This window comes from Miscanthus floridulus, chromosome 15 (assembly GCF_019320115.1).
Source record: "Miscanthus floridulus cultivar M001 chromosome 15, ASM1932011v1, whole genome shotgun sequence".
Lineage (NCBI taxonomy): Eukaryota > Viridiplantae > Streptophyta > Magnoliopsida > Poales > Poaceae > Miscanthus > Miscanthus floridulus.
The window spans coordinates 1247132-1317146 of record NC_089594.1 but is presented as its reverse complement, the minus strand read 5'-3'; the positions used below and the strand labels follow the sequence as shown (position 1 = coordinate 1317146).

Genomic DNA, 70015 nt, shown 5'->3' with positions numbered 1-70015 from the left:
GGGCGACCCCGGGCAGGTCATCAGCCACGACGGACAGCGTTGTCCGTAGCGACCGCTTCGCCAGCTGGCGGTATTGCTCGAAGGTGTCCTAGCGCCCCCGCTCGGCCGCATCCTCAAGGGCGAACAGAGGCTGCCCCTCAGGGTCATCCCGGCTCCGCCACAAGACGCACGGGTGGTCCCACCCGCGGGGCTCATGTTGCACCCGAATGAGGGCCGAGCTTCCCTCGCCGGAGTCCAGAGCAGGCTGCTCCATGGTGCTGACCGCCTCGGCATCTACCCGCTCCCTCCCTCGGGAAGTATCCCCATCAGAGATCGAAGGGACCTCCACTTCCCGGGCGCTCTCCTGCAACAGCGGCAGGCCTTGGACCAGGGGCAGCACCGAGGCCTCCGTTGTCTTCATCTCCACTTCCCGGGTCGCCGGCATCACCGCGGTCATGTCGGCCCAGGCCGACCCAGCCTCGGTGGTCCTAGGGGCTCCAGCCTCCGCCATCGTGGCCTCGGTGATCTTGGGGGCTTCGGCCCCCACCAACGCGGGCTCGGCGGTCCTGGGCACCCCGGCCTCCATCGCCTCGGCCTCGGAGGTCCAGGGGGCCTCGACCTCAGTGGCCTCAGTGACCAAGGACGTCTCGGCCTCATCTGACCCATGGGCCTCGGCCTCATGGGATGGAGGTGCTCCCTCCCCCGCCTGTGTCGGGACCGCCCTGGCATCCTCTCCTTGGGCGACCGGCTCCTTCGGGTCGGCCCTCGCCGACGCTGCGCCACGTTGCATGGTGGCTTGCGCCTCCACCACCCAGTGGGCGGTGGAGCTGGGGCTCACCTTGAGCGCCTTAAGTGGCACCAAGGCGGGCGCATCCGCAGGACGCTTTTGGCTGAAGACAAATACTTATGGGGTCAGCATGCGACCGAAGAACGAACGGGAGATGCTACCACTCTGCCGAAAAAACGCTTACCTCGAGCGGGGCTACAACTGCTTTGGCATGGGCGACCCTCCTCTGCGAAGGCGATGGCGGCGGCAGAGGCACGGCCTCTATATCCACCGGTGTCGGTCGGTCCTCGACGGACCTCGTCACCCCCTCGATCCTCTACGGGGGCAGTTGCGTCGCCCCCGCCGCCACCTGCTCCACCACTGCCGTCGAGCCCACCAGGCTGACGGCGCGCTTTCCCAACACCCACGCCTCGGGCGTGTTGGCCTCGGCCCCGGGGTGGGCGATCGATGGCCCCGAGGTGTCTCCTCCTCCTCCTGGGAGCGCCAGGCTGCTCACCGACGCCCTGGGCGCTGTCTCCCTGACGTTAGGAAGATGGTCCAGGGGACCCCACCCCACCTCGCTCTCGTCATCTCCATCCGAGGCATCCGTCGACAGTGACGGTGACGGAGATGACTCCAGAGGGAGACCATCCAGCCTCTGTTGCCGACGCCGCTTATCTAGTCCCTCGCGCGCAAGGATCTTCCTCATGCGCTTTGCCTCCTTGGCATCCTTCCGCTTCTTCAGCGCCTCGGCGTGCGCCCGGTTCGCCACCCGCCGCGCTGCGTCCTCGGGAACGGGCAGCTAGGAAGCGCGCACATCCCTCAGCCCCTGCGGGAACGGTGAAGGCAAATGAGCGAACAGGAAAAGGCAAGGAATGAGGAGGCCTTGGGGGCCACAGCAGCGTGTGACTTACCAAAGAAAGGTACCCTCGCGATGGGCACATCGCGATGGGGGTCAGGCCACCGCTCCTCAGCTTTGCCTCCACTGTTTCCATCACCCGGCGAAGAATCTCCTCATCGGAGAGGGTGGAGGCGGACATCCGGATGCCCTCGTTTGGCTCCTCCGGCCTCATGTCAAATATGCGCCGCCGCAGAGCCATCAGTGGCAGCACCCTCTGTTGGTGGAAGGCCGCCACGACCACAGCCGCCGTGAGGCCATGGTTCCGCAGCCTCTCTAGGCCCTCTAGGAGCGGCTGCAGCTTGGGCTGATCCTCCCTCGGGACACCATACTTCCACTTCTCCGGACAGCTCTCCATGATCCGCCCAGTGTAGGGAGGAAGTCCGCCGTTGTCGTTGCGGAGGTAGAACCAGCTGGTGTACCAAAGGCGATTGGTTCACGCCAGTTGGGCTAGGATGTAAAGATGCTGATGGTCCTGGCGCACTTAGAGAGTGTAGCCGCCGGCCCTCACCGCCTTCCTCGTGCTCGACATGCCCATTGGCTTGGTGGTATGCCCTACCCAGAAAAGGTGGAGCCACAGCTCCTAGTGGGGAGCAATCTCCAGGTACCCCTCGCAGACGGCGACGAAGATGGCCGCCTGCGTGATGGAGTTGGGGTTGAAGTTGTGGAGCTCCACGCCATAGTAGTGCGGGAGCACCCGCATGAATCAGTCCGCCGGCAAGCCAAGGCCATGCTCGTGAAAGGACACGAAGCTCATGACGTAGCCGTCGCGTGGCCTCGGCTCCGGCTCGACCAACGGAGCGATCCACTCCGGCCTGTTGGGGTCGGTAACCGGACGGAGAAGGCCATCATCGACGAGCAACTGAAGCGTCTCCACGGTGACGTCGGACTGATCCCAAGGGTTTGCCTCAATCACAATGGCGCCGGCCATGGGTGTGATGGAGAAAACGACTACGACGTTGAGACTCTCTCGCTCTCTCTACCTCGCCTCTCTCTCTCCTTCTCCCCGGAGCTCTCTGTTCTAGCAACGGCTCAAGGGCAGCAGGGGCAAATGCAGGCAAGGTAAGGGGGGGAGGAGCGAGGCTCATTGTGTATTTATGCAAGAAGGAGGCGAAACGGGCGGGCGATGAAATCGGGAAAGTTTCCCCTAGATCTGGCACAGTTGATCCAGATCCGATTTCACCGCCCACGTACCCACCTTTTCCTAATTAATTGCGAGGACAGTTATGTCCCATCCGCTGACACAGCGCCACGTTCAACCGCTGCAGCAGCAGGTGCCGTTCCGCCTTCCCGAGAAAACCGCCACAAAAGGCGCGCCTGCCGTTGTCGAGCCGATGGGTGGGAGAATATTCCCCACCCGATTCCTTTCAGACGAAGGAACAGGGCGTCGAGCCTGTTACGGTCTAGGGGTTCGAAGGCTGGGCCCCCGAGGGTTTCGACAGCCGCCCTAGGGCAACAGAGTCAGGGATGGCTACGGGTGAGCCCATACGGGGCCGAGACCCAAGCAAGCGAAACGCTTGGGACGCCCTAAGTCCTGTCCAAGACCGGTAGGGAAGTCTCCAAATGGGATCCCACCGTAGGGAGGCACTGAGCCACCGGGGCCCAGCGAACGGCCCCGGCACCCACTAGAGAAGCCCTCTAGTACTCTTAGTGTGCGTCTCTAGACCGCTAGCCAACCCCTAGCGAATGGGGCACGGGCCTCCACTCGGACTTACCCAATAACACCCACCAGAAGTGCCACCGCTCGCGCCCATCGAGGGTAGCCTGGCATATTCCACCCCTCCTTCTGAACGAAAAGGATGCGCGAGAGTCGCACAAAAAGCTAGGGGAACTCCTGATGGCCCTCTCGCTCCGTGTAGAGGCTAGGGGGCTCTTCCTACAAATATGTCGAGACCCCGTGACCCAGGCTCGCACCCGAGGGGAGCTCGGCGAACAAACCCTCAAGCGCAAGGGGCGCACAAAAAGCCAGGGGAACTCCTGACCGCCCTCTCGCTCCGAGTAGAGGCTCGGGGGCTCTTCCTGCAATTTTGCCGAGACCCGGCGACCCAGGCTCGCACTCGAGGGGGCTCAGCAAACAACCCCTCCATCCGAACAAAAAGGACGCGCAAGGGTCGTACAAAAAGCTAGGGGAACCCCTGACCGCCCTCTCGCTCCGTGCGGAGGCTCGAGGGCTCTTCCTGCACCCAAGACGGAGACAAGCGACCCAAGCTCGCACTCGAAAACTCAGAAAAACGCGATAAAGGGCGTCGAGCCCGTTACGGTCCAGGGGTTCAAAGGCTGGGCCCCCGAGGGTTTCGATAGTCGCCCCAGGGCAACAGAGTCAGGGACAACTATGGGCGAGCCTGCATATGGCCGAGACCCGAGCAGGCAACTGCTCGAGACGCTCTAAGTTGTGTCCAAGACTGGTGGGGAAGTCTCCGAATGGGATCCCACCGTAGGGAGGCACCAAGCCACCGGGGCCCAGCGAACAGCCCCGGCACCCACTAGAGAAGCCCTCTGGTAGTCTTGGAGTGCATCTCTAGACCGCTAGCCAACCCCTAGTGAACGGGGCACGGGCCTCCACTCGGACTTACCCGATAACAGCTCGCCGGAGGTGTCACTGCTCGCACCCACCGAGGGTAGCATGGCACCCTCCACCCCTCCTTCTAAACGAAAAGGATGCATGAGGGCCGCACAAAAAAGACAGGGAAACCCCGGATAGCCCTCATGCTTTGAGCAGAGGCTCGGGGGCTCTTCCTGCAACCAAACCGAGGCCCAGCGACCCGAACTCATGCTCACGGCTTGGCAAACACAATAAAACTCCCCGCACGACGTAAGAAAAGCCCCTGAAGGAATCAATCCATCCCTCCAGGGCCTCAGGGGCTACACCCAACGGGTGCGCTCGCGTGCACCCACCGAGGCCTCGAGTACGAAACACAAATCCTGACAAGAGCCGCCGCAAGCCAAGTCTCAAACCTCAGGGAGAGCGCTCACACTCTCTCGGAGGCTCGGGGGCTACTATCGGGTACCATAAGAAGGGGGTACCCTAAGCAAAGACCGAAAAAAACTCATAAGACCCCAATGAGGCCCACTTAGTCAAACTAAGAAAACAATCCGCGTTAATATCCGAGGCTAGCTCGACCAAAATAAGGTCTCGGACCAAATCTCTGCCTTGCCCGAGACCCCTAGCAAGACCTCGGATGCACTGCTCATTCACCGCCTCGCCCGAGACCCCTCGGCAGGGCCTCGGACGTACTGTTCCTGCTCCGCCTCGCTCGAGGCCGGGTGATGAGGACATCACCACGCTGGACACACCGACGCCATGGTCTTCCCCAAGTTGCAATTCGTTCCCAACTCAGCTGCCACGTCACCCTCGGATTCAGCAGACACGTCGTCACTGTTTCGGTCATAACTTCCTCATACGACGTCGAAACGGGCCGTTCTTGGATGCGTTGGAAAGGGGACGACGACGCCGTCGTTTTGGATCTGGTCCCAGCTCCAGAAGGTCCGTGGATCATTCTGTGTGACCACGACAAGGTGCTGCGTCACCTGTTTGGGCCAACTTGGCCATGTATCGTGTCAGGCCTTAAGCCCAAGTTGTGGGCGCACAACCCCTAGCCGTCCCCAACCCTAGGTCGAGTCTTAGACTATAAACACAGCCGCCGCCGCTGCTACACAATTGGGTTTTGTTTAGAGTTTAGTTTTCCATCGAGAAACTGAATCATTCATTGTAACTGTGGTGACAAATCCTTTTACAGTGATCCAGGGCCCCCATTCTTGATCTCCTCCACTGTGTCGATTAGTCCTTTGGAACCGAGTTCTTGAACCCTCTATTGATATTCGCGTCATTCATATTTGCAATTTCAGATTGCGTGTTTTACCTTCTTGCTTGTGCTCTTCGATTCGCTTGCAGGAAAAGCCTTCTTGGCGAGGTCAATCAAGTTGTGCTTGGTTGATAACCAACGGAGCGGTGGTGTAACGGTTGCAGGGTTCTAATCGTGTCTGATTTGAAGCCGGATCGCCAACGTCGAGATCTCCACAAATCGAACTTACCGGCTACCTCTCGGAAGATCGGGCCTGTATTCATCAATTGGTATCAGATATTTCAGGTTTACCGCGAGGTATAATCTCGTTTGCCTTAGATTCATATTTGTTCATTACCTAGAGTCCACAAAAAGCCCAAAAATATTTCAATTTCTGCTGTCCTATCGCCCTTTGTGCCTTTGCAATTTCGTTTCAGATTCGTGTTGTTGAGTTTGTGTCCGTGGTCGAGTCTTGTTGCTGGTTTAGGATTGTGTTCGTGGTCGTAGTTCAATCGCCCGTTGCTGTGATTTTGTTTTCCGCCGCTATCCCATCCACCGTTCCCACACAACAAGTCGAAGCCACCACATTACTCGACTTGCCCCGCTAGCCGCCTTGTGTAACTTCTCGCCGCCGCGCAAACCCTAGATAGGTTGCCGGCCGCTCTTATTTTGCCTGCATCGCAGCCCTCCTTACATCATCAGGCGAATACCTACTGCTGTGATCGGTGTTCGAGTTTAGGGACGCTTTGCCCTAACTGCCGCCGTCGTGTTGTGCCTCCCGGAAAACATACCTTGAGATACCTTCGGTAAAACAGGCATAACTTTTCGCTCGTTTATCAGAAAAATCTGAAATTTTTTCAGCAGCTTCTTGACACCATTTGGACCCGACCCAAACTCGGCTTCGCCCTGTTTGGTTTCGTCAAAATTGCCAAAAAAATTCAGGAAAATAAAGAAAAAAAATTGTCAAAGTTTTTGCACGCTTTTCAGAGAACGTGTTGAATTTCTGTAGACCACATCCCACCTCAGTTGTAGGTGCCAATTTTTGTGGTTGCATCTTTTGTGATCCTTGTTCAGAGAAAAGTATAAAAAATTAGTGAAAAAAATAAAAAAAAAGTTTGTGCCTTTTGGAAAAATCTGGGAAAAAATTCAGGAAAAAGGAGAAATCCGGGCTATTTGCTTGTTCTGTGAGTTCTTTCGATCGTCCTTTGTTTTCACCTTGTTGCGCTACGTCTCGACATGTCTTAGCCAGCACCTGTGACTTGTACTTTGGATCCAGATTGAACAATCGCTACTCTGCACTCGTTAATTGCTAATCCTTGCTGTCATATTGTGTGCCTACCTATAGCTCCACATATTCTTCTGTCAGCACAGGTTCATCTTGCAACTGTTACCCACGCTCAACAACAGATTGCTTCGCCACTTTGGTTTTGCTCCTGTTTGGCGTTGGTAAGAATACAGGCAAGACGGTGGTAAGCCGCTTCTGATTTTGCATTCCACTTTCACCACCATCACCACCACTTGTTTCCTTTTAGTTGATAGGGATAATACTTTGGTGTTGTCTTTTTCTATCTTCTAACCATGGCAGGAACTCCGACGGACTTCAATGAGTGCGTGTCCAAGGGCGAGCTTGCAACGTTCATGACTGAACAACGCAATCTTATGACCGAGCTGACACGCAACGTGAACAATCTGGTCACCCGCATTGAACAGATTGAGCAACGCCCTCCGCCTTATCGTGCTGATGATGAAGATGCGGATGCTTTTGGTGATGAAGATGCGTATGCTGACGGTGGTGCCCGTCGCCGCCTCAACTTCAATCGTTGCGGCATGGGAGGTAATAATCATGGTAATAATGATCCTTTTGCTAAAATTAAATTTAGTCTACCTCCTTTTGCTGGTAATGTTGATCCAGAGGCATATTTAGATTGGGAGCTTGCTGTTCAACAAAAATTTGATTCTCATAATGTTCCTCCTGAGCATAGAGTTAGACTTGCTACTAGTGAGTTTACTAATTTTGCTTTGTTCTGGTGGAGTGATCTTTGCAATACTAATAATGCTGCTGCTGTGCCTCAAACTTGGAATGTTTTAAAGCAACGTATGAAATCTCGTTTTGTTCCTCCTTATTACCAACGTGATTTACGTTTGAAACTACAAACTTTAAAACAAGGTGATAAAGGAGTGGAAGCATACTATCAAGAATTGCTTATTGGTTTAGCACGTTGTGGTATAAATGAAGATGATGATGATGCTAGTGCTAGATTTTTTGGTGGTTTAAACCATGATATACAGAACATACTTGATTACAAAGAATGGCGCAATTTTTCCCAATTGTATCATCTTGCTATTAAGGCAGAACGAGAAGTACAGGGACGCAAACAACACCAGCCTTTCAGGTCTAACAATGGGAGGAATTTTCAGCAGCGTTCCAAGCCGGAGACGCCCAAGCTTCCTGTTGCACCACAGCCATCTACACCTCCATTTTCTTCCGAGGTACGTAAATTGTCTAATGTGCAGTTTCCACAGCTGAAGAAAGGTGGAACTCCGGGTGCTTCTACTAGCTCCTCCTCGTCCAGTTCTAAAATCATTTGCCACCGATGCAAAGGCATGGGACATGTCATGAAGGAGTGCCCTAGTCGTCACGCTTTCATTGCTACCGAGGATGGATATGTAAGTGCTAGTGATGTTGAAGATGATTTAGCCCTTGCTGCTAACATTGATGCAGATCCCACCGAGGGCGATCAAGACAAGGAGGCCATCACCATTGACTCCGTGGCTGCTGCCGCGGACTACCCTAGCCTTCTTGTGCAGCGTGTGTTGAGTACACATGTGGGACATGAAGAAGAGATGAAGATCCAACGCCACAATTTGTTCCACATGTATCTCATTGTGCAGGGTTGTCGTGTTCTCACTATCATTGATAGCGGGAGTTGCAACAACTTGGTGAGTTCAGATTTGGTTGACAAGCTTGGCTTGACCACACGACAACATTCGTATCCATATAAACTTCAATGGTTCAATAATAGTGGTAAGACTAAGGTAACTAAATCAGCACGCATTAGCTTTTTCACAGGCTCTTATCATGATACTGCTGATTTTGATGTTGTCCCTATGCAAGCTTGTTCCATTTTGTTAGGTCGCCCATGGGAATTTGATAATGATGCTTTACACCATGGTAGAACTAATACATACACTATCATACATAAGGACAAGAAAATTACATTGCTGCCTTTGTCTCCTACGGATATTATTAAACATGCTAATGAGATAAAAAATAAACCTCCAACAGACATTGCTAAAAATAATGGGATTAAGTTAAAAGGAGGTGCTTTTCTTGCTACAACTCCTGCTACTGCTGAGTTATGTGATAATCCTGATGCACCATGTTATACTATGTTTTGTCAACCTTTTATGTCTGGTGCATTGCCTGCTGTCACTAACCTTTTGCAGGAGTTCGCTGATGATGGGATGGAGTCGAGGACGACTCCAATTCTGCAAGGAGGGGATGATGAGGACATCGCCAAGATGGAGTCGAGGACGACTCCAATTCGAGAAGGGGAGGATGATGAGGACATCGCCACGCTGGACACACCGACGCCATGGTCTTCCCCAAGTTGCAATTCGTTCCCAACTCAGCTGCCACGTCACCCTCGGATTCAGCAGACACGTCGTCACTGTTTCGGTCATAACTTCCTCATACGACGTCGAAACGGGCCGTTCTTGGATGCGTTGGAAAGGGGACGACGACGCCGTCGTTTTGGATCTGGTCCTAGCTCCAGAAGGTCCGTGGATCATTCTGTGTGACCACGACAAGGTGCTGCGTCACCTGTTTGGGCCAACTTGGCCATGTATCGTGTCGGGCCTTAAGCCCAAGTTGTGGGCGCCCAACCCCTGGCCGTCCCCAACCCTAGGTCGAGTCTTAGACTATAAACACAGCCGCCGCCGCTGCTACACAATTGGGTTTTGTTTAGAGTTTAGTTTTCCATCGAGAAACTGAATCATTCATTGTAACTGTGGTGACAAATCCTTTTACAGTGATCCAGGGCCCCCGTTCTTGATCTCCTCCACTGTGTCGATTAGTCCTTTGGAACCGAGTTCTTGAACCCTCTATTGATATTTGCGTCATTCATATTTGCAATTTCAGATTGCGTGTTTTACCTTCTTGCTTGTGCTCTTCGATTCGCTTGCAGGAAAAGCCTTCTTGGCGAGGTCAATCAAGTTGTGCTTGGTTGATAACCAACGGAGCGGTGGTGTAACGGTTGCAGGGTTCTAATCGTGTCTGATTTGAAGCCGGATCGCCAACGTCGAGATCTCCACAAATCGAACTTACCGGCTACCTCTCGGAAGATCGGGCCTGTATTCATCACCGGGCTCATCCCGCATCCTCGTCGCCTCTGCCTCAACCGTCCCTCTGACAGGCTGTCCCATCCATTTAATGCGTTTGGCCACACCCGCTATGTCAGCCACGACCGGCAAGGTACAGCAACAGGGGAGGATGAGACAATGGTAAAATCTCCTTTTTACCATCCCCTACTAGCGATATAGGGGCTACCGTGCCTTGTAGACGCACGCCCTACGCTATTCCACCTAAACTGGGTACAACGCTGACCGTCGAGGCCCCCGCATCGTATACGGGTCACCTCTAAGGCCTTGGCAAAGTAGGCCTCGGCACGACCAACCACTCCCAAGACATCAGCCGAACGACGGCTCGACACGGTGGAGTGGCCAAAGAGACACAGGTCACATCGACGCCATGCCGTCCATGACATGACAGGGCAGGGGTTACCAGCCGCTGTGCTCGGTACTGTACCCACGACCGGTGCCCACACTGCACTGTGCTACCTAACCCCTGTTCCAGGAATGACGCGGCGTGTGAAGTCAAGTCTGGGCCACTATAGCCTCAGAATCAGTATATAGGATCAGCTGCTCCCTCCACGCCTCGACAGTCTACCTCAGGGCCTCGGCAACCTTGGGATTCACACCCGCCAAGCCCCCCATGACGGCTCGGCCTCGGCACCAACTGAGCCTCGGCTCCTCATGTGATCAACACACAGCGACCGGCACGTCGCCCGCCTCCCACGTCGCACAGGATCAAATATGACCGGGTCGTCACTCCAGCACTTCAAGGGTAGGACCACTCCATCAACCATGCTGCCGCGGTAACAGGCTACAGGGCTCAGACATGCCACTTCTGTTTGCATGGCGCCACATCGATAGCACATGTATCACCCCTGTCCCCCCCTTCAACTATAAAAGGAGGGGACCAGGGCTATTTTTAGGGGGGCTAATTCTCACGCTCGCACACACTCAGGCACATACGAGCTCACAAGATAGACAAACACATATTGTAACGCGCACACTTCCCCGTTGCCTAAGATCAACATCTCAAGCAACCCGCACTGCTCCTCGTAGAGACCTAGGATTAGCTCCCTCTCTCGTCCTGCTTGTAACCCCCTACTACGAGCTTTTCGGTGCAAGGAATGCAAGATCGATCTCTCAGACTGGACGTAGGGTACCTATTGCCCAAACCAGTATAAACCTTGTATCTCTTTGCATCACCATCCGAGATTAGGGACACGCAGTACATTTTCACTAGTTGGTTGAGGACCCGCCGGTCCAAAACACCGATAATGCGCATGGCATCGAGGGTATCGACATAGAGAATGTTGAGGCTGATGCCTCTGTCTATCAGTGCCTTGGTGAGACACTTCTTGTGGATGATGGGGTTGACGACGAGTGGGTAGTGATCTGGTCGGGTGATGTGGGAAGGATGGTCTCTCTGATCAAAAGTGATCGGGGAGTCCAACTAGCTAAGGAAAGAGGGGATGGCCGACTCGACGATGCATGCCTCTCCGTAGCGTACCTTGTGCTGGCGCTTGGAGTGGACAGTGTCGGATCCCCCAAAGATCATGAGGCATTCCTCAGGGTTAGGGAAGCCATCATCATCCTTGCCCACCACGCCTCCTTTCTTGGCCTCCTCCTCCTTGCCTTTCCCTTCCTTTGGCTTGGCGGTCCTTGTAGAGGTGTTTGACGGGATAGGCGTGGTTGGTGCATAGACTCTCCATGATCTTGTCTAAGTGGTTGGGCTAGCCCTGCTAGGGCTACTTGCCTGCTCGGTTGGCCGCAACGACCAATGCTAGGTTGGCCAGTCAGTACCGATCCTTCTTATTCTTCTTGCCCCTTTGTGTGGAGGGGCACTCGCCTTGGTCCTCGCGCTTGGCCTTGCCCCTATCCCAACCACCACTGAAGACTGCCCCAACCGCCTCCTCACTAGAGGCATGGTTCATGGTGATGTCGAGCAGGTCACGGGTGGTATGGGGCTTCACACAGCCGAGCTTGTGGATCAAGGACTCGCAGGTTGTCTCAGAGAGGAATGCGCTGATGACGTCTGCGTCGACGACATCAGGAAGGGAGTTGCACTGCTTTGAGAAACTATGGATGTAATCCTATAGGGACTCATTGGGCTCCTGCTAGCAGCTCTTGAGGTCCCAAGAATTCCGACGACGGACATACGTCCCCTGAAAATTTTCGACGAAGACCCTCCTAAGATTCGCACAGTCACGGATGCTGTCGGGTGGAAGGAATTTGAGCCATGCTCGAACATGCTCCCCCACATAGATGGGGAGGTACTGGATGATGAAGTAGTCATCATCCACTCCTCTGGCTCGGCAAATGAGTCGAAAGTCTTTGAGCCATATACCAGAGTTTGTCTCCCTGGTGTATCTGGCAATGTTGGTGGGTGGTCGGAAGCACTATGGGAACGACACTTTCTGGATGCGACGACCAAAGGCCCGTGGCCCCAGGCCATCCGGGTTGTGGCTCTAGTTGTTTGGTCGTCCACCATGCCTAGGGTGCGTGTCCTCGCACTCCTCGATGGTCAGGCCGGGGCCCTTGCCACCTGCTCTCACCACCATTCGATGGGCGTTACCATCGTGCCAGGCATGGCATCGATTGTTGATGACACTGTGAGCGTCATGGTTTGGCCTGAGCCGTTCACGCATAGGTGGTCGGTGTGGAGCGGGCGCCGGGTTGGGCTATGGTGTAGCCGTGGCTTCCTGCCCCACGCCCGGCAACTGCAGTGGTGAGTGGATGGAGAAATTCGACTGGTGTGGCCCTACTCCCCCGGCAGGGCAAGAGGCCGTGAGCCAGTGTCACAACATGAAGCTCTTCGCCTACTGAACGGCAGCGGTCTCCACCAGCGCCCGGAGGTTCCGGTGGATTGCCTGCTCCTAGGGGTCGGTAGGCTCGGGGAGGCCGCATAGAAGCATCGCCGCAGCAGTGATGTTCTAGCTAGCCCAAGCAAACTAAGGGGGGTCATTTCCTCCATCCAGGTGTTATAATGGACCTAACGGGCATGACCCCGAGCGCCACTCGTTGGGTTACGCGCAGTGTGCTGTGCGGACCGCACCAACGTAGGTGGTGGCTGGCTCTGCCGCCTTTGTCGTAACTCCTCGCAGTGCTCTTGCGCACGCGCCAGGGCCTTCGCACGGGGGTCTGGAGGGGTGTGAGTCTATAGATACTCCATTACCATGGGTGGCTATCCCGAGGCATCCTCCATAGTGCAGTCCTAGGACAGAGGGTGGCCAGGTGCCACGACATCACCGATGTTGGAGCCGTCGCTTTCAACCTCATCATCAACGAGGTCGTGGAAGGAGGCGGGAGCGCAGCCCACCATCCCCATGAACTCGGACATGAGAGGGGGCTACGTCAGCATCCTTCAAAGCCCCCACACGCACGCATCCACGGGGGACGCAAAGCCAAAGGGGAACCGGTCGCACGGCGGTCGCGGTGGGGACAACGAGTTCCCTTCAAAGAGTCGGTGGAAGGTGTCAAGTAGTGAGTAAAGAACAATATGTACATCACTCGCCGTAGGGTTTGAGCCTAGCATGGGCTCGAGGCGAAGCGTGAGTGTCTCGACATTGAGGTCGTCGAGAGGCCCGTTGCAGTCGGTGGAGGGCGCTCCTCCTCCAGTGGGCGCCGGGACAAGCGCCTCTTCACGGAGGCAAAGTATGCCGAGCTGGTCAGCGACAAAGTCCAGACTCCCAAAGAGGAAGGTCTGGAATGGCACGAAGATGGGAGGAGTCCACATCCCAGCAAGTGGGAGCATGGGAAACTCCAGTGAGCCGAAGCGAATCGTATCACTAGAGCCCGCCTTGCCGAAGATGGAGGAAAGGTGGGCCATCCGATGACCAAAAATGTGAACGCATGGCGTTCTCCCCACGGACGGCGCCAACTGTCGGTGTGAAATATGACCGACAAGTAAATATTTGTAGTTTTGCCGTGTGTTGTGATCGGATGTGGCCTAGCACTCGATGACATAAGATTTATACTGGTTTAGGCAACGTGCCCTACGTCCAGTTTTAGTCGATCGGTGACTTTATTCCTGAGCCTAGGTGCTCGAAGATTGCTGTGGGGTTTTAAACTAGTAAGGAATGAGAAGGAGGGTGTTAGAGGCCCGGTCGGACTCTGAACCGAAAGGAAGAGAGTGACGGGTGCTCTAACGCGCGCTAAGTATTAAAGCGTATGCTCTGTATAGCTATCGAGTTGTAGAGCTGTTGAGTTGTTCGAGTCCTCAGGTCGTCGAGTCCTCGAGTCGTCTAGCCTCTTCCTATTAGGAGAGAGCGTATCCTCTTTTATAGGTGAAGGGGATGGCCTTACAAGTCAAAGAGAAAGAGAGAGAGTGTGTACGTGTGCTACCTAGTCTTGTTGCCCACGTTGTCGGGTACGAGATGGCTATCAGCGCCCACAATACTGTTTATGCCCAGACGCGTCTAGCAGGCTCTACCGTGTTGGCCTAGTACGGCAAACGACGACGCCCACAACACTGTTTATGCTCTGACACGTCTGGAAGATTGTAGAGTGTCCATCTGTCATAGCCCGGTGGCACCGTCCTGCAGGTGCGTAGAATATGGCAAGGTACGGTCCTCGGTATTACGGCTGACTTGAGCGCCTTATCTTATCTGCTCTGCCTGCGTCCTGGGCCTAGACCGAGCGGGCGTCCCCGGTCAGTTGTTCCTAGTTGGCCACGGCCGTGTCGATCAGGAAAGAGCAGCGAGCAGAAGTCCGACGTATCCTCGGTCGGAGAAAGGGGGTCGGGCGAGATGGAGCCCGCGACCCAGAGGTCGGGTGAGGCAGAGCCCTCGACCCAGAGGTCGGCCCTTTCTACCCCTCACTCTAAATGTGGCCAGAGTGGTTGTCGAACCCATCGATGGACCAACCTTCGAACTCCTAGACCTAGATGGGCCGTATGAGCATTTTTACCTCCGTATCCCTCTTTCCTGTGACGGGTCGTGGCCCGTTCGGGGAGACCCTGTTCGGAGGTGATGGTCAGGGACTGGATCGTGGTCTTGACCTGTCATTGTGTGTCTCGGCCGGCCCAGATGTGTGTTGTCGTTGCGCTGCCTGCTGAACCAAGTTTTATAGAGAAGCGGGTCTATTGGAGACCCCGGGTTTAAACTTTTATTACATTTACAAAATTAGCTGCATAAACGAATATGGTTAGTGCGTTGTCGTGGTTCCGAGAAAATGCTATGCCCGAAAGTCAAAATTTGGGTATGTCTACTTTTGGCCACTGACAGCATAAGCCAAGCTTTCAATTGTAAAAAATTATTACTAGCGTATATGCACATACTTAATGAGTCTAGTTATTGCATTTCTTTACTTAAAACAACTAATAAAGTGCAACGAATGAATAGATATTAGTAATTATACGTGGATTGTCTTGGGTTTCATGACTTAATTTCATATATGTCCTGTGTGTCAAGGACTCGATTTCCAATTATTACCCTTGATTTTGGCGTCCAACGCAATAGGAGGATAATGAACCGAACAGTCGTCACAGGACGGAACATTGTAGAAAACTTTTCAAGGGAAGGAACATTCATCCATGGTACACTATAACTATGTATACGAGTTGTTTCTTCTTCTATAGCAACTCCAGCAAGATCCTACTTAAACCTCGATAGCTAAATATAGGTGCCCAAATAAAAAACGCAGCTCCAACGGGGCTCCTACTAGAACCCCAATTTGGGGTGGACACCCAAATCCTCCCCAGGGACCCAATTCCTGGGGGCTCATCCCCCAGCCCCCGTCCGGCTGTTGCGGTCGTTTTCGACCCGCGCTCCTATGGAACCCACGCCAGTGTCGCACCTCCACCCCCAGTGCGATGCACCTTCTCCCCGTGCGCGACATCGCGGCGGTGAGTCCAATGGCGCGACTTCCCAACGGCTCCGACGGTGAGGCGAGCGCGGCCCGCAACAGCCGCCGCCGCCGCCAAGACTCGACTCCGATGCAGACACCGACGCCAGCGCCGACATCCGCTGCCACGTCCCTTCCCCGAGGCGTCGCGGCGAACGAGGAAGCCACACCCACCGACCGTGCCGCCTCTTCCCTGAGGCGTCGCGACGAACAAGGAAGCCGCACCCACAGGCCGCTGTGCAACCTTCCCCGCGAGGACCTGACGCCTTTGGAGGAGGAGCGGATCCGCTTTCCGACGCCGCGCGACGAGCTCCAGCGCTGCTTCCCCTCTTTCTCTCTTCCCCAATCGTATAGCTTAGTTGACATAGAGGACAGAGAATGATGAGTGGGCCCCTTTTGTCATTGTCTATCTGAATGGATTTGGGGCCTAAATTTGGGGGCGGGTGTTGGAGTGAAAGTAAAAATCTGGGCTAAGAAAAATAGGAGCACAGCCCCTGCTGGAGTCGCTCTAACTAGTCGGTAGAGTAGAGGGAAGATAAAAGTTTTTTTTTTCCATATGGAGTATATATAGATAAATTGAGAAAAGAATCATGTTGATGATAAGTACAAGGACCAACAATTAACCATTCAACAGGCAAAGCAGTAGTCTGATGGTAACAAAAATGACTTTTTGTGCTGTGCGCGCCCTACTCGTAGATAGGGATAGGAATAGTTCATTTTTTTTATAGTAACTGGAGTTTTATGGAAAAGAACCTCCCCGGTCCCCGCCTTTTCAAATGGTGCCTCTGCACTGCTGCTGCTTCGTCTTCATTCATTTTCTCTCATTTTCCATGTGGTTTGCTTTGCTTGAGTAAGCAATTAGCATAGCACAGGAGCAGGGTAATTGCTATCAATTATTATATTTACATAATTAAGGGACAAGAACAGGTCAGGAAGTGGAGTCCTGTGTCTGTCTGTCTCCTCGCCTCCATTCCCATTCCCTTCTTCCTCTTCCTTCCTTCCTCCCAGTTGTGATTCTATTCTGTTCCACTTCCACCATTACTCCCTCCCCCCGAATCTCCTCGTCAAGGTCAAGGCAACGCCCAACGCGGCTTCCACGCGAAGAGAAATGTCCAGGGCCGGCGGCTAGTAAAGCTTCTCCCTCGTCAGGCAGATCAGATTCGGGAGCAACAATCACCACCGTACTACCAGCAGAGGAGGATTGGAACAGAGGATCCGTCCTCCGTCACCCATGGGCAGCTACAAGTACAAGTACTGCATGTGCTTCACGCGCAAGTTCCGATCCCCCGACGCCCAGCCGCCGCCCGACGTCCGCGCCGCCTACCTCTCCTTTAACTCCGACGTCCACGCCCTCCGCCGCTTCCTCTCCCAGGCGCAGGGCGAGCACCCCGCCGACGTCGACCGCATCCTCGCCCTGCTCACCGCCGCCTCGGGGGGCCATGGCATCGCCCGCCTCGTCACCAGATCGCCGGCGCCGGCCATGCCCACGCTCGAGGAATTCTTCGCCTTCCTCTTCTCGCCGGAACTCAACCCGCCCATGGCTCACCAGGTTGGTTGCCTCTTGCCTGGCGCCTGCCTCTCCCTCCTCTCTTCCTAATCCCACGACTAATAACTGCTTACTTAATACTGTACCTCCATTTTTATCAATCATCATGGATGCCGATTGATTGCCTGCTACATGATTAATTCCATGCTCATGATTCTATTTCTGTCTGCTGTTAAGCTACGATTAACAGTCTTACAACACTAATGGTTGACTGCAATTGCAGTACCTTCCCGAGGTCAACTGTCAACTCCAGCTCACCGACCGCCCCCCCCCCCCCCCCCCCCCCCCCCCAAAATTTTGTCGAATTGATGGCAGGACTTCTGCCAGTCAAGTATATTAATAGAGAGAGAGAGAGAAAAGATTTCAATTTTACCTGTCTCTGTCTTTCAATCCATGGAATTGTTGGACCTGGAGCTTCATTCAGTTCCTCGAACATGCTTCATTCACCCATTACCTGCCACTCACCTCATTCAGTCATTGCCTGTCTTTTTCTCCAACACCGGTCATTGCTTGTCACTCTCCTCCTCTCTCTGTAGGGGTGCTGCTGTCCAATTCAATTTTGGACGCTACTGCTGCATTTCCTACTATTTGTTGTACTCTGCCTTCACATTGCAGCCACCAAATACTAGTAATAGATAGCCGAGTAGAATACCAACAGTCTTCTTCTCAAAATGGTACAAAAGATGCGCCTTTGGATTACTTACTCTACTATCGATTATTAAATTCAATTCAAAGCTCCTAAACCATAACTCTTTGCACTGTTTGTGAATGTGGTGTGCTTTAGCCTCTTGTACAAAAGAAATGCAAAATATTGTTCATCAATACCAATAAATAAATTGTTTTTTGCCTCTTGTCTCACCATTACCTAAATTCTTTGTTCAGGTTCACCAGGACATGTCTGCCCCATTCTCTCATTATTTCGTATTCACCGGACATAATTCCTACCTAACTGGGAACCAGCTCAATAGTGACTCCAGCGACATCCCAATTATAAAAGCATTGCAGAGAGGTGTTAGAGTCATTGAACTTGATATGTGGCCAAATTCTTCAAAGACAAATGTCGATATTCTTCATGGCGGGTATGCATTCTGTTTTCAAAACACATTCACTATTTTATTCCCATGGATTTACTGCAACATCTGCATATAAAAACAACTGCATATGTGTGAGTATGGCATTATGGCTGCAATGTTCCCAGTTCTCAAAACCCCCACACTAGATGGCATTACGGGACACTTGAAAAGAAATCGCATATTGTGCATAGTTTGTAGCATGGCATACCAAATATCACCATTTCTTCAAGCCAAAGGATAAATTTAGTTCTTTTTCCCTACACATTACAGTGTAGCAAGAAGTATAATTTCCTCTGAACCAGCACCGTAGTTCTATATTTATATAAGCCAATTTGTTATAAGTAATCCATGCTGCTTGAATTTGCAACTATCCTTTTTGTTCTCTCTAGCTTTGCAAAAATTAACTCCCCCACTCTTCTTTTTTCTTGGCATTTTAAAGGACATTGACTGCGCCGGTAGAAATGATCAGGTGCTTGAAGTCCATTAAAGAATATGCCTTTTGTGCATCTACATATCCGCTTGTCATTACTCTTGAGGATCACCTTACACCAGATCTCCAAGCCAAAGTAGCTAAGGTAAAGTTTGCTTAGTATATCAACTCCTTTCACTTTTCCTGTTTAGAACCTCAATTCTGACTTTAAGTTATCATAGATGCTCACTGAAACATTCGGAGATCTACTTTTCATACCTAGTTCAGACCCAATGAAAGAGTTCCCCTCTCCAGCAGCTCTGATGAAGAGAATAATCATCTCGACTAAACCCCCACAAGAGTACAAGGAGTTCGTCAAAGTTAAGGATAAACAAAATGGCAGTGGAAATATAGCTGATTTGCCAGACACAGGAAGCCTAAGAAGAATAGATTCAAATGCTGATAACCAAAATGGCAGTGGAAATCTAGCTGCAGACACAGGAAGCCTAAGAAGAATAGATTCAAATGCTGATGAATCTGATGGAAAGGTCTGCAGTATCACTATCTTTTCTATACATGCACCCATGATTTAACACAAATGAGATAAACTTATATTTCCATAAACAGGATGAACTGGATGAGCAAGATGAGGAAGATTCCGACGAGGATGATCCCAAATTTCAGCAGGACACTGCCTGTGAGTATAGGAAACTGATCACCATCCAAGCTGGCAAACCAAAAGGCCATTTGCGGGATGCACTAAGGGTAGATCCAGAAAAAGTCAGGCGGCTTTCGTTGAGTGAGACACAGTTAGCTAAAGCGACAACTTCTCATGGTGCTGAAGTCATAAGGTAATTTGTGTGATTCATTTCAGTGCACAGGAATACCAGAAGATTTGGTATTGAATTGTTATAAGATCGTTTTTGTTCTCAATTTTTGCTTATGTCATTGAATCATATTCCTCTATTTTTATCCATAGGGGTTCAGCACGTTTATATTGCTAGTCTTATAGTATGTAATGTGAAAAACATGGTGGGGAAAAAAGAAAATACCAGTGTTGCCAAGGTTACAGGACTCATGATAATTCAATAAAAGGCTGAATTCGGTAGCTCCATACAAAAGATAGGCAACACATGCTATCTGTTAGTTGAAAATACAAAATCATTTATCCCTAAAACTATCAACATTAACCAATCATAAGATGGCATCTCTTCAAGGTGGGTACCATAGTCACACACTTGCTGAGGCATTTAAATTCTGTTCAGGTTCACCCAGAATAATATACTCCGTGTGTATCCAAAGGGCACGAGGGTTAATTCTTCGAACTATGATCCAATGATTGCCTGGACTCATGGTGCTCAGATGGTTGCATTCAACATGCAGGTGAGATTTCAGTTCTTAACTGTCATGAACCAGTAAGTTCCACTTTCTTTTACACTTTTGTACTTGCGTAGTATTAAGATGTGTGACTGCTGAGAGCATTAAGGCATAATATGTGCGTTTGTTTTTCAGGGGCATGATAAAGCGCTCCGGTTGATGCAAGGATTTTTCAGAGCCAATGGGGGCTGTGGGTATGTTAAAAAACCTGACTTCCTGCTGACGACAGGCCCAAACGGGGAAGTATTCGACCCCAAAGGTAGCTTGCCAGTGAAGAAAACTCTCAAGGTAGGTGTATGTTTCCCAGACTTTGACAACCGAGTTTGCTCAAAATGTTCCAATCGAGCTAGTCCAGCATCTAGCTAAATCAGACGTGATGTCCAAGCAGGTGAAAGTATATATGGGAGATGGGTGGCGCATGGATTTCAGCAAGACTCATTTCGACGCGTTTTCACCTCCAGATTTCTATACCAGGGTAAGGCAACAAAGATGTTCATTTGGGGTTAACAGTAGTGACATGAAAATGACATGCTGGGATGAAGTTGTAACTAGTGGTTCTCAATCGACATTCTCTGAAAACGTACAGGTAGGGATCGTGGGAGTGAAGGCGGACACTGTGATGAAGAAGACAAGGGTGATCGAAGACCAGTGGGTGCCTGTGTGGGACGAGGAGTTCACGTTCCCTCTGAGGGCGCCGGAGCTAGCCCTCCTGAGGATAGAGGTGCAGGAGTACGACATGTCGGAGAAGCACGACTTTGGGGGGCAGACGTGCCTGCCGGTTTGGGAGCTGAAGCAGGGCATCCGTGCTGTGCCCCTGCACGACCGCAAGGGCAACAGGTACAAGTCTGTCAGGCTCCTCATGCGCTTTCGATTTTGTCTAGCTAGTGGCCTGCCTGCACAAAAAACATTCAGATTCAGACAGTCAGCCATTCAGTCAGGCACAGTGTTCTTCTTCTTCTTTTACATCTACTTGTGTGAGTGTGTTTATTACAGGGAAATGAAGCTAGTACTATGTAGTATGAGTTAGCAGTAGTGTGTGTGTATGTATTTATGGTATAGACTAGAGTGCACCCATTATATTCCTGCCTCACGCCCATCTTCAATTCTTGCGTACATCAATCAATGTGTATGTATGTACTGATTTTGTCTTGTCTGAATAAAAAGCTGTATGGAAAGAAGGAGCAGATCGACCGAGCAAGTCCTCTGAAACTCTGAAATTGTTGCTCAGTGCGTACGGGTGATTTGTGATGGACTGTTTGTTACTTGTGGAATTCTGGAGATGATTTTGCTACTGCTTGTAGCTTATTCCCCAGGAATGAATCTGAATAAAGCTTGGGTTGGGTTCAGAGTTGATACTCAAATTCTTTAATTTTCCTTTAGATAGAAGAACTTTGGAGGAGGAGGACACGAGCCATGCGTGTGTGTTATCACCATGCTTGAATTATCCATATCGTTGATGTGGCTCCATTCTTTTCTTTTCTTTCATGCCCACTTTAACTTAATAACTGGTAGTAGTTGTAGTAGTATTTTAAATGTAAAATTTAAATTATTATTACTACTACGATTAATGTTAGCAAAAATTATTGGTTGATGCAGATGATCCAAATCATGTGCGTGTGTTTACTACCTAGTGTTGTAGCATGAATCAAGTCTGATGCAAATGTAATGTATGCATCGGCTGCGGCAGCCACAGCCAAGTTGCCCAAGCCACCCCAACTCCCCAATCCCCCTCCCATCTTCACCCACCCACCCCCGCTCCTAGTAGTCGCCGCGGGTGGGGCGCTCCGTCTCCTCCCTCTCGCTTGGCTTGGGGCTCGCCGATAAGCCGATGGACGGGGAGGGCGCCCCCCCTGATGGACGGGGAGGGCGCAGTAGCAGAACCAGGGGAGCCAGCAGGGGCCGTGCCCGCAAAACCAACCCCTCCCTGAAATTTTTTAATACCTATAAAAAAAATCAATTACATAGCATTATTTCACTCTTTTTTTTATGATAATATTGTGTTTTTTTCTTATGAGCACTAAAGATATATATAAAAATATTGAAAAGTTCTTAAGATATACACTAAGTTGCATAGATTTATCAGATTTATTAGGACGTGTCATCATACTGTCCGACCCTATCTAAAGTTCTGGTTCCGCACCTGGGAGGGCGGCAGGCAGATAGAGAGATTCCCCTCATCTCATCTCGGCCCCCAGCCCCCAGGGCCTGCGGCGACGGCATACAAGCAGCAGCATCTCTTGAGTCTTGACTCTTCCGCGCGGCCGGCCGTCTGTGTCAGACATCTCCCGGCACCGCCACCACCGTCCGCCGAATATCTATCTGCCTCATCAGCCTCGCCAAAGATGTAAAGTACGTCTATGTCTATATCGATTCCCACCCGTGCCAGCCGCGTCAATCAAGTGTCACATCGTTACTAACCTGAGCGAGCGAGAAAGCTTAGTAAGCGGGAAATTTGAGAGACCATGTGTCGTCTTGTCCCAGCCAGCCAAAGTGGATACATCCCTCTTTCTTTCGTTACTGTACTAGTAAAGTAGTAATTCACAAGACCTACTTATTTTCTGTAAGCAGATAGATTATGCATACTTATGGTCACGGTGTGTGTGCATGGTTCTTTGGATTTCCTCCTCCAGGCTCCAGCTGAGCAGACATGACACCCTGTCTGCTTTGTCAAAAAGTAAATAAAATTCCCCAACGCAGACGCAGAGCTTCACGTCTTCTATATATCACATTCATTCTCATCTAGTATATCACATTCGTTCTTCCAGTTTTCTCCGCTGCCGCGCCCATCATAATAGCCTGTGCTCTCTTTTCTCTCCTCTCTTTCTCTATCTCTACTTCTTCTCTTCTCTACCCCTAAAAGATTACCGACTCCGCTGCCTCTCTGATACCTCCCGATCAACTGCGATCTCACCGCCCTCCTCCCCCAGTCCCGACGCACTCCTCTCCACCATCTCCCTCGTCTTTCTCTCAACTTGGCGCGGAAGCTCCGACCCGTCCTCGCCTCCTCGGGACCTCTCCGCCGTCTCCACCAGTGGCAAAACCAGCACTTTTGATTAAAGGTGGGTCGGATAAATATGATGACATCTCTAAGTGTGATAAAATATATATATATAGGTGTATGTATCAAAAACTTTTTTTAATTTTTACACTATTTATAACCAAAATAACAATATTTTAATAAAAAATAGGTGAATTTGTACTTTGCTGTACTGTAAATCCTAGCATTTGTAGGGGGTGCGTGCCCCCTGGTCCGCCACTGGCCTCCACTTCGCAGGCACCTCTGGTAAACTCGTCGAGGTCCATTGTTCCCGGTGCAGTGTGCTTTTCCCTTTTTCTTGTTTGCCTTTGGGGCGTTTGATGGAATGTGTTAGCAAAAGACATCATGTTGGTTTCAGTTCTTAGGCGTTTGTCCAAATTTGCAGTGTATTATGGGAAAAAAACATGTCGGTGGTCATAGTTGTGACTGCCTTTCAGTAAAAACATTTGGGCAGCTTCAGTAAAAAAAATGTGGGTGCTCATAGTTGTGGGTGGTCTACAAACTGCAGAACAATTAAGTTAGATCAACATAGTTCTGCCAAAATCTAAAGCAAGCATACCAGATAAAAAGTCTCTGAAATGTTTGCCTTTCAATCTAATAGAGGGGGTTGAGAGAAAGGCGCACACATGGGGTTTTAAGGCATTTGTGCGCGCTAGATGTAGCAACCTAACTGGTTTTAAGGCCGGTAATAATTTGCTCATTAGGAAGTGGTAAAATGTCAATTATTGTTTCAAGTACTAGCTACTTTCTTCTGTATGTGATAGACTAACACTAACATGTCTTTATTTTTCCTGTAAAACTATGTATGAAACCATGGTATGACTATATTGGCTGACCTTACCCTGTTTCGTTTCAATACACTTATCGTCGTACTAGCAATATGTTGAAACACAATTCCTTGCACATGACAATTATCATTTTTCTTTCTAGAATATTGACAGATTGTTTGATCATTAATTTTCCGAGCAATAATCATGGCTATTCTTACTGAGGTTTTGCAGCGTCGCACAAAATAGACCTTTTGCCTTTCGATATTTTACTCTACTCCGTTGCTTCGGGAGTCTTTAAATTTTCGACACAAAAAAATAGTGGGTCAAAATCAATAGACAAATAAATTTCAACTCAACTTGAAATCATACTATTATGAGAGATTGAGACATATTCGAATAAATAAGCATCAATTTTAGTAAGAGTGTCTCCCATAGAGTGACAAAAACAAGTGTAGACAAGTTCTCATAACTGTATCTTTCATAGTTATTTTTTCTCGTGATGCGGCTAAGATATTATCGTACCGATGCAGAAATCATACATTGCTATGAATTCCTAGCATTTTCAAATTCATCAATTCAGTTCTTATCATGAGTTGTATGCAAAATAAGTTGTATGCTAATAAAAGCATCCACACACATAGCATTTTTCAAATTCATCAATTCAGCAAAAATATAGTATAGAACACTCATATTGCAGTATAGAAGCTCTTATCATCAGTTCAGTGTGGATAAATTTTAGTGTAAATGGACTAAATTTTTCTTATCAGGCTTCTTCCTTTTTATCTGTTCTTTCTACTGCAATACAATTAGAAATGATATTTGGTACTGAACATGAGCAGTGTTTACATTTCTTTTTTTTTTCCTTTTTTCTTTTTTTTTGGGGGTGTACTGCTGCAATCTGAACAAATCTGTTGTCTCTGAACCAATATTTCTTTTTTTTGCTACTGTTGAATCTGAATCAATCTGTTATATAGAATCATAGTTGTTGTCTCTGAACCAATATGTAGACATCCATGTAACTTGGGAGGACCAATTCTTTAGTTAGTTTTATGCCTCTCACCCTCTCGGTACCTATCCAAGACAGTAATGAAGCTTTTTTTTTTTGAAAAGAAACTTCTATTTTTTATATGCATGTCCAAAGTTTCATTTCAACACACTATCATTCTCTGCAGTTCGGTGCACTTTGTGCAAGAGCATCTATGTGTTCGGTCAGGTTAATTTGAAGGCTTTTTAAAATTCCGTGTCGGCATCCTGACTTGGAGTCCGACTTGAAGTTGCTAACTGATGCGAGCAGTTTAGTATGGATGTAGTAGTCTGCCCAGTCACATAAATGAATACATGATGGGCACCCCAGTAGTCTACACAGACATAATCATGCTTTGCTCCTGGAACAAAGAGCGTTGACAGGACAAAAACTACAAATGCCACTTTGAATTGCTCCGATGTCATACCATGCCGGGTACTCATCAGTGTCAAGTAGCTCTTGTACAGCCTTAATACTGCGTTGCTCTTTCCCGGCCTGTCAGAGGCCAGCAACGTAGCTTCATTTTCTCCTTATATCTTCCCTGCTTAAGTGCCCAGCTTCATTAACCTTTCTACCTTCTGATGGTATTTCCATCCCCTAATGCTATGCTTGAATTCTAAACATGTGTACTAGGTGGTTCAAAAGCCACGCTGAGAAAGTGAGAATCTCCTGTTTGTCAGTACACTTAATGGGTGGAAAATGCAGTAGCCCGCCAAACCCTATTGATTCAACAAGCAGATCCAAGCAGATCCTGTACGTTATATCTCCCTTGTACTCTATCCCCTTGGAATACTGCTTTTTAATTTGTAACATATCCTGAATGGATGTAAGATACTTGAAACGTTAGTGATGAACTCAGTGCCGAACTGCCAATAGATCTATGTATACCAGAGCAAGACAAATGCGTTTCCAGCAGCAGCAGTTATGGGACTAGAGGCCGGTTCTTTAGCAAACTGTTGTATTGAATTCTGACTAGCAAGCAGTAGTAAGAAATCGCAGCAGTATGCTGGGCACAGTGCTGGACTGGAGCAGCACTGTAATAATAATAATTATTATATATATATATGGTAATTTCCAAAATGGAAAAGTACCTGCTACTGTCTCCATCCTCCAGCAATTTGGCTCTGTTCGGCTTATCCCATATTCGGCTTGTTCGGCTTCTTTTTTCAGCCCGAACAGTATTTTTCTCTCACAACAATTCAGCCGGAACAGTATTTTTCAGCCAGTTTCAGCCAAGTTTCAGACCAAGCCCCGTTCGCTGGTCTGAAACTTGGCTGAAAAACATGGTTCCGGCTGAATTGTTGTGAGAAAAAAACACTGTTCCGGCTGAAAAAAGAAGCCGAACAAGCCGAATATGGCCTGCGCTGTTAAAGCAGCTGACCCTTCCCTGAGAATCTGTCCTGCCACAATATAATTCATGATTAGCCCTGTTGGTGATGCAACTGAGTTGCATCCATGTCGACGAAAATCGCAAGCGCTCCTCGATCACCGTGGTCCATGTCATCCAATCATTTTGTAGTCTTTTATTGAGGCTTTTACCTGTGTACCCTTAAAAAAGATGCCACACTCATGCGTACCCCTCAAAAGTTGGTCGTCACCTACATGCCCTCGCTCGAACTTTTCTTTTCCCTCACGCCATTCCGTCGGCATTTGCTCCTAACGGTGGGTAACGGCTCTGGAGAATGACTCAGTTGCCCTTGGGCTTGTATGGGCGTCTGAACTTTTTCGTTTCCCCTGTGCCATTGCCAGGCCAGTACCATGTATTCAGAAAGGAAGGATTATGCGTATTTAGTCCTACAAACTTCAGATGCCCGTTTCCAAAAAAAAAAAAACTTCAGATGCTATAAGGATCTTAAAGTTGGAGCTATGCTAAACAGACCTAAAAAAACCTTGGCTGTCCTTTTTGTTTAAAACAAACCGCTTAAAAGGTCATTAATAGGTATGGAGAAAATAACCAGGTATACTTTTCTATTTTTATTGTCCACTCTTAACAGTGTATTAATTATAGGACATGATACAGCAATAAGAAAAGGTCATTTCTTTTATTTTCTTTGCAGCAGCACAAAGCAGTATCCAGTTTATTACTCCAGTAAAGTACTTGAATAATGCAACGGGGTATATACACATTTTCTTTTATTTTCTTTGCTGCACAAAGCCATATCCAGTTTATCAGTAAAATACTTGAATAATGCAACTTGGTATATACACAAAGCCAGTCACACTTTTGCTAGGTACTGAATGTGTAAAACATGAGAAAACTAAATGTGCAAACCACAAAAAATAAATAAATTAGATGTAAGTTTATTTCTGCAGCTACTCTTACAACAAGTTTACTGAAAACATTGTCAGAACATTTCTGCAGCTACTCTTACAATAAGTTTACTGAAAACAGCTATTCAAGACAATCACTCATCATTGGAGCAGAAAAAATGATCATTTGACATAAACCTGGGCTATTACATATTGCAGGCATACTAATAGCATATAGATCATGGGCTATCACATATTGCAGGCATGTAAGCTTCAGGGGGTTCCTAATACTTACTTTTATAGACTACCTGTCGCAGTGTTCTCAACTTACTAATTTTGCTGCCTGGTTGCACCTCATAGAAGGGAATCTGTTGTGCTCTAATGCCCTGCTGTGTTGCACGAATGTTTCCTACGATGTTTTGCTGGCAGCTGCTCAGCCTGAAAAAAAGAAGAATGCATCAATTTCTGGAGATAAAGCAACAATGGAGTCTAATTTCTACAGAACCTAATCAGTAATCTCTGAAACAAGTAGCTGAATTTGGTTGATGCCTACTGAAACCAAAGCAATGAGTCTGGTTTCTACATAACCTAATCTCTGAAAACAAGGCACCGAAAGCAAGAAAACTATTTTTTTGCGGCACCTTGTCCTTGACCATCCATGATCACTACTGCAGTTCCGACGCCTCCTGGTTTCTAGAAACAACAACACCCACCATGTACAAATGCTTGCGTTCGTCCCTCATCCTACCCACGTACATGTGTTATCATACAGGATTAAGGATCTGCAAGAACTGAAAACGATGCTGAAGCAAGAAAACAAATGATTAGGTACCTTGTGATTTTCGCCAAAGGGGTCTGCACCAGCGCCGGCCTGATCCGCCGCCGCCTCCCAGCCGGACCAGCGCTGCCGCGGCCTCGCTGTGATTGTGCGACGCGGCGAGCTCACTGTCATGGATGGCAAGCTCGCCGTCGTGAACGGCGACCGCCGCCGTGGCCTCGTCCAGATCCCGATCATGCGCCCCCAACACGATGTCGGATGGGCCGCTGCCACCGGGCGTCCGCGGCGCCGCAGACTCCCTCTCGCCGGCGAGCAGGCATGCGAGGGCATCCCGGCTGCCGTCGCCTCTGCGCTGGCTCTCCCCGACACGCGCGTGCGCGCGGGCTCACCCGCTGCTGCCGCTGCTTGTGGAATGGGAGAAGGGGAGGAAAGGGGAAGGAGGGCAAGGAGGATATTTTTCAGCCCGGTCCTGCATATCAGAGCCGCCAAACGGTCAAAACCTAACAGAATGCCGACGGAATGGCGTGAGAAAAAAGAAAAGTTCAAGCGAGGACATGTAGGTGACGACCAATTTTTGAGGGGTACGCAGAAGTTGACATCTTTTTTAAAGGTACATAGATAAAAGCCTCTCTTTTATTACTTAAAATCAAAAAGGGGTCCCGATCATTTTGCGGCTCCGATCCATGCACTGCACGGCAATTGCATCATCGCTGCCCCCGAGAAGAAGCCGGCATCCGAGGTGTCAATGATTAATTTTTTTTCGAAAGGCCGGCCGGCAAGAGATTTGCCGAATTAATATATTATTGGAAGAAGAATTATTAAAGAAAAAAAAAAGAAAACCCTTCTGACAGGGTGTTTGGTTTGATTGAGCAGGCTGCAACTGCAACATCCAACATGGTTGGGGACCGAGCTGCAGCTAGGATGGTGAGCTTTCCCGGAGTGGAAGCCACCAGTCCTGAGTTCGAGCCCTGCTCCGCTCAGCGATTTCCCACCGTGGGATTTATTCCTAAAAAATAATCTTGTAAATCCTAGACACTTGTGTGACGCTACAATGGTTTCGGTGATTTCCAAAATAACGTTTAAGATATATAGGTGGTAGTTTCTAGGAATGTGCATGTGTGTGGCGGTGTGAGTATATTATGTAGAGTACAGAGGAGTCCAGGCTAAAAAAAAAACATCCAACATGGTTTGATTGAGCAGGCTGCCGAGAAGGATAAGTTTAATTATACTTCTAGTTGTCTAGAGCTGGAAACAGGCACACACATCATTGTTCACGTGTCCTGCCTCACAGGTCACACCAGAATGATAATGGCAGACGTACTTCTTTTAGTACGCACATAAATACAGAGTAGCACAATATGAATATGTACAGAGTTAACAACATGCACAATGTTTATACACAGACTAAAGACAACACATTTACACATGCAGCAAAGAAAATTTCTAGAGCTCGTCAGGTCAGCCAAATGTCTTCTCGCTGCTGTAGCACATGTAAAGGAAGCCGTCCTTGTCCTTGTACGAGTCATAAACACTTCCCATCAGGCTAGCTGTGGGAAAAAAATTGCATCATCACTTATCAATTCAGCTCAACCCATTTCTACTTATGCGAAATGTCTAGTTTCGACCTTCTGCATCTTAAAGTTCTAGCTCCTAATACCTTTTACAACATCGATCCTACCGTAATACAAGCCTACAACCAATGGACAAAATGTCTAACACCCCGTTTGGACGTCTGCATTGAGGCCATGGCATTGGAATTGGAAATGGCAGACCCGAATTCCACGTGTTTGGATGGTCATGGCATTGGAGCATGGAAACTGAGCTCGTATCCGCTCGGCATTGCTTTCACCTAGCGCGAGTCCGAAGCGATACCGAGCCCAGACCCTCCGTATTGGTTGGAATCGCATCCCCTCCAACTCCGCTCGTCGTCTCCAACTCCAGTTCCGCTCGTCGTCTCCATGTCCGGCGCTGGCCCCTCCGTACCCTTGCAGCCAGCCCCTCCATCCTCCTCGCCGGAGCTCCTCTGCAGGGGGCCACGCTTCCACCCTCCCACACGCGGCACACGGGCGAAGCCCTAGCACCACGGCGGCGGCCCCTAACCGTAGCAGTGGCGGAGGCGTCTCCTCTGCACGGCAGCACAGGGGCATGGAGCAGCGCATCTGCTCAGGGGATGGCCGGCGAGGAGCGGCGCATCCACCAAACGGCGGCGGCGTCCAGCGGGCTAGGCACGACTGCGAGGCCAGGCCAAGGCACGGCGCGGCCAGGGAGCAACTCCCAGGCGCGATGGCGAGAAGGACTAGCAGCGGCGGCAACCAACGGACCTGGTGTGCACAGGTCCTCGCCGAGCTCCGCCCTTCCTTCTTCCCCGTTGAGCTCCCTTCTCCCCCCGTCAGATCCACAAAGGCCTGCATCGAGGGAGCTTCTACTTCTTCCTCAGCTCTACCAGGGTCTACGATGTTGGGAGCTCCTTATCAGTTCGGTCGTGCTGTGGTCGGCACAGCTACCGCCGGCGATGGGAGGAGCGGCGTGAGGGCTGGATTGCAGGTGCGGTGTAGAAATGCTGTGTATTTGCCAATTCCATCGTATGAACCATCCAAACATGAATCAGTATTTGCCATGTCATTAGATTCCAACTAGCAATATCAGCTGCATCCAAACAATGGAATTGGTTTTGTAACCCATTTCCAAAGCTAGTCTGATTTGGTATTGGAACCCAATTCAATTCCAGAAGCTCAATATCTACATCCAAACGGAGCCTAAAGCTTCAGCAGGGATCAGATAGTTATCAAAGGACATACAGCATATTATATTGATGAACAACAATCTCACCTGTTTGGGGCAAAGTGTTGTTTACAAACACAAAGAGAGCTGTTCCTGGAGATAGGTGCAGCCTGGAGCGTAGTATGAAAACAAACTGCCCAACCGGCATGTCACAGGGAACCAGGTACCTGCACCAAAAATAAATTTGTATTGCTACATTTCAATCTTCGATCAAAGAGAATGGTCAATGAGGATACTGTTACACTTCAGTTACGAGCAGCATGGAATCAATGCCAATGAAACACACAATCCATATCTAGTAATGTATAATGGGCAAAAGGGAGTAACAACTTACTTTCTCTTCTCCATTTGTGGTAAATTACTACTTGAAAACCTTTCAACAATGACCTGCAAATAGAAGCTACTAATTCAGGACTGCCATGTTCATCAAGCAAGAGATGCCAAACAGAGATTAAGGGCAAAAGGGGAATGCAGAGAAAAATGTAGGTGATAATTTAGGTTGATATATATGATCAATTTCAGTTCGGTTGTTCTGAGTACCCAAAACTTATCAATGATTTTAGATTAGAAATTACAACGTTCCAAGACACTCGTGAATGAATGTAAGAACCCTTGAGCATCAGAAAATTGATTTGCAGGAGTATGGTGGACATAACTGAAACCCTGAATAGACCAGCACAATTATAAACAAAATAAGATGAAACCCTGAAGGAACCCCCAGGCCCCAGCATGAGAAAAACATGGATTTCTTTTAGAATTCTGAAATCCGAAAAGCTAGGAATTGTGTGAGCAACAAAGGAATTCTCTGTATCCTAAAATCAGCAGTGCTGTTTGGTTCTGTAAATCAATATCCACATACACATGATGATGGTTGATTATCGTGTAGAGGAGGATGAATGGATGTGGAAAAGGAGAGCACAGAGCAGTATCAACTAAGACTATGAGTAGTAATCTATCTACATAACCTATATAGATGGAACCCACTAAGGGTATACTTCTATTTCTTTGTAACCATGTTGATCAACGTCATCACCTAGGATCACTTCTCCAGCCCAATGCAGCGATGCCGCCCTCATCTTCTTCTGCTTCCCAGCACTTCTGTCTATTCTGATTCATTCAAATCGTCTCCTCACTTTTCATTTTGCCAATTCATCCACTAAATTTACAAGCTAAAGTGCTAACCAATAACAACATCCATTATTTTTCCTCATTATATGCACTTCTAATCCAATAGCTAACTGATGCATGCATGTTATGGTTTACCGCCTGACGTTCACTCTCTCCGCCATTATTGTCAACGTCTTTATTCTTTTGTAGTGGATTATTGATGAGTTTCTTAGTAATTAATTAATCTACATTCTATTACATTAAGACTCAATCGTAAGATCGGTGGACGCACACGCTGCCATGCTGTGGCATCAGAGGTCTAGCGTTCTCTCTCTCTCCCTCTCTAGCGTGTTCTCTCTCAGTTGCTAAGATCATGTATCAAACTCAATAGGGAGCTACTTGAGTACTAATGTCTATATATTGTAAAATCAGTTAGTTCTTTCTTTGCAGGGTCCATGCAGCCTTTTTTAGTGATAATTATTATTGGTTCTTTTTATCCTATTACACTGTCCTGTTTTTCTTTCCCAGGTGAAGTAAAAAAAAAAATCTAACGAGAGTTGGACTAAGCAGGCTACTATACTATGCTGAATATAAGAAGCACATGTTAGTTATATAGCCAGTGTATACGAACTCTGCTCATTGATGTACGATGGTTGGCATAATTATGTGGTATAATACCATTTTTTTAATTGTATTATAATTTATTATATGCCATGCAATTTATTTCATCCAAAAACATTTCCCATTTTAATTTGTTCAAACGTATAAAATTCTCGCAGCAAAGCGCGAGGTATCACCTACTGTAGTATCGTAGTAATAAAATAGCAATAATTGATTAGCGACGCGAACAAAAAGGAGAGAAGCAGAGTCAGGCTCAGGCCCTGCCCGCCTAGGGTTTGGAAGGCAGAGGCAAGCAAGCTGAGAGAGGAGAAAGGAAAGGGAATAGAGAGACTCGACATACGGGGATCCTGGCGGGGTAGTTGGCGATCATGGCAGCGGATTCCTGGAGCCTCTCATCTGCACCCCGACCCCAAGCATGCTGTTCATCAGGAATTACTCAATTGAGTAAACTGCAGAGTTAGATGTGGACTGAGAGCTACTGACCGAAGTTGAATTCTTGCTTGAAGGGCTTCATGGCGGATCAGATGGAATCGAATCGTCGATCGCTTTTGCTTCCGTCCGTCAATGAAATCTCCTCTGCTCTCCGTCTCCAATCGGCCGCCGCGATGGGGGGGAACGGGGAACAAGAGGAGGAACCGAGGGAGAGGGAGGAGGAAGCCAGGAAGGGGCGCTGAAGCTGTAGCTGGGCTGGGCTGCCTGGTTCCCGAAAAAAGAAGACCAGGCCCAACTGAAGCCATGGGGCCCATTCCAACAACATACATCAGGCAGCAGCCCACGCACGCAACTAGGTTGTCTGGCGTCGCGGCTCATCTCCCTCCCTCCGCCGCCCTGCTCCTACTGCCGCCGCCGCCGGAGAAGAGAGAGACAGAGAGCATGGCCGACGCCCTCGACATGTCTCTCGACGACCTCATCTCCAAGAGCAGGAGCACCCACCAACACCCCGGCGGGGGACGCCCTGCCTACAGAGGCGGAGTCCCCGCACCCACGGCGTCGCGACGCCGCTTCAACACCCGCGCTGCCGCAGCACCTTACCTCCGCCGCGCAACCTTCTCTTTCAAGGTGAGTGTCGGAGATCCCTTCCTCCTCACCCTCTCCATGCCGCTGCTCCTAATTGATTGAAGTTTGAACGAACCAACCCTAATCACTTGAACTGATTAACCGAATCGTAGCCACTTGTGCGACCTATGGATTATGCTGGATATAGGGCTGCCCAGCCCCGGCCGCCGATGGTGTCCGCCCTCGACGAGCCCACCAAGCTCTACATCTCCAACCTCGACTACGGCGTCTCAAACGACGACATCAAGGTCACTCTTCTTCTCTTGCTATAAACAGTGCTGGTACATATTACGGCAAGGAAACAAACGAATTTCTGTATTGATTCTTTTTCCTCCTATTTTGCTATGCTGCACCATTCTATTTTTTTTTTCTATTCCTACCCAGGCACCATTCTCATCCTCCCTTTCCTGATCAGGAACTCTTTTCTGATGTTGGTGATATCAAGCGTTACTCTATCAACTATGACAGGAGTGGAAGATCAAAGGTAGATTACTTCTGAATTTTGATGCCCATCCTCTTTACTCTTTTCTGTCTCATCAGCCTCAAATGCTCATTAATTACTGTGGCTCAACGTTGGCAGGGAACTGCAGAGGTTGTCTTCTCTAGAAGGTCTGATGCTCTAGCTGCCGTTAAGAGGTACAACAATGTGCAGCTTGATGGCAAACCTATGAAGATTGAAATCATTGGGACAAACATTGAGGCGCCACTGCCACCAACTGCTATCTTCTCCTTCAATCCGCCAGCTGGAAACTTCAATTTGCCTTTCAAAAGGTCAGTTAGTACCATCGTTCTTTGCCATATGCAGTGTATTTTTCTCCCCTGATGAAATAGCACCTGCAAAACATTGCTTTCCAAGACTACTGTGCTGCTTTTCAGTCATTAGCTTCACTATCATTCCACAAATTCATGCTCTGTTAGAATTTCAACTCTGCAGCATGGTTTCTACAGTACACAGGTGTGCTGACAGTGCAAGCAGAGCAGGGATTATTTGTCTTTTATCTGGGGACTCATATTAAGACTCCCGGGGGAACAAACAAAAAGCTACATCTCTTTTATGTCATGTGGGGAATAACTAGATATAAGTCACATGCTCAGATTAGTGACAGAAGTATATATAGGACCCATGATACTAAAAGCTTTTTGTTCACATTTGACAATCTCCTGGAAACTAATGCTCATAAATGTTGCCTCCACATGATAAACGAGTGGTTTGGGAGTGTGTGCGAAATCTGTCATTTGAAATGGAATCGGAACCGAGTTTCAGTTACTGTGATTGCTAAATCTAAGATTGCATTGTCATGTGAATCAACAGTTTTGATTATGCTTTGCACCTTAGTGTGTGTTTTTTTCTCTTCTATAAAGATCTGGAGTAAGAAACCAGCATTGAAATTTTGCAGTGGGCCTGGAAGAGGTGGTGCTGGAGGATGGCCTCAGAGCAGAGGTGGATTTGGTGGGCGTGGTGGGCGTGGGCAGGGGCGGGGGAGGGGGAGGGGAGAGGGTCGTGGTGAGAAAGTTTCTGTTGAAGATCTGGACGCAGACTTGGACAAGTACCATGCTGCAGCAATGGAAACCATCTAAATGATTCTGGCACAGCATTCGTGGTGGGCAGTGGCCAGTATGTCTTCCTGTGTCTCATTTTATAGGAATAGATGCTGACCATAGTATAATGTATCGGATCATGAGCGGGTGTATTAATCTGGAAGGTCAATTTGCATTGTGAACATGTTGGGTGATGAAATAGAGAGGATGGAAGCAATTGCGAGATGAGGTGTTTTTGTGAGAGGAAGCTGACTCTTGTTCCATTGTAGGTTTGGTTGCTTCTTAGTTACAAACTTGTAGATGGTAATGGAATATATAGGTTCTGATATTCTGTCACATTTCATGTTGGATGTCACCGCTGTGCAGTTCAACTGCATGATTATTTTGTTAGCCTGGGGACAAGTCAGTCGGGTCTCGCACGAGTTGCCAGAGTTTGTGGCATTGTTGATTGCTTGATAACCTGTCTCTGTTTTTCAACTCGTAGATAGTCCCTTGAGCTGAAAGGAGTATTTGTCAGATTTTACTATGTATTCTGTAGTTGGCAAATGTTGGCAAGTACGTCCCTCCTACTAACTTATATCGTCAACTTGTCGGAGTACTAGACATGGTCTGTGTATGTTGCATGCTCGGTTCCTTGGACGAAACTGCAATAAGCACGGTTAAGCTTGTTCATCTTGCAAGTGATTGCAACAAGCCGCTGCCTGCTGGTAGCAAATGCGGAAGTAAGTAATGTAATACAAACTTTATCATTATACATTTAAAAATCCACCACTTTATGTTAGTGCCACTCGAGAATTGCTGAAGCTATTTTTTTATAGTTTCACTGTGTAATGTGAATAAGATAATAATGTGATTCAAACTGTACTTCTCAGGTTGGACCGTGCCTCAACTGTTGTCGGCCGTGTATACATGAGAATTCAGGAAGAGGCGTGGCCAAAGGAGAAGAATGAATGTGCTCTAGGCCATGTTTAGTTGCTCCCAACTCTTAACTTTGATACTATGCAAAAAAAAGATTCTCCATCACATTAAATTTGTGGTACATGCATGGAGTACTAAATGTAGACGAAATCAAAAATTAATTGCACAGTTAGGTTGTACTTTGCGAGACGAACGTTTTGAGCCTAATTAGTCAACGATTGGACAATTATTACCAAATACAAACGAAATGTTACAATGCGCTACAATTATTATCAAATACAAACGAAACTTGGCCCTAATAGAGTTCCATGTCTCTTGTATCCTGTGACGCCAAATTGTCAATATTGCAAGGAGAGAGAGAGACACTATGTGTGTCATTAGGATACATGCCCCTGCTATCTTGCAAGGAGATATATATTTTCTTCGTGATCATCATGGCCATGTACTCTTACCCTAATAATAAATATATTGATGGCCCGATCAAAAAAATATATCTATTGATGGCGCATAATAAGCCTCAAATTATTTCTAATGTAATAATGTCGAGAAAATTTCCTATTTGACACCAGAAATAATGATGCTTTTCTATTTGACACCAAAATTAAAATTATTTCCTATATGTCCTCCACTTAAGTTTTTCTTTCCTATTTAACATTTCCGTCAGTTCTGTTAGCAACTAATGTTAGTTGTCCAAGTGAGGCAATGGGAAAAGACCGTTATGCCCTTTGAGGGAAGCAAATGAACTCGGTAGTCTCTGGGAGTCGTGGCTGTTCGTCCTCAGGGCTGGCCGTCGCGGACACGCGGGCGGGCGCCGCGGCCTCGAGGCCGGCCATCGCGGACATGGGGGCGGCCAGCGCGACCAAGGCGTGCGCGAGCAGGGCCGGCGCGCCGAGGACACAGCACCAACTCATAGCAGGCCGCCGCGCCTGCTAGCTCCGGCGAGGCCGCGCCCATCCTGTCGCCGCGCCTGCGAGCTCTGGCCCCGGCTGCGCCGCCGCGAGAGAGGCCGCCATGGCCGCGTGCCTGCGAACCCTGAACGTCGGCCGCAAGCTGTGCTCTGTTTTGCCCCAGTGTTTCTTTGCTTGATGTCATCATGACGTCATACGCGTTATATATTATGAATACACGTATACGTGTCTCACACCAGCAGCAAAACTGAGCCATCCATCTCGTGATCTAAGGCTTTGTTGTTGTTGTTGTTCGAGATAAAAACATTCAAAAAGAAGATAGCAATGCCAACCATGGAATATCATGACTGGTAAAAAAAAACTCCAGGGGTAAAACGGATTTTTCTCCTAAGACTTAACACCGTTAGCGGTCCAAATTGACGGAAATGTCAAATGGGAAAGAAAAACTCGAGTGAAGGACAGATAGGAAAGAATTTCAGTTTCGGTGTCAAATAAGAAAGCAGCATTATTTCTGGTGTCAAATAGAAAAATTTCTCCTTTCACATCTTTACGCAGTATAAACCTTAAAAACAAGCTCTCCTAATACAGTTTTGAAGAGAAACCTTTCATTTTTTTTTTTTTGTAAAAAGAAAAGCTAGACCTTTAGTTTTGGTTACCAATTGGCATTGCTACGGTCAATTAGGTAGGCTAACAAGATTTTTCTCATATTTAAAAATATTTAGAAAATTTCTAAAATATTTCTTAAAAGTACTCTACCTTTTAAAAATATAAAACAAAGCACATTCTCCCAGTTATCCTCAACAAGTGAACACAAACAAATACCAAAAAAGCAGATCCATCTGAATATCGTAATCCATTTCACTCCCCTGAGAAATTAATTTAATTCTGCAGTTTCCTCAATTCTCATGGTCTCGGCTCGCCGCTTCTCCACCTCCCGTCTCGTCTGCAACTGCTCCAGCTCCACCTCGGCCCTCTCCTCCACGTCACCACCGGCCACGGCCGGCCTCCGCCGCCGCCTGCCCACCGCTCGCTACTCTCGTCTCTACCACTGGAAGAAGAAACCCAGCTGTCGCCCACTCAGAGCTCTCTGAGTGAGTGAGGTGGGCCTTACTCGCGTTGCTGCTATGCCTTCCCCGCCGTTCGCCGGAGTCCACCGCCACCGGACAGGAACCACCACCTAGTTCCTGCCCCTGATGCCCATGGCGCCCGACCGCCCCTTAGAGGCCTTCTTCGCCGCCGCCCGTGGCGCCATCGCGCACCTTCGCCTTCCCGTCATCCACATCTCCGGATCCCATTCCGGTCCCAATCCCAACTCCAAGGAACCCGAGGCCGACTGCCTGCTCCACCTCCACGTCGTCGTCACCAACTTCCTCCACAAGCCCATCAAGTCATTCGCCAGGTGCTTCAAGCCCAAGCGGCGGGGAGGCAAACACTCCCCGCCGCTCCACTGGGATCACAGCAATGGCGCCACCCCGCATCAGCAGCTGGAGCTCCTGCTCTGCATTGCGTTCGACGCCTTCGCCCACAACCTGCACTTGCTGGAGGATGCCTGCAGGCAGAAAGGTGAAGAATTTGGTATGGCTACCCGACAGTTCGAGCAATTTGTGGTTCTCAGGAAGATAATCGATGGGAAGAGGGCCGATTTCGATGGGTTCCTTTCCAACCTGGGCTTTGCAAAGGTTGGGGCACCGCCGCCACGAGCAAGGATCATGGGTGGTGCGTCCCCTGTCCCAGCACCAGCACCAGTAAGCGACCAGGAGGATGGTGCTGGAATTGGGGACAGCGACCAGGAGGATGGTGCTGGAATTGGGGACAGCGAGGCGGTGGACAATGCTAGTGGTACACAGCAGCCAGCACAGAGATTGCCTGCCCGGCTGCTTAACATTCCTTTGTCGAATGTGGAGCGTCTGCGGTCTACGCTGTCGGCAGTTTCACTGACAGAACTCATTGAATTAGTCCCGCAGCTGGTGAGCAGATCATCAACATCGGCAGATGCACATCCTGACAAGAAGAAGCTTTTCTCAGTGCAAGACTTCTTCAGATATGCAGAAATTGAAGGTAACATCATTTTTCATTTTCCAACAGAGAGGTGTCCTCATTTCTACTTCTTCAGTATGTAGGTTCATCAGCTCATGCTCTGCAATTGCCAATCATGCATTCATTTTACCATATGGCACCAGTAGGGAAATCACCAAATTGGATCAGTCACTGTTAGTCCTCTACGGAAGGCTCAAATGCCAGTTTTAGAGTCAAAGTAATTATATTATGTACAATTTAATCACTAGACTTCTTCAAATATTCAGATTCAGGATATGGCATTCATATCTACAATTTACAGCATAAAATATGTTCTGATGTTATACATTATTTTACCACTGTATCTAGAAAATTTAGGTGAGCTACTATCAAAGATATGCCTATTAGACATTTTAATTGACCCATGCAACAACAGGGCGGTACAATCCTGTTATTTTTCCTGTTAGTACATTTTTAGTCAAGCTATGCTCTATCCATCATACAATTTTCAAACTACAGTTCTAATTGGTACCTTAGCAACTCAGCATTCTGCATAACATAATGCAATGATACCTATGAAAAGGTTGCTCTTTTTATGTATTAGTTGGATCATAAGGTGATATTGTAACTGATGTTCTGCTGCTGCAGGGAAGCGGTTCTTTGAAGAGTTAGACAGAGATGGTGATGGCGAAGTCACTCTAGAAGATCTCGAAATTGCAATGAGGAAGAGGCGGTTACCAAGGAGGTATGCTCGAGAATTGTTCCGCCATACAAGAAGCAACTTCTTTTCGAAATCAATTGGGTGGAAGCAATTTTTATCCTTGATGGAACAGAAGGAGGCAACCATTCTCCGAGCATATACCACGTTGTGTTTGAGCAAGTCTGGAACACTTCACAAGAATCAAATTTTGACTTCCTTGAAAGGTGCTGGACTTCCGGCTAATGAAGATAATGCCGCTGCCATGCTACGGTATTTAAATTCTGATTCAGAAGGATCAATCTCATATGGCCATTTCCGGAACTTCATGCTTCTACTTCCTTCAGAACGCCTTGAGGATGATCCTCGGTATGTCTGATGTATCCTGTTAGAAGAAACCTATGCTTGAATTGGCTTTAGTGAATACTGACTCTTCAATTATCACCAATTCTGACTACCTTTCATCATTATATGTGCTCTCTTTTCCATCTTATATTTTTTATTCACTTACAAATGCATCCAGGAACATATGGTTTGAAGCTGCTACTGTTGTTGCTGTTACTCCACCTATAGAAATATCCACAGGAAGTGTTTTGAAGTCTGCTTTAGCTGGAGGTCTTGCAAGTGCGCTCTCTACCTCTCTGCTGCATCCTATTGATTCAATGAAGGTACAGTAGCATGCTTGTTTATACCATTTTAGTTCAAACAAGTGATTCAATAAAGCATGTTACATTGAATTAGAAACTTTCTATGTATAGTATCCCTTTTGAGATTTTCCTTTGTTATGATCCTGATTACGCATCACAAATCAATATGTATGTGGTATGCTAAGGCATTATCTGTAACCTCATGGATTAGTATAAGATTTAAGTTCAATCTGCCAACCAAAATACCCAAATTCAATGGATTTACCTTTTTTGTGTATCAGACACGTCTCCAAGCATCTACGCTCTCATTTCCAGAGCTCATTTCAAAGCTTCCACAAATTGGGCTTCGGGGATTGTATCGAGGTTCTATCCCAGCAATTCTTGGCCAGTTTTCAAGGTCTGTACTATTTCACTGGTTTATATGCAAAACTTTTGTAGGCTACGAATTCAAATCCTATCATTTGCAGCCATGGTTTGAGGACAGGAATCTTTGAAGCAAGCAAGCTTGTATTAATTAATGTTGCTCCAACACTTCCAGAGATTCAGGTACGATTAACTACTCCAGTACTTCTTGTGCAAATTCTATATTCTCTACAATAAAGGGACTTTGAGCCCACCTTGTAGAATAGAACTTTGTAATGGTAATAGAAACTTTCTGGTTTCTGCAATAATTGTTATGCTTCGTGGAATTGCTTGATGATATGCTTTTTGTTCCATAGGTGCAATCAATGGCTTCCTTCTGCAGCACAGTCCTAGGGACTGCAGTCCGTATCCCTTGTGAGGTTCTTAAGCAGCGTTTGCAGGCTGGAATCTTCAACAATGTAGGGGAGGCAATTGTTGGCACCATGAGACAAGATGGTCCAAAGGGATTTTTCCGTGGCACTGGGGCCACACTCTGTCGTGAGGTTCCTTTCTATGTTGCTGGAATGTGCCTCTATGCAGAAGCTAAGAAGGTATCCTCAGTTTGTATTGATTCTATGTTTTCACTGGACCTTCAAAGTGGCATTCTCAAATCCCTATGTTGTTAACAAGTTAGCTACCTTTCTTAACTACCTTTCGCTGATTTTGTCGTTCCTCTGACTCCACAAAGGCAGCCTTGATGGTAGTTTGTTACTTGTATATGTAAATACCTGAATGACTTGATTTATTTATTTCTTTATTTTTACACATGAAAGTTGGTACCAAATGGAGCTGTGTTAGGGGTAGAAATTCTCTCATTTGGTCAATTACCACTTACTAGTGCTACTGTCTGTCATAAGTTGTAAATAATAGCTACATCTGTCATGTTAGTACTACTATGCCTTGCATATTGACATATCTAATGATGACCACCTTGGTTTTGCAGGCAGCACAACATGTTTTGAAGAGAGACTTGGAAGCATGGGAAACAGTGGCAGTTGGGGCATTGTCTGGAGGACTTGCGGCAATAGTGACCACTCCCTTTGATGTGATGAAGACACGGATGATGACTGCCCCTCCAGGCACACCAGTGTCTATGCAGATGATAATCTTCTCCATCCTTCGAAACGAGGGTCCACTTGGACTCTTTAAGGGCGCGATCCCCCGCTTCTTCTGGATTGCTCCTCTTGGAGCAATGAACTTTGCAGGCTATGAGCTTGCCAAGCAGGCGATGATCAAAGATGAGAACAAGTCCAGTGAGTCAACACAAGAGAACTTGCCAAGAAAGCAGTGATCAAAGATGAGAGTGAATCCAGGGGCGTCAATACAGGAGAAGAAAACCATGGTGGGCTCCACAGGATAATCTAACGTTTACCTGGTTAACACCTATGGAGCAAAGAAACTGAAACCATGTAAAAGATTTTTTTTCTGTTCACGTTGCAGAGAAGCAACAGAACATCTGCCTTTTTTATATTTGAATCCAATTTTAGGTTGCCACGTCTTTCGCCCCTCTGGGAAATTTGCCGAATTTCCATTCCCGTAGGCCTTGAGATGGCTGTATAGTACAGTAGATGAGAAAAGTACTAGAGGATAGAAGCACATGCTGGAGCTGTTGTTCTTTTGTTGGATAGGACAGCTCGCTTCTTGTTTGTTATTTAACGATGACCCATAGCCTTCCTTATAAACATGAATGATGTAAAGACTGATAGAGTGACGAGGAAAATAAAGAACAAAGGATACTGATGTTGAAGATGGTCCTTGCACTGTTGGAGAGAATACACAGGCCATCCCAGAAAAGCTATGTAACCTGGTGTCACACCCGTGGCCACCGGCAAGGTGAGCTCGCCGCCGACGTGAGAGATCGAGGTGGCTCAGGGCTTCCCAACGCAGTGGCTCTAGAGGTAGCCTCAAAATCCACGTCGAATCAGATGCCATGTTATATAAAAAAGTAGGTGTTCTGTAGCTGTTATAGTTACCTGCAAAAACTATGTATGCATGCTTAGGAAGAGAGAAGGTGGTCCATGCAAGAAAAGCAGAGAGAAGATAAAAGTGACACATGATGAAACAAAAAAAAAGATAGAGACCACAAGTGGTGATAATTTATATTGTAAATAGTAGTCTCAATATTTTTTAGTCCAAATAGATTATTTTATTTGTACCGAAACCCCTAGTAGTGTTAGCCTCCGTTACTCATGTCCTCATGAACAACTTGCTTGGGTCAGGTCCTCGCGTTTTCTATTGTGTTTCGTGTTCTGGTTCTATTCCTTATAAGCCATCTCTTACAATAGCTGGCACGCAGGCCCACCAGTCATACTCAGAAATAGAAAGCTACTAGTACTACTCCGCCTCCTCTATAGCAATACGCCTGGATGATTTGCACAAGTTCTGGGGTGGGGTGATGTCGTAGTGAACAGCCCTTCGATGAAAAGGAAGGTGAACCAGAGGGCCTCGTCCATAGTAAGCATCTTCTTCATCGTAGTAATCCTCGTCGTCCTCCTCCTCGTCGTTGTTGTCATTCTCATTAATATTGCGTTCCTCCCACAGTGGGCAGGTGCAGGTTGCTTTCTTCTCCTTCCATTCACTCTCACATGTGTAGCAGAATTCATAGCCGCACCTGCAACAACCAATGTGCGCAGCAGCAGACATGTCAGCAAGATTTTATAAGAAACAAACCTAGGCCTTGTTTAGATCACCTCTAAATTCTAAGTTTTTTCACTCTCTCTCCATCACATCAATTTTTGGACGTATGCATGAAGTATTAAATGTAGGTAAAAAAAATAACTAATTGCACAGTTTGGTTGTAAATCACGAGACGAATCTTTTGAGCCTAGTTAATCCATGATCGGACAAAGTTTGTCAAATACAAATGAAACGTGCTACAATGTCCAGATTACAAAAAAATTGCAATCTAAACAAGGCCCTAAGCAGCAACATATTGATTGGCATCAGGATCAAATATAACAAATGGGCACCATAAATAAACAAGAATAAAGACTTACACACAAGTCATATGGTAGCAACCTTCTGCGAATTCAATCATGTGCCTGCATCTCACATATTGCCGCCACAGCCGCTGTTGTGCAAGGTTCAGTAACTTGGCATCTTCTGGACGGCGATGCGGGTACCTTCTCTTGTAATCATTGCAAGTCATCCTATCATGCCAGGGACCTTAGGCCCTGTTTAGATCCCACCTAAAATCCAAAAATTTAAGATTCTCCGTCACATCAAATCTTGCGGCACATGCATGGAGCATTAAATATAGGTAAAAAGAATAATTAATTGCACAGTTTGCACATAATTGGCGAGACGAATCTTTTAAGCCTAAATAGTCCATAATTGGACATTTTTTGCCAAGTACAAACGAAAGTACTACAGTAGCCGAAAGCCAAAAAATTTCGCATCTAAACCGGGCCTTACATCTGAAGCAACAAAGAGCCTCTGCATTTCACACACTTCCTCAAGGTGACAACATCAGCAACAGTGTACTTTGAGCAAGTTCCTTGCATTGGCTTCATCAGCTCACTCAAGGACATCAAGGCTGAACACTTGGGATAAGGGCAGTAAATCTTCTAGGTCAGAGGGATTTGCTCTTCACTGATGCGCTGTGCCATGATCTCTAATAGTTGAGGTGATAGGAATACTGTTAACGCTGTAGGATCACTAGAATCATAGATCTAGCCAGTGGAGTGATTCTATACGGGATAAAGGACGCAGTTCATCCTAATACATGTAGAACAAGAGAGACAGAGAGGGAAGGGAGAAGGTGTTGAACCTGACACCGCAGAGGGGGAGGGTTCAAAGGACGCCATCACGTTCGTTGGTGTAGTCTACGCACGGGCAACGACGGTCGGTGAAGAGGACGATGAAGACGTCGACGTCGATGGAGCGGGCGGCGCGGCTGGTGGCTTCCCGTCACTGGCTGCGCCCCTCTCTGATCGGATTAGGGTTTTGGTGTTGGTGGGGAGCTCGGCTCAGGTCAACCTCGTGATAAGAGCCGCCGGCCCCCACCTCTTTTTATATTGCAGTGTGACAGGGGCCCTCCAGCCATGGTGGGCTGGGCGCCCCCGATCAGGGCGCGAATCAAATGCCCAACTGGGCCGTTGGGTTCAGTTAGGATTAGAGATCAATCTAACAATCTCCCCCTTGATCCCTTTCCATCTTTTACTTCATATCATTTACTTTTGTTCATTCCATTACAGATTAGCGCATAGAGTATGTCTCATCGTCACGGTCCATTGCCGATAGATTTAACAGCTACAACACACCACTCTGTTCTGAAATAGATACTTATCTTTGGGCCTTCTTTTGTCCAGGAATTATAGGCTTTCCCTTAAACCCATGCCGGCTACATGTTCTCTGAACACGTTGGGTGGTAAGCCTTTTGTAAGCGGATCCGCGAGCATCTTTTCGGTACTTATATGCTCAAGGACTTATGACTTGATCCCGGACTTTATCTTTCACAACATAATACTTTATGTCAATGTGTTTGACAAGCACCACTTGACTTATTGTTGTGAGCATACTGTACTGCCGGATTATTATCGTAGTATAACTTAAGTGGTCTATAGATGTCGTCAACCACCTTCAAACCGGGTATGAACTTCTTTAGCCAGTTCACCTGTCCCATTGCCTCATAACACGCTACAAACTCGGCATACATTGTGGACGATATAGTGACGGTTTGCTTTGAGCTTTTCCATGAAATAGCTCCCCCTACGAGAGTGAATACATATCCAGACGTGGATTTTCTATCATCTCCAGCATAATCAGAATCTGAATATCCCACTATATGGAGTGAATCAGATCTTCTATACGTCATCATGAGGCCTTTCGTTCCTTGCAAATAACGCAAGACTTTCTTTACTAATTTCAGTGTTCTGTTACAGGATTGCTCTGGAATCTGCCAAGTAACCCGGTACAATAAATGTCAAGTCAGGGCGCGTGCATACTTAAGCATATTGCAAGCTTCCGACAGCTGAAGCATATGGAACCGCTTTCATTTGATCGATCTCATATTGGTTCCTGGGGCATTGAAAATCCTCATATCTGTCGCCCTTGACTATAGGAGCAGGTGAGGGACTATATTTGTGCATACTGAATTTCTTTAAGATCTTTTCTATGTATGCCTTTTGTGACAGTCCTAATACCCCTTTACTTCTATCTCGGTGAATCTCGATCCCTAGAACGAACGAAGCTTCACCAAGATCTTTCATATCAAATTTTGAGGACAAAAACTTCTTTAGTCTCCAGTAGTAGACTGACATCACTACTAGCAAGTAAGATATCATCCACATACAGGACAAGGAAGATAAACTTCCTATTCTTAAACTTTGTATAGACACAATTGTCCTTCTACATTCTCTTTAAACCCAAAATTCCTTATTGTCTGATCAAACTTCAAGTACCACTGTCTTGAAGCTTGTTTTAATCCATAAATGGATTTCTTTAGGCGGCATCCCATTCGTTCTTTTTCCTTCCATGACAAAACCTTTCGGTTGTGCCATGTAAACATTTTCCTCTAAGTCCCCGTTGAGAAATGTCGTCTTTACATCCATCTGATGTAATTCTAAATCGTAATGTGCCACTAATGCCATTATGATTCTGAAGGAATCCTTACATGAGACTGGAGAAAATGTCTCATTAGTAATCAATCCCTTCTCTTTGCGTAAAGCCTCTTGCCACAAGTCGTGCTTTATATCTCTCTATATTCCCTTGAGAGTCAAGTTTTATTTTGTAGACCCATTTACAGCCTACTGTTTTGGCTCCTTTAGGAATTATCTCCAAATCCCAAACTTTATTGGCATTCATAGATTTCATTTCATCTTCCATGGCCTCAAGCCACTTTGATGAATGATCACTTCTCATGGCTTCTTCAAATGAGGTGGGATCATCCTCCATTTAAAATTCCTTAGTGTTGTACACTTCATAATCAGCAGGAATAGCTGATTTTCTAACTCTTTGAGACCTTCTAGGGGCCTCCACATTTGGCACATCTTCTGTTTGAGGCTGTTTTTGCTCCCCCTTATTTGTGGCAATAGGTTCTGCAGGATCCTGAAGAACAGGTTCCTCATCATCATTTATTGTTGCCACAGGCAGAATAACAATAGGTGCTGGCACCACAGTATCTTGCACTGCCGGTGTAGCGGCAGTAGGTAGTGAGAAAAAATGGCTCATGAATCATCGGAGTGGGCGCATACACCCGCTTCTCTTCAAGGTCAATTTCTCGAGCTACCATGCTCCCCCTCATCATTTCATCCTCTAGGAAGACTGTGTGTCTCATTTCCACAAACTTTGTATGTCTGTCTGGACAGTAGAAACGAAAACCTTTTGACTTTTCTGGGTAACCAATGAAATGACAACTCACTGTTTTGGGATCTAGCTTCCCAATGTTTGGGTTAAATACTTTAGTCTCAGTAGGACTCCCACACACATGTAAGTGGTTTAGTGAGGGTACTCTTCCTGTCCACAACTCATACTGTGTTTTGGGCACCAACTTACTTGGTACTCTATTGAGAATATGAATGGTGGTTTTTAACGCCTCCATCCACAGGCTCATCGGTAAGGTGGAGTAACTTATTATACTGCGCACCATATCCATCAGGGTACAATTGCGCCTTTCAGCTACTCCATTCTGCTGAGGTTCGCCCGGTGTAGCATACTGGGCTACTATGCCATTCTCCTCTAAGAACCTTATAAAAGGTCCAGGAACTTGGCCATATGGGGTATGCCGACCGTAGTACTCCCCCCCACGGTCGGACCTGACTATCTTAATCTTTAAATTATGTTGGTTTTCAACTTCTATCGTAAATATCTTCAATTTATCCAATGCTTCTGTTCTTTCTTTGATTGGATAAATGTAGCAATAACGGGAGTAATCATCTGTGAATGTTATGAATGAATCATAACCATCCACACTCTTTATAGAAAACGGACCATAGATGTCTGTGTGAATAATCTGTAGAATTCTTGCGCTTCGTTTGTCATCTTTCTTAATTTTCTTTACATACTTTCCTTTAATGCATTCTCTGCATTGTTCTAAATCTGAGAGCTCTAATGGAGGAAGAATATCACTCTTAACTAGTCTTTCTATTCTCCCCCTCGAAATATGGCCTAAACGACAGTGCCATAATTTCAACAATGCATCATGAGCTCTCTTTCATTTTTTGTTTACATCCGCAGACGAGGATACATTCACATTGTCGCACACAACGTTCCCATCATCGCATACAACATTCACATCATCACATAGTGATAACAAATAAAGCTCATTTTGTAAGATAGCAAGACCAACACATGCATTATTAAATGTTATCTTACATTTGCCATTTCCAAAATGGCAATCATATCCATCATTGTCCAAACATGAAACACTAATCAAGTTCTTCTGTAACGAGGGAACATAAAGAACATCTCTAAGTATAAGTTTAAAACCATCAACAAGCTCTAGAGAAAGATCATCAACGGCTTCAACTTCTGCTCGGACTCCATTTGTAACTTTAACATGTCTTTAGCTTCTTTGCGTAGTCCTCATCGAACGGAATCCCTGTAAAGAATTAGCAACATGAACAGTTGCACCTGAGTCAATCCACCAAGTAGATTTTGAATACTGTACATATAGGGATTTATTTATGAACGTAATAATGTTCTCACCTTTCTTTGCCATGATCATCTTTAAGTAATCAGGACAATCTTTCTTATAATGTCCTATCTTCTTGCAATAGAGACATTGATCTTTCTCTACTGTGAACTTATTTTGCTGAGGCTGATGCAGCATAGGACCCTTTCCCTTTCACTTTGAGGAGGAGTTAGTATTATTATTCTTTTTCTTATTGTCTTTCAAATAATTGATAGAGCCACCATTGGCAGCTTTCATTGTCTCCTCCTCTTGCACACACATAGCCATGAGCCTCTCCATGTCCCACTTCTTGGGTTGTATATTGTAGTTAATAACAAAAGTGTCAAACTCTTTTGGCAAGGAAGCAAAAATCAGATGGATAAGGAACTCTTCCTTGAGAGCCAGATCCATTGGTTTTAGCTTAGATGTCAAATTGCTCATCCTTAGTATGTGCTCTCTTATGCCACCATTACCAGAGTACCTCTCTGTCACCAGCTACTTTATCAGCTGGGTAGCATATGTCTTTGAAGAGCTAGTGAATTGACTCTTTATTCTTTCAAGGTACTCAGTGATGGTGTCACACTCTGGGATTGAGCCTATAATTGCAGGCTCAACCGTGTTCTTTATCACAGCCAAATATTTTTTGTTGGCAGTGACCCACTTCCTATGCTCAAGGTCATAGGACATTCTTTGGGATGCAAAATCCCTCTCTTTGGTTGCCCAAGCGGCATCAGCCTCGTTTATCTCCCTCACCGGTGCCACAGGCTCAGTGGGACACGATGAGGTGACTACCTAGTCCACCTCAGCCAAGATGAAGGCCAGGTCAATTTTTTTCTTTCACTCCGTGTAGTTATCACCTTTGAGAGTAGGGATCTCTTTAATACAACCCATCAAGTTGTATCCGCCTGAAAACACAATTCATATAGAGTGAGAATATAAATAATAACAATAACAATTGCATGCCTTAGTTCCAACGTTGGTCAAAATTAAAACATACAATTGTCCTCTACATTAATTCTACATCACCGTTGGGCAGAAATAGAATTAATGCATGACAAAACATCATAATATTGCCATTAATCAACGTTGGTCAGAATAATAATAATATTATAATCAATTAAAACATATTCATTTTCAAAATTAAATTCTCTAGTTGGTTCGAATTTAATAATGAAAATAACATCTTTAAATACGCAGTGGAAAAATAATCTCAATTTTGTGAATTTTACCCACAGTTGAAATTCTCTTTTCTATTTTCTTTAAGCCATTTATCCATTTTCTAGGAAATAAACATTTACTGGAAAAAGAAAAAACAAAAAAACTGATTCAATTCATCACTGTTCATTCGGCCCAGCTGGGAATTCGACCCGGCCTGCCTCTCTTCCACACGCGCTGCCCGCACTGAGTCTGCAACCTGGGCCTGGGCCAGCAAAGCCGCGTGGCCGCGCTCGCCCGCCTGGGCCGCGAAATGGCCTGATCGATCTTGGCCGTCCACGCCGATCCGATGGCCGTCCGCACGCATCACATGATCAAAATGCCGACCGTAGTGGCTCCATCTAAAACCCTAGCATCATTCGTCTCTGCCCTTTCTCTCTCTTCGCCTCTCTCCTCAGCGTAGCGACAGCGGCAACCGAGCGAGTCGAGCGAGAAACGGCGACGAGAGCGAGCAAAGAGCCCTAGCAGATGAGCGCGCCACCGTCGAGCGGCCTAGCCGCGGCGCCTCTTTGGCCAGAGCCCGACGAGCAGCGCCCCTGGCTCGGCGTTCTTTTCCCCACGCGCCAGTGAAGCAGTAGCGCTGCGCAGCGACAAGGTAGGCCACCCCTTCTCCTTCTTCCCCTATGGATTTGCTTCTATGTCGGTGCTCGAATTCAATTGATTGGGGATAGTTAGGGTTAGGGTTTCTTTTTTTAGGGTTTCACTGTTTATCTTCCCAGTGATGTTTTCACGGTTTAGGGTTCGACTCTTACGTTCTTAAGGCCGAAACCCTCTTCTTCCTCTCCTTTCCTTAACCTAGTTAGGGTTAGGGTTCAACTGAACCCTCTGTTCTTGTTAGACCCACACTGGATCTAACCTTCTACTTCCTTTTCTAATTGGTTTACCCATTCTAGATCTAAAAACCCTAGAAATCGATGGCTCTGATACCATTGTTAACGTTGTAGGATCACTAGGATCATAGATCTAGCCAGTAGAGTGATTCTATATGGATAAAGGACGCAGTTCATCCTAATACATGTAGAACAAGAGAGATGGAGAGAGAAGGGAGAAGGTGTTGAACCTGATCACAGCAGAGGGGGAGGGTTCAGAGGACGCCCATCACGTTTGTGGTGTAGTCCCTGCGCATGGGCAGCGACGGTCGGTGTAAGAGGGGTGAGGTATGAAAGACATCGACGTCGAGGGAGCGGTGCCCGACGTGGCTGGTGGCTTTCCGTCACTGGCTATGCCCCTCTCTAACTAGATTAGGGTTTTGGTGTCGGTGGGGAGCTCGGCTCAGGTCAACCTCATGATAAGAGCCGCCATCCCCCACCTTTTTTATAGCGCAGTGTGACAGGGGCCCTCCAGCCATGGTGGGTTGGGCGCCCCCGATCAGGGCGCGAATCAAAGGCCCAACTGGGCCATTGGGTCCAGTTTGGATTAGAGATCAATCTAACATGGAACCCTCTACAGTTAGCTTGGAAGTGCAGCCATTTCGTGGGCAAGATGGCAGTGTTCCATGGAGCAGCTTAATTCTCACATGTTCCTTCATGCACGACAAGCAAAAGCGATGTGCACAGCCTTCAACAGCATGAATCTTAGAAACTTTAGTGTCGTCCAAGCAGATGGTGCATCTCTCGCTTCTCTCAGCAAGAGCCTTGGCGATCTGAGCATCTATGAAATCTCTTGCTAATTTGAACACATAGCTGACCCGGCTGTGCTCGACAAGTGTTATTTCACATCTGTCAAAAGAGATAAATACACATACACAGGATGGGATGTAAGAAAAGCGAAGTTTATGAATTGAACAAGAGAATGTGTTTTTGTGTTGGATGGGGCAACTAAAAGACAAGAGGCTTATTACATGGTTGTGCAGGAGCAAGTAGTCGGTGAGGATGGTGGCGTTTTGGATGCCCAGCCTGAGCGCGGCTTGGAGGCCCTCCATGAGCGCCATGACCTCAATCGTCTTGCGGTCTCCTACGAACCCCTCCACCGGCTTCTGGGTCATGAAAAGCACGTCCCCAAGCGGGCCGACCACTACCGCCGTGAGCACCGCCACCCGCCACGCCGGGGTCCCGATCCATCGGCCCCAACACCTCCTTGCTCGTCATGCCCTTGAAGAGGATGCGGTAGTGCGGGACGGAGGCATCGGATTGGCAGGGGTGCGTGGCGGCTTGCGACGATGACATAGAATAGGAGGACAAGGCGGCGGCATCGCGGGAAGGTCGGGCGCGGAGGGAGGCTTGGATGGCCTCGGCTACCTGAAGTCGGTCGGCGAGGTCGGCGTCAGAGTGGAGGCTCGCCTGGCGGCGGAGGAGGGCGGCAAGGTGGTCGCCGTCACCGGTGGCCATCATCGCCGTCGTCGGGATCGATCTGCTTTGTGATTCGAGCAGGATGGATTGGAGTGAATCCCTTCCTCTGCTTTTCAGTTTTCTCTTAAATTTATTAATTACGATGTCTTTACTCTTTTTTTTCTTTTTTTTGAGGAACGCTTTTTTAGTTGTTGTTGTCACACTGAGTAGATGCGAATTGTTTTTTTTTCAGCACGGCAATAACCTTACGGTAATGTTCGTGATAGGACGTCCGGACGCCCGTATCGCCCGCTCACAGAACGGACCTCGCGTGCACCATCCTCGTCCGCGTCGCTTGCTCGCTCTGTCGCCCCTAATAGCGGGACGGATCCCGCCCTCACCCGTGCTACCCCCCACTATGCGCTCACGTCGCGTGCCTCCGTTTGGACTCACGCCTCCCTTTGTGGCCGCGCTCCATCCGCCTACTGCGGTCCTTTTCGAGGTCTATGTCGCTAACAAGCTTAACACCGGCCACCTCTACGCTACTCCGTAGCATCGAGCTCCACGCCGGCGTTGAGCTCCGCGTCGACGAGCCTCTATTTTTGTCCAGGCAGCAAGTAGATGTTGCGTTTGAAACCGCATATACAAGTGTTTGTTTCAAGTGTTTCAGATATTTTCAGAGATATGTTACAAGTATTTCATATGAATGTTGCCAAAGTAGATCGAGATGTTACATATGTTGCAATGGTTTGTACACATATGTTGCAAGCTTTTGTTCTAATGTTTCTTCTGTTTTTTTCAGACGTATGTTGGAACTGTGTTTATCTGGATGTTTGCATATGTTTCACACATATGTTTGCAAGTATTTTATCTGGATGATGCGTATGTTTTTTGCAATGGTTTCAAGTATTTTTCATGTATTTTTGCAAGTGTTGTAGCAACCTTCTGCGAATTCAATCATGTGCCTGCATCTCACATATTGCCGCCACAGCCGCTGTTGTGCAAGGTTCAGTAACTTGGCATCTTCTGGACGGCGATGCGGGTACCTTCTCTTGTAATCATTGCAAGTCATCCTATCATGCCAGGGACCTTAGGCCCTGTTTAGATCCCACCTAAAATCCAAAAATTTAAGATTCTCCGTCACATCAAATCTTGCGGCACATGCATGGAGCATTAAATATAGGTAAAAAGAATAATTAATTGCACAGTTTGCACATAATTGGCGAGACGAATCTTTTAAGCCTAAATAGTCCATAATTGGACATTTTTTGCCAAGTACAAACGAAAGTACTACAGTAGCCGAAAGCCAAAAAATTTCGCATCTAAACCGGGCCTTACATCTGAAGCAACAAAGAGCCTCTGCATTTCACACACTTCCTCAAGGTGACAACATCAGCAACAGTGTACTTTGAGCAAGTTCCTTGCATTGGCTTCATCAGCTCACTCAAGGACATCAAGGCTGAACACTTGGGATAAGGGCAGTAAATCTTCTAGGTCAGAGGGATTTGCTCTTCACTGATGCGCTGTGCCATGATCTCTAATAGTTGAGGTGATAGGAATACTGTTAACGCTGTAGGATCACTAGAATCATAGATCTAGCCAGTGGAGTGATTCTATACGGGATAAAGGACGCAGTTCATCCTAATACATGTAGAACAAGAGAGACAGAGAGGGAAGGGAGAAGGTGTTGAACCTGACACCGCAGAGGGGGAGGGTTCAAAGGACGCCATCACGTTCGTTGGTGTAGTCTACGCACGGGCAACGACGGTCGGTGAAGAGGACGATGAAGACGTCGACGTCGATGGAGCGGGCGGCGCGGCTGGTGGCTTCCCGTCACTGGCTGCGCCCCTCTCTGATCGGATTAGGGTTTTGGTGTTGGTGGGGAGCTCGGCTCAGGTCAACCTCGTGATAAGAGCCGCCGGCCCCCACCTCTTTTTATATTGCAGTGTGACAGGGGCCCTCCAGCCATGGTGGGCTGGGCGCCCCCGATCAGGGCGCGAATCAAATGCCCAACTGGGCCGTTGGGTTCAGTTAGGATTAGAGATCAATCTAACAATCTCCCCCTTGATCCCTTTCCATCTTTTACTTCCATATCATTTACTTTTGTTCATTCCATTACAGATTAGCGCATAGAGTATGTCTCATCGTCACGGTCCATTGCCGATAGATTTAACAGCTACAACACACCACTCTGTTCTGAAATAGATACTTATCTTTGGGCCTTCTTTTGTCCAGGAATTATAGGCTTTCCCTTAAACCCATGCCGGCTACATGTTCTCTGAACACGTTGGGTGGTAAGCCTTTTGTAAGCGGATCCGCGAGCATTATTTTGGTACTTATATGCTCAAGGCTTATGACTTGATCCCGGACTTTATCTTTCACAACATAATACTTTATGTCAATGTGTTTGACAACACCACTTGACTTATTGTTGTGAGCATGCTGTACTGCCGGATTATTATCGTAGTATAACTTAAGTGGTCTATAGATGTCGTCAACCACCTTCAAACCGGGTATAAACTTCTTTAGCCAGTTCACCTGTCCCATTGCCTCATAACACGCTATAAACTCGGCATACATTGTGGACGATATAGTGACGGTTTGTTTTGAGCTTTTCCATGAAATAGCTCCCCCTACGAGAGTGGATACATATCCAGACGTGGATTTTCTATCATCTCCAGCATAATCAGAATCTGAATATCCCACTATATGGAGTGAATCAGATCTTCTATACGTCATCATGAGGCCTTTCGTTCCTTGCAAATAACGCAAGACTTTTTTTACTAATTTTCAGTGTTCTGTTACAGGATTGCTCTGGAATCTGCCAAGTAACCCGACAATAAATGTCAAGTCAGGGCGCGTGCATACTTAAGCATATTGCAAGCTTCCGACAGCTGAAGCATATGGAACCGCTTTTATTTGATCGATCTCATATTGGTTCCTGGGGCATTGAAAATCTTCATATCTGTCACCCTTGACTATAGGAGCAGGTGATGGACTATATTTATGCATACTGAATTTCTTTAAGATCTTTTCTATGTATGCCTTTTGTGACAGTCTTAATACCCTTTTACTTCTATCTCGGTGAATCTCGATCCCTAGAACGAACGAAGCTTCACCAAGATCTTTCATATCAAATTTTAAGGACAAAAACTTCTTTATCTCCAGTTTTAGACTGACATCACTACTAGCAAGTAAGATATCATCCACATACAGGACAAGGAAGATAAACTTCCTATTCTTAAACTTTGTATAAACACAATTGTCTTCTATATTCTCTTTAAACCCAAAATTCCTTATTGTCTGATCAAACTTCAAGTACCACTATTTTGAAGCTTGTTTTAATCCATAAATGGATTTCTTTAGGCGGCATCCCATTCGTTCTTTTTCTTCTATGACAAAACCTTTCTGTTGTACCATGTAAACATTTTCCTCTAAGTCCCCGTTGAGAAATGTCGTCTTTACATCCATCTGATGTAATTCTAAATCGTAATGTGCCACTAATGCCATTATGATTCTGAAGGAATCCTTACATGAGACTGGAGAAAATGTCTCATTATAATCAATCCCTTCTCTTTGCGTAAAGCCTCTTGCCACAAGTCGTGCTTTATATCTCTCTATATTCCCTTGAGAGTCAAGTTTTATTTTGTAGACCCATTTACAGCCTATTGTTTTGGCTCCTTTAGGAATTATCTCCAAATCCCAAACTTTATTGGCATTCATAGATTTCATTTTATCTTCCATGGCCTCAAGCCACTTTGATGAATGATCACTTCTCATGGCTTCTTCAAATGAGGTGGGATCATCCTCCATTTAAAATTCCTTAGTGTTGTACACTTCATAATCAGCAGGAATAGCTGATTTTCTAACTCTTTGAGACCTTCTAGGGGCCTCCACATTTGGCACATCTTCTGTTTGAGGCTGTTTTTGCTCCCCCTTATTTGTGGCAATAGGTTCTGCAGGATCCTGAAGAACAGGTTCCTCATCATCATTTATTGTTGCCACAGGCAGAATAACAATAGGTGCTGGCACCACAGTATCTTGCACTGCCGGTGTAGCGGCAGTAGGTAGTGAAAAAAATGGCTCATGAATCATCGGAGTGGGCGCATACACCCGCTTCTCTTCAAGGTCAATTTCTCGAGCTACCATGCTCCCCCTCATCATTTCATCCTCTAGGAAGACTGTGTGTCTCATTTCCACAAACTTTGTATGTCTGTCTGGACAGTAGAAACGAAAACCTTTTGACTTTTCTGGGTAACCAATGAAATGACAACTCACTGTTTTGGGATCTAGCTTCCCAATGTTTGGGTTAAATACTTTAGTCTCAGTAGGACTCCCACACACATGTAAGTGGTTTAGTGAGGGTACTCTTCCTGTCCACAACTCATACTGTGTTTTGGGCACCAACTTACTTGGTACTCTATTGAGAATATGAATGGTGGTTTTTAACGCCTCCATCCACAGGCTCATCGGTAAGGTGGAGTAACTTATTATACTGCGCACCATATCCATCAGGGTACAATTGCGCCTTTCAGCTACTCCATTCTGCTGAGGTTCGCCCGGTGTAGCATACTGGGCTACTATGCCATTCTCCTCTAAGAACCTTATAAAAGGTCCAGGAACTTGGCCATATGGGGTATGCCGACCGTAGTACTCCCCCCCACGGTCGGACCTGACTATCTTAATCTTTAAATTATGTTGGTTTTCAACTTCTATCGTAAATATCTTCAATTTATCCAATGCTTCTGTTCTTTCTTTGATTGGATAAATGTAGCAATAACGGGAGTAATCATCTGTGAATGTTATGAATGAATCATAACCATCCACACTCTTTATAGAAAACGGACCATAGATGTCTGTGTGAATAATCTGTAGAATTCTTGCGCTTCGTTTGTCATCTTTCTTAATTTTCTTTACATACTTTCCTTTAATGCATTCTCTGCATTGTTCTAAATCTGAGAGCTCTAATGGAGGAAGAATATCACTCTTAACTAGTCTTTCTATTCTCCCCCTCGAAATATGGCCTAAACGACAGTGCCATAATTTCAACAATGCATCATGAGCTCTCTTTCATTTTTTGTTTACATCCGCAGACGAGGATACATTCACATTGTCGCACACAACGTTCCCATCATCGCATACAACATTCACATCATCACATAGTGATAACAAATAAAGCTCATTTTGTAAGATAGCAAGACCAACACATGCATTATTAAATGTTATCTTACATTTGCCATTTCCAAAATGGCAATCATATCCATCATTGTCCAAACATGAAACACTAATCAAGTTCTTCTGTAACGAGGGAACATAAAGAACATCTCTAAGTATAAGTTTAAAACCATCAACAAGCTCTAGAGAAAGATCATCAACGGCTTCAACTTCTGCTCGGACTCCATTTGTAACTTTAACATGTCTTTAGCTTCTTTGCGTAGTCCTCATCGAACGGAATCCCTGTAAAGAATTAGCAACATGAACAGTTGCACCTGAGTCAATCCACCAAGTAGATTTTGAATACTGTACATATAGGGATTTATTTATGAACGTAATAATGTTCTCACCTTTCTTTGCCATGATCATCTTTAAGTAATCAGGACAATCTTTCTTATAATGTCCTATCTTCTTGCAATAGAGACATTGATCTTTCTCTACTGTGAACTTATTTTGCTGAGGCTGATGCAGCATAGGACCCTTTCCCTTTCACTTTGAGGAGGAGTTAGTATTATTATTCTTTTTCTTATTGTCTTTCAAATAATTGATAGAGCCACCATTGGCAGCTTTCATTGTCTCCTCCTCTTGCACACACATAGCCATGAGCCTCTCCATGTCCCACTTCTTGGGTTGTATATTGTAGTTAATAACAAAAGTGTCAAACTCTTTTGGCAAGGAAGCAAAAATCAGATGGATAAGGAACTCTTCCTTGAGAGCCAGATCCATTGGTTTTAGCTTAGATGTCAAATTGCTCATCCTTAGTATGTGCTCTCTTATGCCACCATTACCAGAGTACCTCTCTGTCACCAGCTACTTTATCAGCTGGGTAGCATATGTCTTTGAAGAGCTAGTGAATTGACTCTTTATTCTTTCAAGGTACTCAGTGATGGTGTCACACTCTGGGATTGAGCCTATAATTGCAGGCTCAACCGTGTTCTTTATCACAGCCAAATATTTTTTTGTTGGCAGTGACCCACTTCCTATGCTCAAGGTCATAGGACATTCTTTGGGATGCAAAATCCCTCTCTTTGGTTGCCCAAGCGGCATCAGCCTCGTTTATCTCCCTCACCGGTGCCACAGGCTCAGTGGGACACGATGAGGTGACTACCTAGTCCACCTCAGCCAAGATGAAGGCCAGGTCAATTTTTTTCTTTCACTCCGTGTAGTTATCACCTTTGAGAGTAGGGATCTCTTTAATACAACCCATCAAGTTGTATCCGCCTGAAAACACAATTCATATAGAGTGAGAATATAAATAATAACAATAACAATTGCATGCCTTAGTTCCAACGTTGGTCAAAATTAAAACATACAATTGTCCTCTACATTAATTCTACATCACCGTTGGGCAGAAATAGAATTAATGCATGACAAAACATCATAATATTGCCATTAATCAACGTTGGTCAGAATAATAATAATATTATAATCAATTAAAACATATTCATTTTCAAAATTAAATTCTCTAGTTGGTTCGAATTTAATAATGAAAATAACATCTTTAAATACGCAGTGGAAAAATAATCTCAATTTTGTGAATTTTACCCACAGTTGAATTCTCTTTTCTATTTTCTTTAAGCCATTTATCCATTTTCTAGGAAATAAACATTTACTGGAAAAAGAAAAAACAAAAAAAACTGTTTCAATTCATCACTGTTCATTCGGCCCAGCTGGGAATTCGACCCGGCCTGCCTCTCTTCCACACGCGCTGCCCGCACTGAGTCTGCAACCTGGGCCTGGGCCAGCAAAGCCGCGTGGCCGCGCTCGCCCGCCTGGGCCGCGAAATGGCCTGATCGATCTTGGCCGTCCACGCCGATCCGATGGCCGTCCGCACGCATCACATGATCAAAATGCCGACCGTAGTGGCTCCATCTAAAACCCTAGCATCATTCGTCTCTGCCCTTTCTCTCTCTTCGCCTCTCTCCTCAGCGTAGCGACAGCGGCAACCGAGCGAGTCGAGCGAGAAACGGCGACGAGAGCGAGCAAAGAGCCCTAGCAGATGAGCGCGCCACCGTCGAGCGGCCTAGCCGCGGCGCCTCTTTGGCCAGAGCCCGACGAGCAGCGCCCCTGGCTCGGCGTTCTTTTCCCCACGCGCCAGTGAAGCAGTAGCGCTGCGCAGCGACAAGGTAGGCCACCCCTTCTCCTTCTTCCCCTATGGATTTGCTTCTATGTCGGTGCTCGAATTCAATTGATTGGGGATAGTTAGGGTTAGGGTTTCTTTTTTTAGGGTTTCACTGTTTATCTTCCCCGTGATGTTTTCACGGGTTTAGGGTTCGACTCTTACGTTCTTAAGGCCGAAACCCTCTTCTTCCTCTCCTTTCCTTAACCTAGTTAGGGTTAGGGTTCAACTGAACCCTCTGTTCTTGTTAGACCCACACTGGATCTAACCTTCTACTTCCTTTTCTAATTGGTTTACCCATTCTAGATCTAAAAACCCTAGAAATCGATGGCTCTGATACCATTGTTAACGTTGTAGGATCACTAGGATCATAGATCTAGCCAGTAGAGTGATTCTATATGGGATAAAGGACGCAGTTCATCCTAATACATGTAGAACAAGAGAGATGGAGAGAGAAGGGAGAAGGTGTTGAACCTGACACCGCAGAGGGGGAGGGTTCAGAGGACGCCATCACGTTTGTTGGTGTAGTCTACGCATGGGCAGCGACGGTCGGTGAAGAGGGTGATGAAGACATCGACGTCGATGGAGCGGGCGACGTGGCTGGTGGCTTTCCGTCACTGGCTATGCCCCTCTCTAACTAGATTAGGGTTTTGGTGTCGGTGGGGAGCTCGGCTCAGGTCAACCTCATGATAAGAGCCGCCATCCCCCACCTTTTTTATAGCGCAGTGTGACAGGGGCCCTCCAGCCATGGTGGGTTGGGCGCCCCCGATCAGGGCGCGAATCAAAGGCCCAACTGGGCCATTGGGTCCAGTTTGGATTAGAGATCAATCTAACATGGAACCCTCTACAGTTAGCTTGGAAGTGCAGCCATTTCGTGGGCAAGATGGCAGTGTTCCATGGAGCAGCTTAATTCTCACATGTTCCTTCATGCACGACAAGCAAAAGCGATGTGCACAGCCTTCAACAGCATGAATCTTAGAAACTTTAGTGTCGTCCAAGCAGATGGTGCATCTCTCGCTTCTCTCAGCAAGAGCCTTGGCGATCTGAGCATCTATGAAATCTCTTGCTAATTTGAACACATAGCTGACCCGGCTGTGCTCGACAAGTGTTATTTCACATCTGTCAAAAGAGATAAATACACATACACAGGATGGGATGTAAGAAAAGCGAAGTTTATGAATTGAACAAGAGAATGTGTTTTTGTGTTGGATGGGGCAACTAAAAGACAAGAGGCTTATTACATGGTTGTGCAGGAGCAAGTAGTCGGTGAGGATGGTGGCGTTTTGGATGCCCAGCCTGAGCGCGGCTTGGAGGCCCTCCATGAGCGCCATGACCTCAATCGTCTTGCGGTCTCCTACGAACCCCTCCACCGGCTTCTGGGTCATGAAAAGCACGTCCCCAAGCGGGCCGACCACTACCGCCGTGAGCACCGCCACCGCCACGCCGGGGTCCCGATCCATCGGCCCCAACACCTCCTTGCTCGTCATGCCCTTGAAGAGGATGCGGTAGTGCGGGACGGAGGCATCGGATTGGCAGGGGTGCGTGGCGGCTTGCGACGATGACATAGAATAGGAGGACAAGGCGGCGGCATCGCGGGAAGGTCGGGCGCGGAGGGAGGCTTGGATGGCCTCGGCTACCTGAAGTCGGTCGGCGAGGTCGGCGTCAGAGTGGAGGCTCGCCTGGCGGCGGAGGAGGGCGGCAAGGTGGTCGCCGTCACCGGTGGCCATCATCGCCGTCGTCGGGATCGATCTGCTTTGTGATTCGAGCAGGATGGATTGGAGTGAATCCCTTCCTCTGCTTTTCAGTTTTCTCTTAAATTTATTAATTACGATGTCTTTACTCTTTTTTTTCTTTTTTTTGAGGAACGCTTTTTTAGTTGTTGTTGTCACACTGAGTAGATGCGAATTGTTTTTTTTTCAGCACGGCAATAACCTTACGGTAATGTTCGTGATAGGACGTCCGGACGCCCGTATCGCCCGCTCACAGAACGGACCTCGCGTGCACCATCCTCGTCCGCGTCGCTTGCTCGCTCTGTCGCCCCTACTAGCGGGACGGATCCCGCCCTCACCCGTGCTACCCCCACTATGCGCTCACGTCGCGTGCCTCCGTTTGGACTCACGCCTCCCTTTGTGGCCGCGCTCCATCCGCCTACTGCGGTCCTTTTCGAGGTCTATGTCGCTAACAAGCTTAACACCGGCCACCTCTACGCTACTCCGTAGCATCGAGCTCCACGCCGGCGTTGAGCTCCGCGTCGACGAGCCTCTATTTTTGTCCAGGCAGCAAGTAGATGTTGCGTTTGAAACCGCATATTACAAGTGTTTGTTTCAAGTGTTTCAGATATTTTCAGAGATATGTTACAAGTATTTCATATGAATGTTGCAAAAGTAGATCGAGATGTTACATATGTTGCAATGGTTGTACACATATGTTGCAAGCTTTTGTTCCTAATGTTTCTTCTGTTTTTTCAGACGTATGTTGGAACTGTGTTTATCTGGATGTTGCATATGTTTCACACATATGTTTGCAAGTATTTTATCTGGATGATGCGTATGTTTTTGCAATGGTTTCAAGTATTTTTCATGTATTTTTGCAAGTGTTTCTAATGAGGGCATGACACCTTTGGATACGACCTTTGATTATAAGATGAGCTTGTTCTTATGTTTGCATAATAATAAAACTAAGAATTTACTACTACCTAATATCGATATTTCAAATGTGCTTAGGAACAACGGTGATGATGATAGAGTATGGATATGCCATGAACAAGACCGAATATTGGACTTTGTTCTTGCTTGTGTACTTTGATTCGTAGCAAGGATTAGCCTTCTTAGCAAGGTCAAACAGATTGTGACACGGTTGATAACCATAGAAGACGTAGTGCTAAGGTTGCAGGGTTCAGGTTTTTGTGATCTGAAACCATATTGGTGTGTCAATGTCCACCAAATCGATAGTTATCTTGAACCTAACGGAAGATCGGGAACCCTGTCCTCATCAGTTTCAGATGCATGTTTCAAATATTTCATCTGTCTTTAGACGTACGTTGTAAGTGTTGCATCTAAATATTTTAAAAATAGATCGGGTGTTGTATCTTCCTTCTCGCCTTCTGTTGTCTCACCTTGGTGTCTCTTCTTCTCCCAGCGTTAGCTGGGCTTCTGTCGCCTCTTTTCTTTTTTTTCGATGCTAGTGACGTTCAGAGCGACGTAGGCCCATATGGGCGTGTAAAACAGCACGAAAAAAGTAATTACAAGCGCGGGTGTCAGATGCCCGTCCCTCCTAACGTGCGGGGCGCTAGCAAGCATGATAACCTCACCGAGGTCTAGAAGGCAATATATCATATTAGAGCTAGCGTGCTAACATGTCATGCCGCATGAAAGTTAGTGAAACTAGTAAGAATATGCTATATTTTCTTTTTCTAAAGTGTTAATTTTGTAGATATATTCGGTAGGATGACTTTTGAACGTGTGTCACCAGAGAGGATGATGTAATATAATAAATTACATTCTCAAATTTATGAATCCATCCACCGCAAACCTGGCTTGTTTTTTTTTTACGGTGGAACCACTTTTGATCATTACCAATACTAGGTTTTTTTAATAAACCTGACTTGTAGAAAGAAAGGCAACGGGAAAAACCCAAGGCCATTTTAAAACAGAAAAGCTACAGCTTGCGTGTGTGATTTGTGTTGCCTCGTCACATGAATTTGTGTACGTTGGATTTGCCCACCGACTTCATCCGTGCCATTCATAGGACGGCACGCGTCAGTCTTTGATCTTCTCATCTTCTGCCATAGTGCCATTATTTTACCTTTAACTGTTCGAATGGTAGTTGCACCTTGAAGTATGCTCTGGCATACAAATTTACACGCCATCTCAATGACATTTTCATTCTATTTTGTAGTTTGTAGCTGATGCCGTATGCTTCTAGCCTACATGTACAGCAAGTCACCAACACAAAAAAGACGTACTGGACAGTTTTGCTTTGTCAAGTGACAGTTGAAAGGATCGAGATGTCCAAAAAGAGGTGAATTGGACTAATTCTAATTTTTTTTTCAATAATTAAACTATATGGTTAGCCCAATTAACCCCTTGTGCCTAGAAAACGTTTCTATTGATCTAACGCACAAAAGTTTAGCACCCTAAGTTCCAATCCTACTCTAGCATGACAATTCTAGAAATATAAATGACAAGAATTGAATTGCTCAAAGTAAATACTCAAAGTAAAGAGAGAAGAAGGAACGCAGCGATGTTTTACGAGGTATTGGAGAGTCGTCACTCTCCACTAGTCCTCGTTGGAGCACCAGCGCAAGGGTGTAGCTCCCCCTTGATCCACGCAAGGATCAAGTGCTCTCTACGGGTTGATTCTTCGACACTCCGTCGTGGTGAATCACCCACAACCGCTCACAACTTGAGTTGGGTCACCCACAAGCACCGCCGGATGATCACCAAGCTCCTAATCACCACCAAGCCATCTAGGTGATGGCGATCACCAAGAGTAACAAGCACGAACTCTCACTTGACCACGACAAGCCTAATGAGAAGGGTGGATGCACACTTTGCTACTCTTGATCTCATTAATGAGGGCTCTCTTTGGGATTCTCAAATCTCAATCACCTCACTAGGACTTTGCTCTTCTTGCCACTCTCAAAGGTGTTTCTTAGCTGTTGGAATGAGCAAAAGTGCCCCCACACACGAATGGAGGAATTATTTATAACATGGGCTGAAAAACGAATCGTTATGTGCCTCTGCGGGGTGACCAGACGCTCCGGTCATGTTGACCGGACGCGCCGGTCAGTTCACCCCGAACTCCAGTGTTTACAGTGTGACCGGACGCTGGCCAGCGTCTGATCAGCGTCCGGTCGAGATTTTCCCTCTCTGGAACCTTACTGAAATCGACCGGACGCTGGCCCTCAACGTCCGGTCACTTGACCTCTCAGCGTCCAGTCGCACCAGACGAAAACACCTTGGTCAAATGAACTGACCGGACCCTGAGCCAGCGTCTGGTCACACTGGAGCCAGCGTCCGGTCAGTATTTGACCCTCCATTCACTTCCAACTTTTGAACGTACGTGAATGAAGTTTGCTCCAATGGATCTAAGGGCTTTTTAGGAGCTACCTAGTGCTAGGATTAGCAAGTGTGCACCACACCTAACCCACTAGACTCACCTAGGTCAAGCTACCCGTCCATATCCCCCTTAATAGTACGGCCAAAGGAAAAACAAAGTCCTAAATTACTCTAAGTGTCTCTTCAACTCCAATCGACACTTAGAACTAGTTTGTCCTTAACCTTATCGTTCATCCTTTGAAAACTAAAACGATTTTCATCATAGGGGCATGACCACCATGATAGCCCAATTGATCTCCATTACCATGACCTAACTTAATTTCCTCTACAAAACATACGTTAGTCATAGTAATCATGTATTGTCATTAATCACCAAAACCCAACTAAGAGCCTAGATGCTTTCAATCTCCCCCATTTTGATGATTGATGACAATACTACCTCGAGTATGTGAAAGAGTTGAGGTTTTTGACATGCTTGGTTCATATAAGCTTTTGGCAATAAGAACAAAAGTGTTAGACAAGCTTATATGACCCAAGCCAACATAATGTACTCAAGAGATATGAAATAAGCGTGAGTACAAGTAATAAAGCTCATTTGCATCAGAGTGAATTGCGGAAGCAAAGCAAATGAGCATAGCACAAGTGATATGACATATAAATAATTCAAAGTAGAGAGCACACATGTCATACATCACGATTACGTAGATATCACTATCACATAGATATAGTTTGATGCATAAAAGTAAACGCACAAATACATAATAGTGTATCACACATAAAACTACAAATGTAATAGATAGTCTAAGTAAACTAAGCTCTCCTTAAGTTGCTCCCCCTAAGTCTAGCATACTCGAACCCTTTCCCCCTTTGGCGTCAAACACCAAAACCTTAGGGTCGGTCGGTGGGGCTACAGCGGACGAGTCGGGCGCTGAGGTACGAGGAGCAAGCTGAAACTGGGTGCCATCATCATCTGAACCAGAGCTCTAAGCTGTCTGACCCTCTGTAGCTGGAAGCGATGCTGAAGCGGTCTGGGTCGGATCAACAACTAGAGCTACTGTAGACTGTGCAGGTATGACTGGAGCAACTGGCTCTAATGATGCCACTGATGAAGGGAGCATCTCTGTAGTCCCGGTAATAGGTGCAACTATAGAAGGACCCGGGATATGCAAATATGGCGGAGTAGGCTTCCCTGTCAACTCACTGAAAGAGGCACCAAGGCTCCTAGACACTGTAGTCTCTGGCACTAGCAGCAAGGAAATCTGAGCCGGTGTGAAGCCCGTCTGAAGAGGTGTGAACTGCGGAGCTAGCACTGGCGAAGCAAACCACTGGGACACCTGCTCTGTAGGAGAAGCAAACTATGGTGGTGGTTGTCCCTGACTCTGAAGCCCACTAGGCTGTAACGCTGGAGTCATAGAAGTGGTGGCAGGCTGACCAAGCTAGGGTGAAGACTGTGGTGGTGGAACCCCAATAGCTGTCACTACATGCTACATAAATCCAAGGAGCTGCTACTGCATGAGGAGCTACTGCTAATGCATGGCTTGCTGCTGCTACTGTATGGCCTGCTGCTGCCACTGAAACTCATCCTGTCGAGTCTTGAACTGTGCAAACGTGGCGGTGGTCTCCTGAGCCTGGCGAATTGATCCTGCCTCATCCGCTCAAGTATGGAAAGTAGAGCGGGGTCTATCTGCGGTGCAGGTGGAGCTAAACTAGAGCTACCGGCCTCATGGTCATGTTGTTAAGGAGGCATCTAAGGTATCTCGTGGTAGTCCTCATCTGAGCTGTCACTAGGGTCGCTTGCGACCATCCCCTCCTATTGAGCATCCAACTGCTCCTCCTCTATGGCTGCTATGCTCCGGATAGTAGCATCCTGCTAGGCTACAGTCTCTGGCACCTCTGGACGATGGCACGGCTGGCTAGGTGCAGTCGGTGTACTATGACGGATCATCTGAGTCAGGTTATATGCAGGGAACTCTGTCGTAGCACCATTATACTCAGCTAGCATCTCAGGCGCCCTCACTATAACTGCCCTGTGAATAAGAAACGTGATCCAATGGGCATAGGGCAACTGTCAGTGACCTCTGAACCCCTCAGCAATAGTGTCCTCCATCTTTGATAGAAGGAGATCCCAAATATCAAACACTGTCTGCTACATCAGACAGTTCAGTAGCCACAACTGTATGCAAGTCAAGCCCTCGCGATACCCCATCCTCAAAAGCAGTGTCCTCCTCATAATGGCATCAAGCACTCTAGCAGTGGGAGTAAGATCACTGGGTGTCCTGCTAGACCCTTCATCGAATGGCTCTATGAAGCAGTGGCAGACTAGATCCGTAGGGGGTACCATCCCACCATGAGGACATCTGGGGGCGCTATCTGTCCATAGAAAACCTCATGTAGCCAGACTGGCTGCTCCTAAAGCCTGAGTATCTCTCTGATCCTAGTGCTCGTCAGCCTATAATCTCTGCCACTGAATGCAAAGTGTATGAATCTATGCTGCAGGTCAATCCAGAGAGAAGCATTGAACTGACGAACCCAAGATGGAACATACAATCCTATCCATCCAAGTAAATCTGTCAGCCCTGGCAGGTAAGAAAGGTAGGGGCGAATGTGCTCTCTAGCTACTGCAACAATAGACTCTATGTTGCACACCCTCTGAGATCTGAAAACAGCTCCACTATTAAGATATGCATTGTAGAAATCCTCTTGCAGTGCTGTGTAGAAGCCCTCTAATGCATGCTCATCTCGTCTCAGCGGAAACCATTGCTCAAACTCCACAAATCTAAGCTGCTGCACCTGCTTGGCCGTGGTGGCCCTCAGATCTAGATGAGTCACTGGAGGCAGACCCTATGGTCTAGGCGGTGGACGAGAACCCCTCCGCTGTGTATCTACCCTCGGTGTGGCTGGAGCACGAGTACGACCAGCACAGTGAAGCTATGGCTGAGGTGCCTGCTCTGTCTCCTAGGCCTGCTGTCCCTCCTGAGTCTGCTCTGCTGCCTGTGGCTCCTGCTGTGGCTCCCCCTGCGGCTGACTCTCATCCAAGACAACTCGCCGTCCCGCTACCATGACAGCCCCAGCTGAACCACCATGATGGCGCTCAACCTGTTCAAGTGCTTCTATTGTTGCTAGTGGAAGCTGCTGATCTGCAATAACTACACCACTGCGAGCACCTCCTCTCTCGCCACGCTCTACGACCTCTGCAACTGCAGCTGCTCTAGCTGTACCTGCATCTAGATACTTGCGCTTCTTTGTTGCCAGCTTCTTTGTCGCCTTGCCTTTTGGATCAGCAGGCAAGCGAGGCGGACGCCTCAGATCCTCATCTCCGAGACCACCTCCAACATTCTTGACGCAAACCATCGGTTAGATCTAAAAAGAACAACTACCAATTGTCACTTCCGAGGCTTGGCCTCGATCCATACTCACGAGCTTGGCCCCGAGTTGACTGACAACTACAAGTATGACCTCAACGTCATCGACTCGCTGCATGATAGAATAGAGGATATACTGATAATCTTAATTATTCATCTAGAGATACAAAACCCTAAGAAAGCAAGCAATTAGGTACGAAATCGAATCGAGGGCTTGCTACCTGACGAACCGGTGATCCGAAGAGACGAGATACGATACGCGGGGAACCACCAAATCGGCTAGGGTTAGGGTTTGCGATGTGCTGGATCGACAGTGGAGATGCACTAGCGGTGCTGGAGCAAGCTAGGGCACAAGCAAGCTAGGGCATGACGTGGGTGCCAGCGCTAGAGTGGGGCTTGAACACGGTGGCGGTGCTGGTGTGGGTACGGTGGCACAGATAGGGCGCGGTGGCGCGCGGAACAGCACTGGCACGCGGCGACGCGGGCAGTGGAGGCGTGGCGTGGCTATGTGGGCACAGAAAGTGGTGGGTGGCTGCGCGCGGATGCTATGGCGGCGTAGGCAGCGATGGCACATGGAGGCACGAGCGGCGCGGGCGGTGGCGCGGGTGGCGGCGCGCGGAGGAGCGGGCGGCAGCGCGCGAAGGCACGGGGGCGCGGAGGCACGACGGCGTGCGGCGACGGCGGCGAGAGCGAGCGGCTAGGGCACAATGGAGGCTCTGTGGTGATGTCGGCGTATGTGGCTAGGTCAAAAACACCGGCACGGCAAATTATGGTGGCCCCCAACACGACGGGAAAGGAAACAGAGAAAAGAGATTGAATCATGCACGTTTTCAACTGACCGGACGCTCTAGTGGCAGCGACTCGACGCTGCCACCCAACGTCCGGTCGATTCCAGAGAGGTCCAAATCCCCTGGAATCACGACCGGACGCGTACGGTCTACACTGACCGGACACAGCCAGAGTCCGGTGCAAGCAGTCTCCTTCGTCTTCGATCGACCGGACGCAGAGGCACCATATGATCGAACGCTGGGAGAACACTATTTTAGCGTCCGGTCACTCCTTCACAGCAAGTTCACCTCCTGTGAACCGACCAGACGCTGGACATCAGAGTCCGGTGCAACGTCTGATCACTCCTTTTCCAGCGAATCTTCAAAATTCTTCGTGCTGCCTGTTCCCAATCAAGTCCCAACTCCAATAAGATCCAAATAAACACCAATTGGGACTGATGTGAGTGACCTCTCTCAAACCCTCATATTTTTCAAAAATATTTTGCCTTAGGCTATTATTCTCTTTATGAAAATAGGCAATAAGAGGGCAATTGAAGATAAACGATAAAACAACATTTATGCATATGCAATGCAATACTTGGAAGATAAATCTAGTTGTTTGTCAAGTTTGATCCAAGGTTAAGCTTCTTCACACGCTTTACGGTGGTTATCTTAACCATGTTAGACAAGCCCTATATGCATTACCAAACATTAAACATGTTGTATATTACAATGCAATGCAAGGAACAACACAAGCTCATCTTTTAGTAAAGTTGCTAAAATCAAGAACATTGAGCTCATTCTGCAATCTATAAAATGTTGCCTCATCTAGCGGTTTAGTGAAGATATCCGCCAATTGATCCTCGGTCCTTACACCTTCTAACGATATATCATTTTTAGCAACATGATCTCTAAGAAAGTGATGGCGGATATCTATGTGATTGGTGCGAGAGTGTTGAACCGGATTATTTGCAAGTTTTACCGCACTTTCATTATCACACAAAAGAGGTACTTTATCTAGAACTACACCATAGTCTAACAAAGTTTGTTTCATGCAAAGTATTTGTGCACAACAAGCACCCGTGGTAATGTATTCTGTTTTGGCGGTGAACAAAGCCACATTATTTTTGCTTCTTGGAGGACCAAGCCACAAGTGATCTACCAAGCAAATGGCACCCTCCGGATGTGCTTTTTCTATCAACTTTGGAACCGGCATAATCCGAATCGAAATACTCAACTAACTCAAATATAGCTCCTTTGGGATACCAAAGGCCAATGCTTGGTGTGTGCTTAAGATACCTAAGGATTCTTTTTACGGCAATTAAATGAGTTTTCTTAGGATTAGCTTGAAATCTTGCACACATACACACACTAAACATGATGTCGGGCCTAGATGCGGTTAAATATAACAAGCTACCAATCATAGAGCGGTAGATAGTTTGATCAATCGTGTTACCTCCCTCATCTAGGTCGAGATGTCCATTAGTTGGCATTGGTGTCTTGATTGGCTTATATTCATCTATCTTGAATCTTTTGAGAAGATCATTTGTATATTTCTCTTGAGAGATGAAAATCCCTTCTCTCATTTGTTTGATTTGAAAACCAAGAAAGAATGTAAGCTCTCTAATCATTGACATCTCAAACTCCTTTGACATCAATTCACCAAACTCTTTGCAAGAATGTTCATTTGATGATCCAAAGATGATATCATCAATATACACTTGACAAATGAAGATGTGCCCATCAAGCTTCTTAGTGAATAGTGTGGTGTTGACCTTCCTGATGGTGAAGCCCTTCTCAATGAGGAAATCTTGAAGGCGCTCA

General features: G+C 47.1%; 4 protein-coding genes, 1 long non-coding RNA gene and 1 pseudogene across 10 annotated transcripts; 3 read left to right on the top strand and 3 right to left on the bottom strand.

Annotated features, from left to right (window-relative positions):
• The first annotated feature begins 16455 nt into the window (after positions 1 to 16455).
• LOC136506506 (phosphoinositide phospholipase C 2-like) lies at positions 16456 to 21266 on the top strand. Its single transcript, XM_066501434.1, has 9 exons — positions 16456 to 17168; positions 18048 to 18244; positions 18678 to 18813; positions 18890 to 19195; positions 19275 to 19498; positions 19913 to 20030; positions 20160 to 20312; positions 20413 to 20499; positions 20611 to 21266. Exons 1-9 carry the CDS (start codon positions 16851 to 16853, stop codon positions 21049 to 21051), a joined length of 1980 nt encoding a protein of 659 aa, XP_066357531.1. The 5' UTR covers positions 16456 to 16850; the 3' UTR covers positions 21052 to 21266.
• A 3919-nt stretch (positions 21267 to 25185) lies between these two features.
• On the bottom strand, positions 25186 to 28337 carry LOC136506509 (uncharacterized). The gene is made up of 4 exons (XR_010771627.1): positions 27938 to 28337; positions 27747 to 27849; positions 25947 to 27543; positions 25186 to 25671 (listed from the first exon to the last, which is right to left on the bottom strand). It is a non-coding gene; the product is annotated as an uncharacterized lncRNA (long non-coding RNA).
• Positions 28338 to 29080: 743 nt separating this feature from the next.
• On the bottom strand, positions 29081 to 33012 carry LOC136506508 (autophagy-related protein 8D). 2 transcript variants are annotated; one of them, XM_066501439.1, is made up of 5 exons: positions 32876 to 33010; positions 32733 to 32810; positions 30999 to 31051; positions 30713 to 30831; positions 29081 to 29430 (listed from the first exon to the last, which is right to left on the bottom strand). In XM_066501439.1, exons 2-5 carry the CDS (start codon positions 32760 to 32762, stop codon positions 29342 to 29344), a joined length of 291 nt encoding a protein of 96 aa, XP_066357536.1. In that variant the 5' UTR covers positions 32763 to 32810; positions 32876 to 33010; the 3' UTR covers positions 29081 to 29341. The 2 variants fall into 2 exon arrangements, with proteins under 2 accessions (XP_066357536.1, XP_066357535.1); XM_066501438.1 differs by having other exon boundaries at positions 29083 to 29430; positions 32733 to 32788; positions 32876 to 33012.
• Positions 32957 to 36037, top strand: LOC136506507 (THO complex subunit 4A-like). 4 transcript variants are annotated; one of them, XR_010771625.1, is made up of 6 exons: positions 32957 to 33451; positions 33562 to 33696; positions 33864 to 33932; positions 34029 to 34219; positions 34846 to 35709; positions 35860 to 35971. XR_010771625.1 is itself a non-coding variant. In XM_066501436.1 (5 exons), the coding sequence occupies exons 1-5, from the start codon at positions 32957 to 32959 to the stop codon at positions 35957 to 35959; spliced, it is 990 nt and encodes a 329-aa protein (XP_066357533.1). In that variant the 3' UTR covers positions 35960 to 36037. The 4 variants fall into 4 exon arrangements, 2 of the variants coding, with proteins under 2 accessions (XP_066357533.1, XP_066357532.1); XR_010771626.1 differs by having other exon boundaries at positions 33320 to 33451; positions 33597 to 33696; positions 35860 to 35981; XM_066501436.1 differs by lacking the exon at positions 34846 to 35709 and having other exon boundaries at positions 35860 to 36037.
• A 1659-nt stretch (positions 36038 to 37696) lies between these two features.
• On the top strand, positions 37697 to 42069 carry LOC136506505 (calcium-dependent mitochondrial ATP-magnesium/phosphate carrier protein 2-like). 2 transcript variants are annotated; one of them, XM_066501433.1, is made up of 7 exons: positions 37697 to 38871; positions 39478 to 39799; positions 40050 to 40194; positions 40455 to 40570; positions 40641 to 40719; positions 40893 to 41126; positions 41519 to 42069. In XM_066501433.1, the coding sequence occupies exons 1-7, from the start codon at positions 38007 to 38009 to the stop codon at positions 41864 to 41866; spliced, it is 2109 nt and encodes a 702-aa protein (XP_066357530.1). In that variant the 5' UTR covers positions 37697 to 38006; the 3' UTR covers positions 41867 to 42069. The 2 variants fall into 2 exon arrangements, with proteins under 2 accessions (XP_066357530.1, XP_066357529.1); XM_066501432.1 differs by having other exon boundaries at positions 39478 to 39895.
• Positions 42070 to 42909: 840 nt separating this feature from the next.
• Positions 42910 to 44183, bottom strand: LOC136509439 (E3 ubiquitin-protein ligase RSL1-like; annotated as a pseudogene).
• Between the last annotated feature and the right edge of the window lie 25832 nt (positions 44184 to 70015).

Bases quoted from the DNA above. Each gene is read 5' to 3' on its own strand.
- LOC136506507 (XM_066501435.1), top strand. From the start codon at position 32,957: ATGAAATCTCCTCTGCTCTCCGTCTCCAATCGGCCGCCGCGATGGGGG. The intron at 33,452-33,561 runs GTGAGTGTCGGA...ACCGAATCGTAG, and splicing joins GCGCAACCTTCTCTTTCAAG to CCACTTGTGCGACCTATGGA. The intron at 33,933-34,028 runs GTAGATTACTTC...CAACGTTGGCAG, and splicing joins ACAGGAGTGGAAGATCAAAG to GGAACTGCAGAGGTTGTCTT.
- LOC136506508 (XM_066501438.1), bottom strand. From the start codon at position 32,906: ATGAAGCCCTTCAAGCAAGAATTCAACTTCG. The intron at 31,052-32,732 runs GTATGTCGAGTC...TTCTATTTGCAG, and splicing joins ACTACCCCGCCAGGATCCCC to GTCATTGTTGAAAGGTTTTC. The intron at 30,832-30,998 runs GTAAGTTGTTAC...TTTTTGGTGCAG, and splicing joins CCACAAATGGAGAAGAGAAA to GTACCTGGTTCCCTGTGACA.
- LOC136506505 (XM_066501432.1), top strand. From the start codon at position 38,007: ATGCCCATGGCGCCCGACCGCCCCTTAGAGGCCTTCTTCGCCGCCGCC. The intron at 38,872-39,477 runs GTAACATCATTT...CTGCTGCTGCAG, and splicing joins CAGATATGCAGAAATTGAAG to GGAAGCGGTTCTTTGAAGAG. The intron at 39,896-40,049 runs GTATGTCTGATG...AAATGCATCCAG, and splicing joins CGCCTTGAGGATGATCCTCG to GAACATATGGTTTGAAGCTG.
- LOC136506506 (XM_066501434.1), top strand. From the start codon at position 16,851: ATGGGCAGCTACAAGTACAAGTACTGCATGTGCTTCACGCGCAAGTTC. The intron at 18,814-18,889 runs GTAAAGTTTGCT...AAGTTATCATAG, and splicing joins TCCAAGCCAAAGTAGCTAAG to ATGCTCACTGAAACATTCGG. The intron at 19,196-19,274 runs GTCTGCAGTATC...TTCCATAAACAG, and splicing joins CTGATGAATCTGATGGAAAG to GATGAACTGGATGAGCAAGA.